This window comes from Phalangium opilio, unplaced genomic scaffold (genome assembly GCF_054372755.1).
Source record: "Phalangium opilio isolate 3A_F unplaced genomic scaffold, DU_Popi_V2 ptg000038l_1, whole genome shotgun sequence".
NCBI classification, from domain to species: domain Eukaryota; kingdom Metazoa; phylum Arthropoda; class Arachnida; order Opiliones; family Phalangiidae; genus Phalangium; species Phalangium opilio.
In genome coordinates this window covers 1311529-1383617 of record NW_028324161.1, presented here as the reverse complement: position 1 = coordinate 1383617, position 72089 = coordinate 1311529, and the positions used below count along the sequence as shown (strand labels likewise).

Sequence of the window (72089 nt, the reverse complement as noted above, 5' to 3'; positions counted from 1 at the left end):
ACCCGTAGAGGAGATACTATTGAACGATACCTTCCAGAGGGAGAACGGTTCTGCAGAGGCGCTTTCTAACGAAGAAATTGATGTACAATGGGAAGCAGGAGCCCAGGACCCGCCCACATCTATTGACACCGTACCCTCTTGCGAGATAATAGGACAAAGTGAGAGATTTTACAAACATTTTAACATGTATGGTAGAGAGGTAGTTCTTAGAATTACTGAAGATCCCATAGCTAGTGTATGTACCGTAACAAAATGCATTCTTAGTAAGTACAGGCCTACGGACCACGTCTAAACTACTTTAAAGAGTGCGGCAAATATTTGTAGGTCTGAACTAGAATTATCATTTAGACGATTAGATCAAGTCGGCACCAATATTCTTTTCGACCAGCTTAGTGTTATGCTCTATGATGACGAAATGGAAGCATTTTTCCTTGGTCCCGTTAAAATTATTTTTAGTATTGTAAGTATACCGGAGGGCAAGACCCTATCTGCGCCCCGAGGCATTAAACCTTTTAATCTATTCTGTAAAGATAGGCGAGGTATTATACGAATAGTCAATTCAGATTATCTCAGTCAAGCCAGAGCCCTTTGTGTAGCTGTTTCTCATGAACAACAAAAACAACAAAGCGTTGAAAACCCATTACGAATCGATATCTAAAACTATAGATGAGAACAAAATGCAGAAAAAAGCTGCTTAAGAACTATGTCTTAAGGCAGGAGTAAAGGTTAGTGAGTGTGGGACGGCTGAGTCTTTTCAAAAGTTCAAAACTTATTTAAATCAGTATTCGATTTTCGTCTACAAATTCGAAAATAGCGTTCCTATCCCGATGATACAAGGCCCCGCCTCTTTTTACTAAAATAATCATTATAACGTTATTATAAAATTAAGACCACTTTTCAATCACGACCGATTCTGTGAAAAATGTCTCGTACCCTATTGGCGAATACAATCGCATAAATGTAATGACTTTTGTTTTAGTTGCATGAGACCCGTTATCTGTCAAGGCCCCCAGAAAGCTTGTGGGTCTTGCTTACGAAAATTCTTAGGCGATGACTGTTATCGAAACCACTTAGCATCTTCCAGCAATAGAAAGCCCCTATGTGAACGTCTTTTTCACTGTAGAGATTGCTTAAAAATTATTGATTTCTCCCGAAGAAACGAAACACATACGTGTGAGGAGATATTTTGTCAGGTCTGTAAGAAATATTAGCCGAGCAATCACCTGTGTTATATCCAGGTTATCACAGACAAACCTCTGAAAGTGCACTCTGTTAAGAAACCTAAACCTAATCAGCCTAACCTTATGTATATTTTCTTTGACGTAGAATGCGTGCAAACGAAGGTATGTCAGGAAACGTCAGGAGCCTATGAACACCAGGCTATCCTGTTAGTCAGTATAACCGTGTGTGAGCATTGTATAGATGAAACATCCCTAAATTTTAATTGTATTATATGTAGTCAGTTTGGTAGGCGTAAACAACAATTTTCAGGCGGTAATCCTATATCTTTATTTTTAGATTATTTAATGCAATTGCATGCCGTCAAGAACGTCATCATACTTTCACATTTTGGAAGTAATTATGATAATCAATTACTAATTCGAGAAATCATTAATCGAGATGAAAAATTCGTTCCGTCTTTGAAAATTAACGGAACTCGAATTTTTGAAATGAAATTGTTTAACTTGTTATTTCTGGATTCTTATAATTTCATCCCTGTAGCTTTAGCAAAGTTTCCCGCTTGTTTTGGTATATCAGACGCCGTTAAAGGGTATTTTCCACATTTTTTATTCAATGTAATAGAGCATAATTTTGATGTAAATAGACAGAATGAAACCAACTATGTTATAGAAAGTAATCTCCCCCTATCGAAGCGTATGGTTGTCAATATTTTACAAGGAAAAATTTAGATATCTTCTTAAAATGGCATAGCTCCGAAGATAGTAAAGGTAAAGGTTTCGACTTCTTGAAGGAACTAAATTATTATTGTGAGAACGATACAGTTTTACTATTCCTAGGTTGTTTAACTTTTCGTACACTACTCTTTAAAGTAACGGGTGTAGATCCATTTAATTGCGGCGCAATTACTCTTCCTGGCGTTTGCTCTTACGTATTTCGCAGGAATTATCTTAAACCTGATACTATAGGCATCATACCCGCTAATTATTATAGACTTAGCGAAAATCAATCCATAGGGGCTATAGAATGGTTAGAGTGGACCGCGCACAAACGAAATATATCGATCCAATCATCCTTTAGAGGTAAGGAAACCAGAATACAAAAACTCAGAGTAGACGGATTTTGTGAAATCAACAAGGAAATATTCGAGTACTGGGGGTGTTTCTATCATGGGTGTAAAATACACTTTCCCTTAAACAGAAACAAGGCTTTGCATGGAGATCCTGCACAGACTTTGAATTCCAGATATTTTAGAAGCATGAACGTGCTAGCCACATTAGAATCCCTGAATTCTAGATATTTTAGAAGCATGAACGTGCTAGCCACATTAGAATCCCTTAATTATATAGTGAATGTCAAGCGGGAGTGTGACTGGCAGAAGGAAAAATTAAATAAACCAGAAATAATAGAGTTTTTAAAATGTAATGACATTAAGCCTAAAATTGTAAAAAGATTAGACCCCCGTGATGCTTTCTTCGGAGGAAGATGTTGCGCAACAAAACTATATCATAAAACAACTGGATCGGAGCGTATTCATTACGTCGATTTCACTAGTCTATACCCATTCATTAATAAAACCCCCAAGATACCTATAGGACATCATGAAATCATATTAGATAACTTTCCAGACATATTTTCGTTTGATGGTCTTCTTAAGTGCGACGTATTACCGGCCCAAAACCTAATTCATCCTGTTTTGCCTGCTCGTATTAACGGGAAATTAACATTTCCGCTATCTTACACATGTTGTAAAACCCAATTTCAAGGTGATTGCGAGCATACTACAGAACAAAGAGAATTGCGAGGCACATGGGTAGTCGACGAGTTACGTCATGCAGTAGAGAATGGCTACGAAATCACACGAATGTACGAGGCTTGGTCATACAAAGTGACACAGTATGATCCCAAAACAAAACAGGGAGGACTGTTTAAAGATTACGTTAATACCTTTTTTGAGTATAAAACCCAAGCTAGTGGCTTCCCTGCAGATTGTCAGACTCAAGAAGACAAAGAGGAATATATCAAAAACTTCAAAGACGAAGAGGGTGTAGAACTGGCTATCACTAAAGTAGAGAAAAATGAAGGTCTCAGATGCCTTAGCAAACTTATGCTCAACTCTTTTTAGGGTAAATTTGGCCAAAAAACAAGACACATCTCTACCGAATTAATCAAAGATGCCCACAAATTATACGGCTTAATATTAAATCCAGACTTGGAGGTTAAAAGTTTATTAACAATTAACAAAAGCACAGTATTTGTAAAATACGAACACATTCTAGAAAACGAGATTGTGCACAAACACACAAACGTAGTTATCGCTTGTTACACACCAGCTATGGCCCGATTACATTTACTAAAACATCTTGAAAAGGTCGGTGACCTTTGCTTTTATTATGACACTGACAGTTTAGTGTACCTTTCACCAGACCCACAGGCGATTATTTGGGGCAACTAAAAATGAATTAGAATCCTATATTTGTGAATAGGGGAGTGCTGGACCAAAGAACTATTCTATGGACATTCTAGACCCTAAAACCGGCGCTAAAACTAACATTATCAAAGTTAAAGGATTTTATTTAAACGCCTCTACAGAAAATCATATAAATTTCGAAACAATGAAGAAACTACTGGGCGTAAACAATTAAGATGAACCTCTAATGAACTCGGTTCAAGTCCTTATTGGCCCTCAAATCAGACGTCTACAAGATCACACTCTGATCACGATCAACCAGACCAAAACATATCAGGTCGTAGTGGATAAAGTTAGAATTCTATCTGAATATAAAACTGCCCCCTACGGTTATATTAATTAGAATCTTTGACATTTTCGCCATAAGTTATTTGTATATATTTTAGATACCCAGTATCAGTATTTTAATTAATATCTCAAGTATTATTTATAGTAATATTAACGTATTTCAACTATTAACATGTAACAATATTTTAACGAATACGCAGTGTTTTTGGTCATATTTTTTTTTGCATTTAGTAAGCTTTTTTAATTAATATATATTAGCACTTTAGTATAAAAATTAGTATTGAATTTATACTGTTTTGTATAAGTATAATTTTTATTTTTTGATGATAATTATAGTAACGTTTTTTAGTAATATTTCGATATTTTTATCCGTAATCGTCTATCAATATTTTAGCGTGTATAGAAAAATATATTTTTTCGTCGATCCCGTGAATATTTTAGTTTAATAAGTAGCCTTATTATGATTTTTTTTGGAGTTTGTATTAATTTTGCATTTTAGTCTATTAGTATAAAAAAATAGTATTGTATTTGTATTTATTTTCGATTTTAGTCTATTGTTTTGCTATCAAAGCCAGTGTAATTTTTATTTTTTGATGATCTTTTTAGCGTGTATGAAGAAATATATTGTTCAGTCAATCCTATGAGGATTTTTAGTTTAATAACTAGTATTGTGCTTATTTGCCATGTATTCTATGTAATTCGTATTTTCTGATGTTTTAGTAGTAATATTTTGCATTTTAGTAAATTTGTTTGTTATCAAAACTAGCGTAAATCGCAGTTTCTGACTTTTTAGCAGTACTTCTTCATTTTAACTACTTATCAAATACCAAATTGTGTAAAAACTGTCGTAATTCCTCTTTTATGATATTACAATGTACTATTGTTCTAACCCTGCATTTCGTTTTCTATCTGTAACACCCTATTGTAGTACCGCGTAGCAACTTAATTTGTAACTGTAATTGGCAATGTAAACCATGTCTCACTTAAAACTAGTTCTTTAGTATAACATAAGCATACAACATTAAAGAACAACATTACTAGAAGGGTAGGTGTAGAAAGGGCCTACAGAACCTATAGAATTACCATTAAATCATACCATAAATGTACACACTATCCTAAAGATACACCCAAATAATAACAATACAAAGCATACACCCTTACTGTAGAACTTAGTCGCTGCTTAATTTTCAATAAACTACGTAAACCTAATCTAGTTCTTTAGTATGACAGACCTCAAAATCATATACAGTATAACATTACAGGTTGGTGTAGAAAGGGCCTACTGAACCTATAGAATTACCAATAAATCATATCCTAAATGTATACAATATCCTAAAGATACACCAAATAATAACATTATGGACACTGAATGTCGTCACCATCGATAAGTCACGCGACGTCATACCACTATACAAAAAAAATCCCCTATAAATTCAAATTTCGCGCCATCACCTTAATAATCAACAACTAGGGGGCGTTACAATTCAAATTTGCCGCCAACAATATCACGTGACGTCATCAATTCCCCCCTTGTAATTTCCTATCCCCCCTGGGGTCCTATTCTGAGACGTTCGTTAGCGCTACCGAAAATTTCCTAACGATCGGGCTAACGAAAAGCCCGTAAGGAATATTTTCTGCCACCCGAAAAAGGAGCAATTCTAAACACATTTTTTATCGCTTTCGTTACCTCGTCCTTCGGTGATAGAAGCAACGCGGTTTTCGGTATAGGATGATAGAAGGTTTTTTTTCCTCCTACACAAGTACCAATCATATTAAAGAAACTTTGTAGTAGACGACGTTTCCTCTTTATCTACGCAGTAGCGGCAGTACGCAGTGATCTACGAGACTACGCTGCAGCGCCGCGGCTGCATTCGTAAGAGAACGTAAGAAAAGAGCTGCGTTTAATAACAATCAACATTTTTAGATTTTGAAATTGAGCTATTTTGCTAAATCTTTCGATACGAAACATTTAATTAACAAAAATGAAAATTAGGAAATGTGGAATTAATCGATACACTATTTTTATTAGTCTTAATTTTATCATCAGAGACTGGAAATCTTATATTCTCCGGGGCTAAAATATCAACAATAGCCTTGCTGAAAAACCTAATGGCCGTTAAAATCTAAATGACATTAAAATGGTTAAACAGTATTTGTTAGACTAAATAAGAGAAATCTTTACCTTAACCTTAATATTTGGAGGAATGGCCAAAACGTTTTGCCCCGTAAGTATCTCGCCAAGGCTTTCACAAATATGAAAACTATCTCTTTCCTAATTCTAAATAACCTTCGAAACCTATAATCATTTAGTTCAAAAGCTTGAAGCCTATCTCTAAATATTCTTTGACGTCTTAAATCACGTCGAGGAAATTATTGCTAACCTTAAAACTCCACGTCGCAAAATATCCGCCATTTTAAAATTGTCTTTTCGAAGAAAACATCTTCGGTACAAGCCCTAACGAAAGCAAATCCCTATCGTTATCGTACCGATCATTTCACGCGATTCCTACCGAACAAAATCTCTACCGAACGCCTCAGAATCGCTTTTTTGCCCTCTAACGAAATTTTCGGCCGCTAACGACAAATTTCGTTCGGTAGACGTCCTACCGAACGTCTCAGAATAGGACCCCTGGCACGACTAGAGAGAAGAACGAAAAGGGGGAAGAAATGACGCCCCCTCCTCACAGTACCACCGTATACCAATAATCTTATCGGTATACGGTGGTCTATATTCTCTAATGATTTAAGTAGAATAGCAATACATAATTGACGATTAAAATAATAAATATCAATTATATTTATCAAATTATTTAAGAAAAACATGTGTTAACTAAAACCATATAGTCAAAGTTTATATAGGAAGAGTAATGAAGGCTGCGTATAAAGTCGATACACTATTTACATTTCAGAGTTAATAAAGAGAGAGTAGTTAATACGTTATGAGTTCGATACACTGTGCAAATCTCAGAGTTAATGAAGAGAGAGTAGTTAAACGTTATGAGTAGAGGTGTGCGGTTAACCGTTTCAATCGAATAATTCGATCGAATACCGAACCGAATAATTCGATTCGGTATTCGATAAGCCTATTTTCACTATTCGATTCGAATATCGAAAACCGAACTGACTATTCGGTTTAAGTTCGACTACCATAAATTTTGGTCCTTGGCACTGGAGAGACCCACCTTATTTAAAAAAATATCATCCCGATTTTATTTGTCTCCCACCAAAAACTACCAGCAAGTGCATAGGAAAATTTTAAGAAATACTTGACCACCAATGAGGAGAGGTATTTTGAAATTTAGGAGCTTCTAAATGTTCTTCACCTTGCTTCGTAATTTTATTGGCGAATATTAGGGTTACTATCCCGATTAACCGCGAATAGTTGGCCTAGTATTCGCGAATATTAGGGTTAAATATTCGCGGTTACTAGGCTTAACTATTCGCGATTAATCGGGAAGGAAAAAAATTACCAAGGCCCAACTATTCGGTATTCGATTTGGAATAAACTATTCGATTCGGTATTTGATAAGGAAAATTTTTTAGTATTCGATAACCGGTTCGATACCCAAAAAGTGGTATTCGCACACCCCTAGTTATGAGTTCGATACACTGTGCAAATCTCAGAGTTAATGAAGAGAGAGTAGTTAAAACGTTATGAGTTCGATCAAATGTGGATGGGAGAGAAAGTATGACAATGGCCATAGAGCCTGTGTTAAAAAATGCGGACATCAAAGTTTCGCCAATAACTATTTAGTTTACTAGTGACTGATGGACTTGCAAACTCGCGACTGAAAGTAGTTCGGACTTTTATGCTCCTTGGTTTAACCATAGCCCACTCGATCACGCGCATCACGATGCAAGCTGCTCGCGCTATAGCTAAATTACCGAGATTTGTTTTAAACGTATCTAGTTTTATGGGCTCTTCTATTGCTTCGATAACCTTACTTAAATCCATAATATACCTTCAAATACCTTTTAAAACATTACCAGCTACTCTGTCCTGACTACAAACACAAATCGAGGAAGTTCTTGCAGACGACGGTAACCGCGTAACCGCGAATTAACACAAGACCTATTTTGAGGGAGTGAACAGGCCCAGTATAGCTACGCCAATAAAACGGTCAACTACGGCGAAACTCTGATGACTCGCGACTTTTGGCCATTTTCATACTTTTCCTCTCATCCACTTTTGGTTCGATACACTGTACAAATCTCAGAGTTAATGAAGAGAGAGTAGTTAAAACATTATGAGTTCGGTACACTGTAAGTATCAGAGTTAATAACGAGTGAATAACTGCAAAACGTTAGATTTTTGTATTAAAAACCATGCAAACTCTATCTAGGGTTAATATTATATAGGATGAAAAATAGTGCCTCAAGCAGCTTGCGGTATATACTGAAGTTAGTATAGGAGAAGTAATTAATATATTATTTCGTTAGATAGAAATTATCAATATTAGCATAGTGTCAAATGATATCGAAATAACGTTTCTTTAAACAATTTAACTAGAAAGGCAAAATATATTTGACGGTAAAAATAATTAATATCATAATTTTATTTATCTAAATTTTAATAGTCAATGTTCATATAGGACTTGTAATGATGATTGGTATGAAGTCGATAGACTGTACACATTTCATAGTTAATATAGAGCGAGTAATATCCATAAAATAAAGTGAATATGTGGAAATATTTTTCGAAAATACGATGCCTTTAGTAGTTTAGTAGCTTTAAAGCTATTTTTCATTTTGATATTCTAAGGATATTTTTTAATATTATTATTTGAAATGGCTGTCTATATATTACTTAAGCTATACTACATCTGTATATAGAATAATGCTTGATTTAGCGATTTCATGAAGAAAGCTAAGGCCTGGACTTTGTCGGGTAAATCAAGTATTATCCGCTATAGGCATAGTGAACCATGGAGTAAATAATTGAGACCTGAGGTGAAGTTAATTTTGGGTTTTGATGTTCGTGTCTGTAATGAAGGACATTAACGGTTAAGAGTGTGCCGAAAGTTAAATACACGATTAAATAATCAGGTTTAGATTCTATAATAGAAGAAAGCATCATGGTAGCAATTAGATTAAAGAAAGGGCTAATCGTAATCGGGTTATAGCGTCGAAGTATTATTCTTGTTATGGAGCGCATTGACTTTCAGTTCGTCTAGCCACAAGTCAGCTTTGGTGATATTTACCGTTAACACTCATGATGGCAAACTAAGAATGTCGTTGAGGTGAAACGAGACAATAGTGTTTATACTGCAAACCAGTTTTGCATGTAGCTATGGGCATATAGCGTAGACAATTGGGCCTTTTCAAACACATAAAGGTTATATATCTCCAAAATTTATACACTTCATTTCCTGTTTTTTTTTTCATTTACTGATTTCCGTGTGTCCATGACAAATCTTTATTTGATGTAAATGTCGTCTGCTTTACTGTATATTCGCTATTCTTGGATTACTGCTTTAATAATTCGTAAATTTTACTTCAAAAAAGATAAATAATTCTATGTCAAGGTTAATAAGTTTGTAGTACTAGTCCTCCTCTTGACTCGGAGAGGTAATACTTTGGTTTTTCCAACTTGTTTAACTATTTAAGATAAGCTTCTCACTTTGGAATGACACAAGTGAGAGTTTATATAGAACGAGTGATGAAGATTGCATGTGAATCGAAACACTACACGCATCTCAAAGTTAATATAAAGCAAGTAAGGTGAAAAGATCTCTTACAAAACTATAACATTTTATTTTTGCAGAATATTAGGAGGAAATATTTTAAATATTTTTCGGCATTACGATTCTTTAAGTAGTTGTGTTGCTATAAAGCTCTGTTTCATCTGAATATTCCAAGAACATCTTTTGATATTAACATTTCAAATTTGGTGTTTACTTTTTAATTCAGCTTTACTACATTTATATATAGTGTAAACGTAACTTTTATTTTCATTAGATAATATGGATGTCAATGCTTCATCTCTCCATAAGTGTTGAAACGATTGGGTCTATGAAATAAGATACGCTAGATTTAAACCAGATTTGACCTTGTTTCGTGTCCTCTTATAGGAGGTCTTAATGGTTCAGAGTGAGCCGAAAGTTAAAGACACATTTAAGTGATAGATATTAGGTCCTCATTAGAATTAATGAGGATACACGGGGAATTATTAAACGCTTTAACCTCTACAAATGACCTTGGAAATATCACGCCAATTTGAAGTATGTATTTCCGGTTTTTTTCATTGGCTGGTGGAACTGTGTTTAGAAAGTAAATTCGACTCGGCTCGGAGAGGTTTATTTTGGTTTCCCAACTTGTTGAATGTTACAAAAAGCACATCCAGACATTGAAGTTCAAAAAGCTCAAGCAGAGGCTAACTATATTTGGAAAAAGCTTAAAACGGAAAATAACTTTGAATTTCAAGCCGAGAAAAATATTTCTCAGTTGAACGCCATAGTACTCCAGAAAGAAGGGTCTCTTTTGAGACTATCCACATTAAATTTGTAAATTAAGACAAATCATAGTTCGTTGCCGGGGGGTTAAAGAAATGATACGTTATTTTAGGTGAGAGTCTGAGAAACCGTGACTATGGTTAATCTGGGTGCACTGGTCAGATTATTTTTGCGTGAGGTTGTTTATGGACGGTCCCTGAAGAGATCTGATAAAGGCGTAACATGTTATCACCAACTAGGCTGCTTATCCGATCGTGCATTTAGTGTAACGATTCTAATATAAGATCTGAGCTTATCTACTGAAGTAGATCTGCGTCCAGTTATAGGACTTACCATGTGCACAGAAAATTAAATTACGAATAAATGGTGCTATGCTTATTTTGATATGATACGAGATATTTTCTATTTCTACCTGTTTCATTAAACTATTTATAGTATTAATTTGTAATAAACACTTTTGGGACATAACTACGTCTGCGGCAGCGCGTGCAGGAGACACTGACGTCGCGGGAATAGCTTAGCCCTATTACCAAAATTTACATTCTATCATTCCGAATTGCATTCCCATCATTTTCACAAGCACATCACAGAGCAAGCGGTAGTTATACCACATAAAGGTTAAGTAGGCCTGTGCACAAAATATTGCATAGATCTGAGCACCAACAGATGTCTCAGACTTGTGCACCAACACATGTCATAGAATTGTGCACCAACACATTTCATAGAATTGTGCACCAACACATGTCATAGAATTGTGCACCAATTGTTTCATATGCTTATCGGTAATCTAGATTAATTACCAGCCATCGGTAATCTAGATTAATTACCTGGCATCGGTAATCTAGATTAATTACCTTCCATCAGTAATCTAGCTTAATTACCTACCAAAAGTAATCTAGCTTAATTACCTGCCATCGGTAATCTAGCTTAATTACATGCCATCGCTAATCTAGCTTAATTACCTGCCATCGGTAATCTAGCTTAATTACCTGCCATCGGTAATCTAGTTTAATTACCTGCCATCGGTAATTTGGCTTAATTACCTGCCATCGGTAATCTGGCTTAATTACCTGCCATCGGTAATCTAGCTTAATTACCTGCCATCGGTAATCTAGCTTAATTACCTGCCATCGGTAATCTAGCTTAATTACCTGCCATCGGTAACGTAGATTAATTACTTGCCATCGGTAATCTAGATTAATTACCTGCCATCGGTAATCTAGATTAATTACCTACCATCGTTAATCTAGCATAATTACCTACCATCGTTAATCTAGCATAATTACCTGCTATCGGTAATGTTGTAAATTAGAGATAATACCGGTTGTTTTTTATCTATATCCAGACATAGCTGTCCGCGCTCACCTCAATTTAGCGAGCCCGAGCGCGAATTGAGCGAAGCTCTTCGAAATAATTGATTAAGTCACGAGCCCGAGCCATAGCTGTCCGCGCTCACCTCAATTTAGCGAGCCCGAGCGCGAATTGAGCGAGGCTCTTCGAAATAATTGATTAAGTCACAAGCCCGAGCCGAGCCCGAAAGTTTATGAAAAAGTTTTCTGAGCTTGAGCCCGGGCTCACAATACGTCACAAATAAAGTGAGCCTTGAGCTGAGCCCAGGTTCGACTGTAAAATCAACGAGAGCTTGCGCTGAGCTCTCTTACAAATGTTTTGGCTTTCCTGAGCTCGAGCGAGGCCAACTGAAAACTATGAGACCGCTCATTTTGAAAGGGCGCTCACTGTTTTGAGACTGCGCTCAGCTTGGCTCAGCGCCGTATTCAGTGCCAACAGAAACTAGCGTAACTCATTGGTAGATGAAGTTTTGAAATTTTTTTAATACAAATGTAGTGCAAGTCATTTGGATAGTAAATATGTATTGTAGTTTTGCATTTATCGCGTAAAAATAGCTGCAAAATTATTTATTTCAACATCTACACTGTTTGAAAGAAATTTTCTCCGGAAATATGAGACCAAGCTCGAGCTTGAGCTTACTAAATTGAATAACCCCGAGCTCGAGGTGAGCCTTAAATTCTATCAATTTTGAGCCCGAGCTGAGCCCGCGAAAGATATTAGAGAGAGCTTGAGCTCGAGCTTAGCCCATCAAAATTATGCGAATGAATCCGAGCCCGAGGTGAGCTCATTTATAAAAACTAACTGAGCTTGAGCTCACATTGAGCTCTAAGGAAACATTGTTTCAATTTTGAGCTTGAGGTGAGCTCGTTGTCAATTTCTATAAAGTAACGTGAGCTGAGCTGAGCCCAAGCGATGGTGGACAGGTATGGCCCGAGCCGAGCCCGAAAGTTTATGAAAAAGTTTTCTGAGCTTGAGCCCGGGCTCACAATACGTCACAAACAAAGTGAGCCTTGAGCTGAGCCCAGGTTCGACTGTAAAATCAACGAGAGCTTGCGCTGAGCTCTCTTACAAATGTTTTGGCTTCCCTGAGCTCGAGCGAGGTCAACTGAAAACTATGAGACCGCTCATTTTGAAAGGGCGCTCACTGTTTTGAGACTGCACTCAGCTTGGCTCAGCGCCGTATTCAGTGCCAACAGAAACTAGCGTAACTCATTGGTAGATGAAGTTTTGAAATTTTTTTATTACAAATGTAGTGCAAGTCATTTGGATAGTAAATATGTATTTTAGTTTTGCATTTATCGCGTAAAAATAGCTGCAAAATTATTTATTTCAACATCTACACTGTTTGAAAGAAATATTCTCCGGAAATATGAGACCGAGCTCGAGGTGAGCCTTAAATTCTATCAATTTTGAGCCCGAGCTGAGCCCGCGAAAGATATTAGAGAGAGCTTGGGCTCGAGCTTAGCCCGTCAAAATTATGCGAATGAACCCGAGCCCGAGGCGAGCTCATTTATAAAAACTAACTGAGCTTGAGCTCACATTGAGCTCTAAGGAAACATTTTTTCAATTTTGAGCTTGAGGTGAGCTCGTTGTCAATTTCTATAAAGTAACGTGAGCTGAGCTGAGCCCAAGCGATGGTGGACAGGTATGTATCCAGATTCTATTTTCTATACCTGTGTTTTTTATGCATCGCGGTCATTCTTGTAACCTTTTATTTTTTTATCGCGATGCCTTTAACTATATAACCGGATAACATTCTGATAACGTATGTCAGTTCCCAGTTATCTGTTCTCAGATATCAGTTGTTCAGTTCCCAGTTAGCAATGTTCAGTCAGTAGCGTTCCCGGAAATTAACTTAAATGTTTTAATTAAATTAATAAACAATCTATAACCAGTTAGTCCCAGAGTCGTTCTTGCGTCAAACAACAACAGGTTATGGGCCTAGCACTCTTCCACTGCGCAGAGGTTTAGAAGTCATACGAAGTTCAACGCCGGGAAGATTATCCTTTAAGGTGCGGAGTCAGAAGAAGAATGGCCGGAAATCACCTGGGACGAATCGAGACGTTAACGAAAGATAATTATGATACCTGGAAAATGCAAGTGGAAGCTCTGCTTCAAAAGAACGACCTCTGGGAGTACGTAGATGGAACTTCAACAAGGCCAACTCTGGTACGGGGAACGGAAGGCAACGCCCAGGTGGTCGCTACCTGGGACAGTAATGATCGAAAAGCAAGAGCGGACCTAATCTTGTCGATCAGTCCGTCGGAGTTGAAGCAAGTAAATAATTGCACGACCTCACGGGAACTATGGCAGAAGCTCGAATCCATCTACCAGTCCAGTGGACCTGCCCGGAAAGCCACGCTGCTGAAGAAACTGACCCTCAAGAAAATGAAGGAGGGAGAAGATGTCCGGGATCACGTCCGAGAATTCTTCGACGCAGTAGACAAGTTGGCTGACATGGGAGTAGCTGTAAACAACGACCTACTGGCCATTATGTTGTTATACAGTCTACCAGAATCGTACGAGAACTTCCGGTGCGCAATAGAGTCCAGGGATGCGTTACCTGATCCGGAAGCCTTAAAAATAAAGATCCTGGAGGAATCGGACGCCAAGCAATCTAAAGAAGACGAACCCGTAGAGAATGCGATGATGGGCCGTAGGGGTAGAGGAAGAGGTTCACGTGGACGAGGAAGCACGACCTTCAAGTACAAGTGTCATGGATGCAGGAAACCCAGCCACAAGGTAGCCAGTTGCCCCGACAGAGACAATGGTTCAGGCATAAGAACCAGAAAGAAAGAAAACGTCCATCATGTCCTGGCAGAAAATGTGGCCGAGAAAGAATTCGCATTGCACCTGAAGGCTGATCACGATTCCTGGTGCCTGAACAGCGGAGCCACCTCACATATGACATATAACAGAGATTGCTTCAATGTTTACGAAGAGACAACGAAATCTTTAAACCTGGCCACTGCAGAGTCAACGAAGATACGAGGAGTTGGCGAAGTAAAAATAACCGCAACGAATGGCAGCAACAATCGAATTCTTCGCCTGGAACGAGCCCTTCATGTCCCGGATTTAAGAACAAATCTCCTATCCATTGCCAAGATGACAGACAAAGGACGTGAGGTCACATTCAAGAAGTCGCAGGCCTGGATTAAAATGGCAACCGGGGAAGTGATTGCAGTTGCTGACAGAGTTGGAGACCTTTATTTCCTGAGAAAGGCTGAAGAAACGGTCCATGCAGTGCAAGCGGAAATAAAGCCTAGAAGCAACCTGGAGAACTGGCATTTCCTACTCGGTCACTTGAACGAGAAAAGTTTGAAGGAAATGGCCCGGAAGAATTTGGCTACGGGACTCAGCATTGAAAAAGATGGGAGCCTGGGAATCTGCCAAATCTGTATCAAAGGAAAGCAATCGAAGGAGCCGTTCCCGAAAACCGACGATAGTCGAACCTCTCATGTCCTGGAAATAGTACACTCTGACGTATGCGGGCCGATGAGAGTAACGTCGATGAGCGGAGCCAAGTACATCGTCGTTTTCACTGATGATTATTCCCGGTGGAGTGAAGTTAGTTTTTTAAAACACAAGAGCGAAGTGTTGAAAGCCTTCAAAGAATTCAAGCATCGAGCTGAAGTGTTGAAAGCCTTCAAAGAATTCAAGCATCGAGCTGAAGTGGAAACCGGGAGAAAAATCAAGATATTGCAGTCCGACAACGGAACCGAATACTGCAACAATGAATTCGACAGATTCCTGAAAGACTCTGGGATAAAAGGAAGACTCACCGTTCCATACACCCCGGAACAGAATGGCATTGCTGAAAGAAAGAACAGAACACTCCTGGATATGGCCCGATGTATGATGATACAAGCGCAACTTCCACCATCATTCTGGGCAGAAGCAATGACCACGGCCAATTACATTCGAAACCGTTGTCCTTCGCGGAGCATAAATAGAGAAGTACCATTTACCAGATGGGCCGGAAAGAAGCCATCCCTGCAACATTTGAAGATTTTCAGCGACAAAGCTTTGCTGTTGGACGAAGATAAAAGGAAGGGGAAGTTTGCAGCCAGGAGCAAAGAATGCGTTTTCATCGGCTATTCTGAAGTCTCGAAGGCCTATCGACTCTGGGTTCCGTCCGAAATGTCAAGTTCCTGGGAGAATTTAATAAACAAGGCGGTAATGATGATTTCGTCACTCCAGAAGTCAACCTGAAATACGGAAGCAAAGCTAAAGGCGAAATCGAAGTCCCGGCCACTACACGCTGCAAAACCGTCAGGCAGAGAAGAACTAAAAGAAGTCAAAAAGGAGTTGAAAGAAGAAACCCCGGAAGAATCTAATGACCAGGAAAACGAGGACGTCTTCGAAGAGCCCTCAGAAACCCTCGTTCTGAAGAAAGGTCCCGGAAGACCGAAGAAAATAAGAACTGGAGTACCCGGACGACCGAAGAAATCGTTCAATATGATTCCGAGCGTCTCAGAAGAGTCTACTGAAGAGGCTACTGACGAGCAAGAAACCCTGTCCGATGAGTCAACAAACCTAGCTATCTTATCAGAACCTTTGTCCATGAAGCAAGCCCAGGCTTCTCCGTACGCAAACGATTGGAGGAAAGCAGTAACGGAAGAGTTCGTTTCGCTTATCAAGTGCGAAACCTGGGACATCTTTGAATGTCCGGAAAACCAGAAGGTCCTTGGAAATCGCCTAGTCTTCCGAACGAAGTACTTACCCAGCGGAGAAGTAGAGAAAAGGAAAGCCAGGCTCGTAGCGAATGGTTTTGCCCAGAGACCAGGGATCGACTACCAAGAGACGTTCGCACCGGTCATTAGATCCAGCTCAATAAGACTGCTTATGGCCCTTGCTGTGGAAATCGGTTTGGAAGTCCACCAAATGGATGTCGTCACGGCCTATCTAAATGGCGAACTCGAGGAGGAAATATATGTGGTCGTCCCGGAAGGATTAACAGAATCTCTCGAAGAAATCGTCAAGTCAACCCGGTTCGACAAGTCAATCATTGCCAGAGCAAAGAAATGGACCAGGGACCTGGAAGAAGAGGGTCCGGGACATAAAGTCTGTCGCATCAAGAAATCCCTCTACGGCCTAAAACAGTCGGGCCGCCAATGGTACAAGAAGTTACATCAAAGGCTTTCGGAGATTGGAATGACACCATTGAAGAGCGACCCCTGCTTATACGTTTTAAGAGTCGTGGAAGATGTTATGATCATTGGAGTCTACGTCGACGACCTGATCCTTGCAAGCAACAACCCGGAATGGATGACTGATGTAAAGCTTGAACTTGGGAGAAAATTCGATATGAAGGACCTGGGGCCAATCCATTACTGTCTCGGCATGGAATTTCACCAAGATCTAAAACAAAATACCATCCGGATTTCCCAAGCGAAATATGCAGAAACGGTCCTGAAACGTTTCAACATGCAAGACTCCAAAGCAATAGCGACTTCAATGGATGCCAACAACAAGTTGCAAAATCCGGAACACCCAGTAGCAGAAGACATCAGTCGTATTCCGTATCAATCTCTGGTCGGCTCTCTCATGTACCTGGTAGTGTCATCACGACCGGATATGGCGTATTCAGTCAGCGCATTGAGCCAGTTCAACACAAGTTATGACGAAACTCATTGGATTGCCTGGAAAAGAGTTCTAAGATACCTGAAGGGAACTCTTCATCATGGGTTGCTTTATCGGAAGACCGGATTGCCAATCCAGGGTTTAGTTGATGCAGACTATGGAGGCTGTCCGAAAGATAGGAAGTCATATACTGGATATGTCTTCAAACTAGCCGGCGCTGCAGTATCCTGGGAAGCCCGGAAACAGCGAACTGTTGCCTTGTCCAGTACAGAAGCAGAATATATGGCAATGTCCGACGCAACCAAAGAAGCCATATATCTCAAGGGACTTCTCAACGAACTTGGAGTATCAGTTCAGGCGATCGAGCTGTACAACGACAACCAGGGTGCCCAGAAACTCGTTCAGAATTCTTTTTTCCATGCCAGAATGAAGAACATTGATATCCGGCACCACTTCATTCGAGACACCTACGACCAGGGACATATAGCCTTGCGGTATCAACCAACAGAGGAAATGCCAGCTGACATCTCTACAAAGAGCCTGTTCAGTCCGAAGCACCTCTTCTGCGTCAAAGCCTTTGGACTGGAAATAATTAAATGACCACCCCTGGATAGAAGATTGAAACCACCGATATTAAGAGGGACTGTTGTAAATTAGAGATAATACCGGTTGTTTTTTATCTATATCCAGATTCTATTTTCTATACCTGTGTTTTTTATGCATCGCGGTCATTCTTGTAACCTTTTATTTTTTTATCGCGATGCCTTTAACTATATAACCGGATAACATTCTGATAACGTATGTCGGTTCCCAGTTATCTGTTCTCAGATATCAGTTGTTCGGGTGACTCCCATAATCCCCCTGGACATAATCCCCCCAAAAATTTCCCCCCGTCCAAATGGGCATAAGACAAAATCCCCCACTTGAAGACAAAATCCCCCCAAACTGGAGACAAAATCCCTCCCAAATTGGAGACAAAATCCCCCGCTTACGGAACGAAATCCCCACCTTGGAGACGAACCCTTCAGGGGTCATTCCTATTTTAGAGGTCGTTTTCCACAGTGGAAATTTTTTTAGTAGGATAGTAGTAAAAATAGTAGTATTCCCCCTACGAGGAAAAGCGGAACCAATGATGGAGAAAATAGTATGAATTGCCGACTAACCATAAATTTTCGCCTTTTCCAAAATACTGCTGATAACCATAAATTTCCGCCTTTTCCAAAATATTTCTGACTAACCATAAATTTCTGCCTTTTCCAAAATATCGCTGACTAACCATAAATTTCCGCCTTTTCCAAAATATCGCTGACTAACTATAAATTTCCGCCTTTTCCAAAATATCGCTGACTAACCATAAATTTCCGTCTTTTCCAAAATATCGCTGACTAACCATAAATTTCCGCCTTTTCCAAAATATCGCTGACTAACCATAAATTTCCGTCTTTTCCAAAATATCGCTGACTAACCATAAATTTCCCCCTTTTCCAAAATATTGCTGACTAACTATAAATTTCCGCCTTTTCCAAAATATCGCTGACTAACCATAAATTTCCGCCTTTTCCAAAATATCGCTGACTAACCATAAATTTCCGTCTTTTCCAAAATATCGCTGACTAACCATAAATTTCCGCCTTTTCCAAAATATCGCTGACTAACCATAAATTTCCGTCTTTTCCAAAATATCGCTGACTAACCATAAATTTCCGTCTTTTCCAAAATATCGCTGACTAATCATAAATTTCCGCCTTTTCCAAAATATCGCTGACTAATCATAAATTTCCGTCTTTTCCAAAATATCGCTGACTAACCATAAATTTCCGTCTTTTCCAAAATATCGCTGACTAACCATAAATTTCCGCCTTTTCCAAAATATCGCTGACTAACCATAAATTTCCGTCTTTTCCAAAATATCGCTGACTAACCATAAATTTCCCCCTTTTCCAAAATATTGCTGACTAACCATAAATTTCCGCCTTTTCCAAAATATCGCTGACTAACCATAAATTTCCGCCTTTTCCAAAATATCGCTGACTAACTATAAATTTCCGCCTTTCCAAAATATCGCTGACTAGCCATAAATTTCCGTCTTTTCCAAAATATCGCTGACTAAGCCTAAATTTCAGCTTTTTCCAAAATATCGCTGACTAACCATAAATTTCCGTCTTTTCCAAAATATCGCTGACTAACCATAAATTTCCGCCTTTTCCAAAATATCGCTGACTAACCATAAATTTCCGTCTTTTCCAAAATATCGCTGACTAACCATAAATTTCCCCCTTTTCCAAAATATTGCTGACTAACTATAAATTTCCGCCTTTTCCAAAATATCGCTGACTAACCATAAATTTCCGCCTTTTCCAAAATATCGCTGACTAACCATAAATTTCCGTCTTTTCCAAAATATCGCTGACTAACCATAAATTTCCGCCTTTTCCAAAATATCGCTGACTAACCATAAATTTCCGTCTTTTCCAAAATATCGCTGACTAACCATAAATTTCCGTCTTTTCCAAAATATCGCTGACTAATCATAAATTTCCGCCTTTTCCAAAATATCGCTGACTAATCATAAATTTCCGTCTTTTCCAAAATATCGCTGACTAACCATAAATTTCCGTCTTTTCCAAAATATCGCTGACTAACCATAAATTTCCGCCTTTTCCAAAATATCGCTGACTAACCATAAATTTCCGTCTTTTCCAAAATATCGCTGACTAACCATAAATTTCCCCCTTTTCCAAAATATTGCTGACTAACCATAAATTTCCGCCTTTTCCAAAATATCGCTGACTAACCATAAATTTCCGCCTTTTCCAAAATATCGCTGACTAACTATAAATTTCCGCCTTTCCAAAATATCGCTGACTAGCCATAAATTTCCGTCTTTTCCAAAATATCGCTGACTAAGCCTAAATTTCAGCTTTTTCCAAAATATCGCTGACTAACCATAAATTTCCCCCTTTTCCAAAATACTGCTGATAACCATAAATTTCCGCCTTTTCCAAAATATTTCTGACTAACCATAAATTTCTGCCTTTTCCAAAATATCGCTGACTAACCATAAATTTCCGCCTTTTCCAAAATACTGCTCAAAACCTTTAAATTTCCGCCTTTTCCAAAATATCGCTGACTAACCATAAATTTCCCCCTTTTCCAAAATATTGCTGACTAACCATAAATTTCCGCCTTTTCCAAAATATTTCTGACTAACCATAAATTTCTGCCTTTTCCAAAATATCGCTGACTAACCATAAATTTCCGCCTTTTCCAAAATATCGCTGACTAACCATAAATTTCCGTCTTTTCCAAAATATCGCTGACTAACCATAAATTTCCCCCTTTTCCAAAATATTGCTGACTAACCATAAATTTCCGCCTTTTCCAAAATATCGCTGACTAACCATAAATTTCCGCCTTTTCCAAAATATCGCTGACTAACTATAAATTTCCGCCTTTTCCAAAATATCGCTGACTAGCCATAAATTTCCGTCTTTTCCAAAATATCGCTGACTAAGCCTAAATTTCAGCCTTTTCCAAAATATCGCTGACTAACCATAAATTTCCCCCTTTTCCAAAATACTGCTGATAACCATAAATTTCCGCCTTTTCCAAAATATTGCCGACTAACCATAAATTTTCGCTTTTTCCAAAATACTGCTCATAACCATAAATTTCCGCCTTTTCCAAAATATTGCTGACTAACCATAAATTTCTGCCTTTTCCAAAATATCGCTGACTAACCATAAATTTCCGCCTTTTCCAAAATATCGCTGACTAACCATAAATTTCCGCCTTTTCCAAAATATCGCTGACTAACCATAAATTTCCTCCTTTTCCAAAATATCGCTGACTAACCATAAATTTCCGCCTTTTCCAAAATACTGCTGATAACCATAAATTTCCGCCTTTTCCAAAATATTTTTGACTAACCATAAATTTCTGCCTTTTCCAAAATATCGCTGACTAACCATAAATTTCCGCCTTTTCCAAAATACTGCTCATAACCATAAATTTCCGCCTTTTCCAAAATATTGCCGACTAACCATAAATTGCCGCCTTTTCGAAAATATTTTTGACTAACCACAAATTTCCGCCTTTTCCAAAATATCGCTGACTAACCATAAATTTCCCCCTTTTCCAGAATATTGCTGACTAACCATAAATTTCCGCCTTTTCCAAAATATCGTTGACTAACCATAAATTTCCGCCTTTTCCAAAATATTGCTGACTAACCATAAAATGCCGCCTTTCCCAAAATATTGGAATTTTGGAAATAAGTTAAAACAAAATCAGTAGTTTACTTCTTTTGGTTTAGGAACATTGTTTGCAATACCTTTCACTCTTGTGAATTATACTTTTGCATTATTATTGAAGATAATCTTTGGATTTGGGCTTCCGTTTACCTTTACTTCTAAATGCCTATTATCTGGGGGATTTTCAATAAAATGATCCTTTCGGTAGGATTTTGTTGAACAGTTTTCCTTTTGGGGGATTTTGTCCTGGACGTTTTCTCTGGGGGGATTTTGTCCTGGACGTTTTCTCTGGGGGGATTTTGTACAAACACGTCTAAAATCGGGGGGAAAAAGTCTTGGCAAATCCAAAATAGGGGGATTTTGTCCGGGGGGATTATGTCCAGGGGGATTATGTACGAGACCCCAGTTGTTCAGTTCCCAGTTAGCAATGTTCAGTCAGCAGCGTTCCCGGAAATTAACTTAAATGTTTTAATTAAATTAATAAAGAGTCTATAACCAGTTAGTCCTAGAGTCGTTCTTGCGTTAAACAACAACAGGTAATCTAGCTTAATTACCTATAATCGGTAATCTAGCTTAATTACCTGCTATCGGTAATCCAGCTTAATTACATATAATCAATAATCTAGCTTAATTACATATAATCGGTAATCTAGCTTAATTACGTGCTATCGGTAATCTAGCTTAATTTCCTATAATCGTTAATTTAGCTTAATTACCTGCAATCGTTTATCTAGCTTAATTAACTGCAATCGTTAATCTAGCTTAAATATCTGTAATCGTCAATCTTGGTTAATTACCTGCAATCGGTAATCTTATTTAATCTCCTTTAATTGTTACTTTCCCTACTTATTGAGGACGGCATCAGTTTCGAAATTATCTGCGAAATCGGTTAATTATCACAATGGTTATTTGTTAATTCTAATTCCTTCCTTAAAATTTTTTTATATATCAATATCGTTCAGTTTGTGCAACAAAAGAGAGTACAAGTTGGGAAAACCAAAATATTACCTCTCCGAGTCAAGAGGTCTACTACTACAAAGTTATTTACCTAGATATCCTAGATATGGAATTATTTCCCTTTTTTGAATTAAAAATTTACGAAAGATTGAAGCCGTATTCCAAGCATAGCGAATATACAGTAAAGCAGACGACATTTTACATCCAATAAGGATAAATCTTGGACACATGGAAATCAGTCAATGGCAAAAAGAACAGGAAATGAAGTCTACGCTTCAGCTGTTTACCCTATATTCTGATAGCTACATTGACAACTGGTTAGCAGTGTAAACACTACCGTCTCGTCTCACCTCAACAATATTCTTAGTTTGCCAACATCAGTGTTAACGTTAAATAATACCAAAGCTAAATTGTAGCTAGACGCACTGATAGTCAATGCGCACCTTAAAGAGAATAAAAATTCTGTAGCTTAGCCCTACTTATCTAATTGCCACCATGATCTTATCTTCTATTATAAAATCTTACTCTGATAATTTAAGAGTGTATTTAACTTTCGGCTCACTCTGAACCGTTGATGTCCCTTCATTTCAGACACGAAAATCAAAACCCAAAGTTTACTTCACCTCAGGCCTCAGGCCTCAATTATTTACTCTTTATTTCACTAAGCCTATTGCGGGTATTACTAGGTATACCCGCCGGAGTTTAGATCTTACACTGTAAAAAATAACCGTACTGTCTAGTACCTTTAAAGGTATTTTTCAATGCATCCAAAGACGTACCTATATAGGTACTACAAAATACCGTTGTGTAAGGGTACTATGAAATACCTCTCGAAGAAGGTACTTTTGAGGACTACAAGGTATTTTGTGATCCCGTAATGGGTATCATTTAAACCTCAACAAAGGTCGGAATAAAACTTTCAAATTGTGAAAGGTACTCCTTATTACCGAAAAGGGTACCTGTTAACACTCGAAAAGGTTCGATAATATACTTCTAAAGGTATTTTGTGCTACCGAATTAGGTGTCAAATAAAACCCACAAACAGGTCTAAATTATACTTTCGCGCCATCAAAAATATTTGCGCCACATTTGAAACTGGTAAACTTTCCTTTATTACCGCGGGCTTGAATCATTTTCAGACATGGTAAGCAATACACCACTTCGATGCAAATGAGACTGAAAGACACGAGAGTAATATTTTCCTTCCATCTCAACTTTTAGTGTCTGTTTTGTGGGCTTACGGGATGAGGGTAAAATTTTGCCTTCCATCTCGCCTTTAAGTGTCTGCGCCATAGGCTTGCGGGGTCGTGAGAGTTCGCATAGTAAGCAAGGGATTAACCACTCTACATTTCCCGATACTATATTTAGCTTCCCCTTGTTAAGGAAGGTGTGATACTGTTATAGTGTAAAGGTAATTCAGGGTCACATATACATGGATATTTTCTGAATGGCGACTGAAGGCGTAAGCTCGGATTCAAACCTTTATATTAACTATGTAAGCCTTATATCATAATTGTATTGCCTTTAAATGATGTAACGTATGCTAGTGTATATAGCTGTCAAAGAAAATAATTAATGTTAATTATATGTAATTATATATTTAAGAAAAACCACTAGCTAGGAAACTTGAGATTGAAATTGAAATCTCGGGTAGAAAACCACTACCCTATTCTACCCTACCGAACCTATTCTTTATGGTTATTAATAATATTCCAACAGAGATTTCTTCTACGCTGTCATTACTAGTGCTACTGGTGAAGTAAACAGTTAGTGTTAGAGAATTTGGGCTTGAAGTATTATATCATGTATTTTACTTTCGTAGTGTTAATTATAATCAGCACGCCGGAACTAAAAACTCCCTCTAAAGGAGTCTGTTAAGTCCTTTTCTGCTTCCAGGGTACGATAACATACCAGCAGAAGCGCAGAAACTCTAAAAGGTTTCATTATATACCTTATATTTCCAAAATACCTTTTTCGAAATCATTTAATACCCGCACTGTGAGACAACTAATAAAATACGTTCATGGGTACTAAAAAGGTCGCGGAGGTATTTTATAGTACCTTCAAAATACCTTTATTTTTAACAGTGTAGCATTCTTCATGAAATCACTAAACCAAAGATTATTCTATATACAGATGTAGTATAGCTTAAGTAATATATAAACAGCCATTTCAAATAACAATATTAAAATGAAACAGAGCTTTAAAGCTACAAAAGTACTAAATGCATCATAATTACGAAAAATATTTCCACATATTCACTTTAAATTAAGGATAACGGGAATATTATGGTTCTGTGGGATTTCTTTACACATCAAAACAAAACGAACTTCTAACGCAGCGCAATAGTGTAACAACGGACGGACACACACAGACAAAAACATAGACTGCTTTTTAACTCTTTCCGTATTAATTTTGAATTGAGAAACAAGATTATCTTAAATATTAATATAAATATAATTAATATTTAATATTTTCTTCGTTAGTTATTCGCCTTATTGAACGTTACATCGTTTTAAAAAAGAACAATTAAACATTCTTGAGAGACTTGACTAATATTGGCGTTTGAAATGAAGCATACGCCGGTTGCTTCGCCTTACTCAATTAGGTAGTATATAACGGTTTCGAATCGCAGCTATGGAAAGGAACAGCGCAATTGCGTGAACCTTTGGTGGAAGCCCCGCCTTAGGAAGGTCGGACGTTTCTCGTAACCCTGGCCGATCGCCGCGTATGTCTTAACCTTACGGATGATGATGGAGTAGAAAACCAGGTGTGCAGACTGGTGTCCATGTGGGATGGACAAAAACAATGACCAGAAGGTGGTGGTGTGTAGAAACCAGTGTGTACAGACTGGTGTCCATGTGGGATGGATAAAGACCAGAAGATGGTGTGGGGATTAGAAGCCAGTGTTTACAGACTGGTGTCCATGTGGGATGGACAAAGACCAGAAGATGGTGGGGATTAGAAGCTAGTGTTTACAGACTGGTGTCCATGTGGGATGGACAAAGACTAGAAGATGGTGGGGATTAGAAGCCAGTGTTTACAGACTGGTGTTCCATGTGGGATGGACAAAGACCAGAAGATGGTGGTGTGTAGAAGCCAGTGTGTACAGACTGGTGTCCAAGTGGGATGGACAAACACCATAAAATGGTGGAGTGTAGAAGCCAGTGTGTACAGACTGGTGTCCATGTGTCATGGAAAAAGTGCCCAATGATGGTGGACTATAGAAGCCAGTGGGTAAAGACTGGTGTCCATATGAGATGGACAAATGGCCAGAGGATGGTGGTGTTAGACAGGTAATGGATAATAGCTATGGTAAGTGGAATACAATTTTCCAAAGAAGACCGGCAACAACCGGTAGACACTTGGGGCCTGTAATGTTAAAAATTATTGTCTCCGTTTTGACCATTTCTTGCTATGATATGAAAATTGGATGGTAAAGGGATGTGTTTCACAAAAAAAGAACACTAAATAGTCAGTATTCTGGGAATGGAGGGGCGACAAAAATTTCCTCCGTAATGTTAAGTATTGGCGGAATTATCGACTTTAGCCACGGATACGACAGCCTTCCCCCACACCGAAACACTCGGAGTTTCGAATTTCTTATACAGAATAGATGTAAGAAAATTGTGGGAAAAGTATATCTTGTAACTGCAAAGGGTACAGCGTCCACGACGAAATAAAATCACTGGAATTTTGGTCTAAAACACTCGGAAAATAGTCCAAACGCCTGTAGAAGTGTTCGACTTCTCGTACACTGATGCATTGCGGTTCGAGTGACATTCAGGGGCTTTGCACAGACTATTTAGTTGACTCATATAGTCTTTGGTTTTGTAAAACGTAACCTTAAACATAGAGAAATAATACCAAAAACGGATACTGGAGTAGAATTTTTTATTTCAAATCAAATAGTTTACGTTTCTACATTGTTCAACAGTTTAGCATATGTCGGGAAGCCCTTCCAGCTCAGGGGCATCTTCACAAACGACACGCAATTTTGACTGGTACCAACTGCCTCGATCGACATGGCGGCGATAACCAAGATACCAGATTACGCTACTAACATGAGCACAAGCGCCTATCGTCAAACATCCACCTTTGCACGTACAGTACCAACCTAGAATGGCATGAATACCATTACCGTTGGGTACGTATCGAATGAAGGCTTGATGAACAACTGAGCTGGAAAACGGACTAGGCAAACTTTTTTAGAGACGCCCATTCGTAGTTTCAACAAGAATACTGCTAGAGCTGTCTTTGAAGAACAGCATCTGATTGTACCAATAAGTTCCTCAATAGTAGAATGAACCTCTAGGAAGTCTGTCATGGATAATGAAGTTAACACTTTACAGTCTTCATCACTTCGTATGACGTTGTCAAAGCTCCTCGTGTTTAAGTCCTTAACACACTGTCTAAGGCCCGTAAATAGGTGGTTGATGTCCCTGGATGTCATGAGACTTGATCTACTGGTGCAGTGAATACTATTAATTATTTCAAGGGCAACTCCCCGTCAACAAGATGCGTGGAGCACATGCGGTTGTCCTGGTGAATAAAGATTGCCCTTTCCACAAATATATTTAACCGATCTCCGGCTTTTATACTGGTGCGTGTACTGGCACCGCAAATGAAGCAAGTCTTTGAATGTGGCCTGGTAAAACTTTGGTTTATGGTAATGGTGTATGACTACATGTTACTTGCGAAACCGGCTGTTCTTGTGACATCGTTGGTACTGCTTCTTCAAAACCCGCCTGCCTTCGTACTTGTGATGTTGGTTGGATTGGTACTAGCAAAGGTGATACGTCTGGTACTTGCGACGTGAATGGTTCTGGTACTTGTGAAGCGAATGGTTCTGGTGCTTGTGAAGCGAATGGTTCTGGTACTTGTAAAGCGGATGGTTCTGGTACTTGTGACGCGGATGGTTTTGGTACTCGTGACGCGGATGGTTTTGGTACTCGTGACGCGGATGGTTTTGGTACTCGTGACGCGGATGGTTTTGGTACTCGTGACGCGGATGGTTTTGGTACTCGTGACGCGGATGGTTTTGGTACTCGTGACGCGGATGGTTTTGGTACTCGTGACGCGGATGGTGCTGGTACTCGTGACGCGGATGGTTCTGGTACCTGGTTTACGGGTTTTGTTGGTGTAGGCGAGGGCGATGATGTCCAAGAGCCATGACCGCTACTGAAGGACGATTTGGAAGCATTTATGAACGTTTGAAACTTTCGCGATAATCCGGCGCATTTGAAACAAATCTTTGTCGTTGTGCCGTTAATTGCAAATGGTAATTAGTCCTAAGTGAAACGGAGAAAACGCGCGAAACTAGCTACAGCGCGAGTACCTATACGTCTACTTGTAGTATTGTTAACCTTCCGATTACACGCGTAGCATTTGTTTGGACCATCTCCACATTCGAATAGACATACGTTTTGTGATAAAGGAAGCTCGTAATACCATTCGTACAAGCTATAATCTAAAAAACATAAAGGTCATCTAGAAACGTAAACGACTGCACTTTTTATACATCGTTTTAGATTTAATCTAAAAGCGATGTTTATGTTTTCGACAATAAATCGTAAGGTCATTGATAAAACAGGGAATAAAGCATGTTTTTTTTATTCTTGTTGAACAAATGTAAAGTCTACTTTGTTAGTGCTCACCAATCTAACCAATAAACCCCACCCAATCACATTCCCCTTGATAGTTTTATATACATGGCTAAGTATTTAGATTTTAGCTTGTACGAATGATCTTACGAGCTTCCTTCATCACAAAACGTATGTCTATGCTCAGAACAAATGCTACGCGAGTAACCGGAAGGTTAACAATACTATAAGTAGACGTATAGCTACTCGCGCTGTAGCTAGTTTCGCGCGTTTTCTCCGTTTCACTAAGGACTTATTACCATTTGCAATTAACGGCACAACGACAAAGATTTGTTTCAAATGCGCCGGATTATCGCGATAGTTTCAAACGTTCTTAAATGCTTCCAAATCGACCTTCAGTAGCGGTCAAGTCTCTTGGACATCATCGCCCTCGCCTACACCAACAAAACCCGTAAACCAGGTACCAGAACCATCCACGTCACGAGTACCAGCACCATCCGCGTCACAAGTACCAGAACCATCAGCTTCACAAGTACCAGAACCATCCGCTTCACAAGTACCAGAACCATCCGCTGCACAAGTACCAGAACCATTCGCTTCATAAGTACCAGAACCATCCACGTCACAATTACCAGAATCATTCGCTTCACATGTACCAGAACCATCCACGTCACGAGTGCCAGAACCATCCACGTCACGAGTGCCAGCACCATCCGCGTCACGAGTACCAGCACCATCCGCGTCACGAGTACCAGCACCATCCGCTGCACAAGTACCAGAACCATTCGCTTCATAAGTACCAGAACCATCCACGTCACAATTACCAGAATCATTCGCTTCACATGTACCAGAACCATTCACGTCACGAGTGCCAGAACCATCCACGTCACGAGTGCCAGCACCATCCGCGTCACGAGTACCAGCACCATCCGCGTCACGAGTACCAGCACCATCCGCGTCACGAGTACCAGCACCATCCGCGTCACAAACACCAGAACCATCCGCTTCACAAGTACCAGAACCATCCGCTTCACAAGTACCAGAACCCTCCGCTTCACAAATACCAGAATCATTCGCTTCACAAGTACCAGAACCATCCACGTCACAAGTACCGGAATTATTCGCTTCACAAGTACCAGAACCATCCACGTCACAAGTACCGGAATTATTCGCTTCACAAGTACCAGAACCATCCGCGTCACGAGTACCAAAACCATCCGCGTCACAAGTACCAGAACCATCCACGTCACAAGTACCGGAATTATTCACTTTACAAGTACCAGAACCATCCGCTTTACAAGTACCAGAACCATCCGCTTTACAAGTACCAGAACCATCCGCTTTACAAGTACCAGAACCATCCGCTTTACAAGTACCAGAACCATCCGCTTTACAAGTACCAGAACCATTCGCTTCACAAGCACCAGAACCATTCGCTTTACAAGTACCAGAACCATTCATGTCGCAAGTACCAGACGTATCACCTTTACTAGTACCAATCCAACCAACATCACAAGTACGAAGGCAGGCGGGTTTTGAAGAAGCAGTACCAACGATGTGCAAGGACAGCCGGTTTCGCAAGTAACACGTAGTCATACACCATTACCATAAACCAAAGTTTTATCAGGCCACATTCCAAGACTTGCTTCATTTGCGGCGCCAGTACACGCACCAGTATAAAAGCCGGAGATCGGTTAAAGATATTTGTGGAAAGGGCAATCTTTATTCACCAGGACAACCGCATGTGCTCATTGAAATAATTAATAGTATTCACCGCACCAGTAGATCAAGTCTCATGACATCCAGGGACATCAACCACCTATTTACGGGCCTTAGACAGTGTGTTAAGGACTTAAACACGAGGAGCTTTGACAACGTCATACGAAGTGATGAAGACTGTAAAGTGTTAACTTCATTATCCATGACAGACTTCCTAGAGGTTCATTCTACTATTGAGGAACTTATTGGTACAATCAGATGATGTTCTTCAAAGACAGCTCTAGCAGTATTCTTGATGAAACTACGAATGGGCGTCTCCAATAAAGTTTGCCTAGTCAGTTTTCCAGCTCAGTTGTTCATCAAGCCTTCATTCGATACGTACCCAACGGTAATGGAATTCATGCCATTCTAGGTTGGTACTGTACGTGCAAAGGTGGATGTTTGACGATAGGCGCTTGTGCTCATGTTAGTAGCGTAATCTGGTATCTCGGTTATCGCCGCCATGTCGATCGAGGCAGTTGGTACCAGTCAAAATTGCGTGTCGTTTGTGAAGATGCCCCTGAGCTGGAAGGGCTTCCCGACATATGCTAAACTGTTGAACAATGTAGAAACGTAAACTATTTGATTTGAAATAAAAAATTCTACTCCAGTATCCGTTTTTGGTATTATTTCTCTATGTTTAAGGTTACGTTTTACAAAACCAAAGACTATATGAGTCAACTAAATAGTCTGTGCAAAGCCCCTGAATGTCACTCGAACCGCAATGCAGCAGTGTACGAGAAGTCGAACACTTCTACAGGCGTTTGGACTATTTTCCGAGTGTTTTAGACCAAAATTCCAGTGATTTTATTTCGTCATGGACGCTGTGCCCTTTGCAGTTACAAGATATACCTTTCCCACAATTTTCTTACATCTATTCTGCATAAGAAATTCGAAACTCCGAGTGCTTCGGTGTGGGGGAAGGCTGTCGTATCCGTGGCTAAAGTCGATAATTCCGCCTATACTTAACATTACGGAGGAAATTTTTGTCGCCCCTCCATTCCCAGAATACTGACTATTTAGTGTTCCTTTTTTTGTGAAACACATCCCTTTACCATCCAATTTTCATATCATAGCAAGAAATGGTCAAAACGGATACAATAATTTTTAACATTACAGGCCCCAAGTGTCTACCGGTTGTTGCCGGTCTTCTTTCCGGGAACTGTAAATGCGGTCCGGAATTTGGGAAAACGTTTACTCCGATTTGAAAACTGCGAACGCGGTCCCATGGGGTGAAAGTCAATAACAACAGACAGACACACAGACACACACAGACACACAGACTGACACGTCGAAATTAGAACCTCTCCGTGACATACGTCACTCGGAGAGGTAAAAATCAGATAAACGTCCGCGGTATAACAGCGTAAGTGCAAGAGTGGATTTCTCCTCGGCTCGATCCACGGTAAAACGCCGTAAGTCCAACAGTATGACATATTGGGTGCAACAACGTAAGTCAAAGCATAATTAAAAAACATGAAATATAGCACTTAAACTTAATTTTTCTCTAAAACATTAAATTTGTTCCTAGAAAAAGGTTTATATTTTGATATAGAACCGTTCTCAAACGAAACAAACAAATATTTCATTTCAAAAGGGTGGCGACAAAATTTTGAGAAAAACTCCATGTTATTTCTATGGGAAAATTTTACTTTTTCACCAAAAGGGCTGATTAATTTTATGGAAATGAAAACCACCCTTAGCAACTTTATTTTTTAAAAAATAAACTCATGGGTGGATCTTTTTGAGATTTTAACCACATATTCAGGGCCCAAATTGTAGTTCTGTGGAAGGTTTTCGAAACAATTAATACAATACAAAAAAAACTACATCCAAACAAAAAACCCTCCTTATACATTAAGAGCAGTATTGAAGTCTTATCTAAGAGAGCTACCGCTCTCCTAGAATAATTATTTAACCATCGTTAAGAAGTTCTTGACGCTTGACGTGAAAGAACGATTTGATACCTTCAAGGTATCTTAAATGTGCTTTAAGTCTGTCTGATGGTTTAAAAAAGTTGACATCTAAATCGGATGTAAAGTAATGTGGTGTTCATTATGGTATAGGTAAACCTATCTAGACATATTTTAGAGTACATTGAGATAGTCTGATATAATAAGGGTTTCTGGTTGGGCCAGACAACACATCTGGTATCCGAGCGGTAGTTAGAAGCACAATCTCAGATGGAAGGGTTGATTTAACCGACAAACACCTCTAAATCAACTCTAATCTACGTAGAGATGGTCAACCTAGTCTAAAGTTGATTTTATGATTGATGTGAATGACTTCAATTCAAACACACCTTTTATCAGGGCACTAATGAAAGGCTCTTTGAAGAATACGAGCGAAGATTAGAAAACCTTCACGAAATCAGGGGACTACGTTCATTTTCCGTTTTCAACAAAGGAAACGCGGTCATTTTGGGCTTGCTTCCTACTTTGGAATTACTTTGTCATGAGTCGTACACTTTGGGAAAACCTTTACATTACGGAAAAAATACCTTCTTACCTTCCTTTGCATACTTTTTGATGTCAACTAACGCAACCACTTTCATGAAAAACGTCATAAACATAAGGTAAAGTATTCTGCTAGTTTAAAAGAGATATGAACCTTTTATTTCGTTTGGCTCTCCGAAAATTTACTGCACTTTAAGTCTAAATGAAAAAAAAAAAATTTTTGTTTCTATTGAACCTTTTAAGAGCTTCAATATTTACTGTCATTTTGCATAGTCACGTTTTAGATAACATAAACTCGAGCAGAAACGAGAATATTGAGCGCCAACTGCCCCAAGTAGATATAATAATTTTGGACGTTCTCGAACGAAACAGAGCTTAAGTTTTTATTCTGGTTTTATAATACATTTTACAAAGAAAAGTGAAAGAAAACTTTCGCTGGTAGAGATTGTTTTCTCTAATGAAAACGCCGCGTAATCAAGCGTCAAAAAACGTCGTACTTGAAATATACGCAAACCAGTGCGTAGAGCTCGGCGTTTTCAATCCATTATCCACTAATTAGTGGATAACCGATTATTTATACTGAAAGTTGTGGATATAATACTATTTAACATTAAGTTCTATGAATAAATTTCGAGTGAAGAAAAAACTGACGTGGATAATGGATAGATAATGTCGAGCTTTACCAATGCGTGAGAGTATAGACGACCGTATACGCCATTTCACTGGCGTATAAAATCGTCTGGTGGGGGGGGGGGTCATTACTTCCCACTTTTTGTTCTTCGCTCTAGATGGTACCGTGCCTGAGAAGGTGGGGGTTGGGAGGAATTGATAACGTCACTTGTCACTTGATGGTGCTGGCTCGAATTTTGAATTTATTATTAGTGTATCGGTATGACGTCACGTGACTTGGTGAAGGCACACAGTGTCCATAGTGGTATTATTTCGATGTATCTTTAGGATAATGTGTACATTTAAGATATAATTTACGGGTAATTCCATAGGTTCAATAGACCCTTTCTACACACACCCTTCCCGTAATGTTGTTCTTTGTACGATTTTAAGGTCTCTCCATGTATGATTATGTTATATTACAAGAACTGGTTTTAATTAGAATATGGTTTACATTGCAAAAGGTACATTATTATTATTGTTGATGAGGCGGGGCTCACGCCCTAGCACCGATGCCAAAGGCATATTGTGCAACCTCAAAATCAGGCCTTGAATAGGCCCGTAGCCGCAGCGTAGCGAAGAATTCGCTCCACCGTAAAAGAGGAGACCCGCGAGGGCTCCACAGTGTGTGAATCAAAATGTTCTAGTCTAAGCGAGGCGAAGAAGTCGCACTCGCAAAGTACGTGAGCGGATGTTTCTTCCTTCTCCTGGCACGACCTGCAGAGGGGGTCGTCAGCAAGACCCATCAGATGGAGGTGCCTATTTAGCCGACAGTGTCCGGTCAGAAGACCGGTGGCCAGCCTAATATCCCATCTGCTGAGCGAAATTAGGTCTCTAGCACGAGACCTGCAGGGACCATTGACTAACTGTTTTGTCTGTCTCTGGCCATCCATGTCATGCCAGAGCTGGTTTTGTATGACAGTCATCCTGTCATGCAGGCTCCGTTTGACATGCCCGTAGGGGATGGGGACGGCCGGCTCCGGCCCCAAGAGCTTGGCCTCCGCGCCCCTTTTCGCAAATCTATCGGCTTGCTCATTGCCATAATAACCGCTATGCCCTGGCACCCAGTACAACAGAACCCTGTTGCAGGACGCCAGTTGCGCTAGCAGATCAAGGCAGCTACGCACCAGTTGAGAGGTAATCTGACACTGGTCCAGCGCATTCAGGGCGGCCTGACTGTCAGAATAGATCCTCACAGTCCGTCCGTTATACCCTTTGTTAATGCAGTAGTCTGCGCAATAACAGATCGCGGCAATTTCCGCTTGGAACACACTAGCAAAGGTGCCCAGGCAAGCAGAAAAACCGACCCTTGTACTTTGGCAGTAATAGCCGGCGCCAGCGCCGGAATCAGTCTTGGAACCATCGGTGAACCAAATAGTTTCACCCCCAGTGCCAAGAGGCAGCAGGTTAGTCCACTCGGCCCGACTGGGAAAGTGGATGCTGAATGGCTTAGTGAAATCAAAGCTGGTAACGGTTTTGTCAGAGCACATCGTTAACGACGGGTCAAGTGCAGCGTACTCCCGAAAGAGCTTCGTATGGCTGTAATCCCAAAGTCTTGGAACCCAACAGCCATTAATGTGGAGCCTGTAGGCCCCCATGACAGCCTCCTCCTCAATGAAAAGATGAAGAGGTAGCATGTCAAGAAGCACCTCCAGGGAAGCAGTTGGGGTCGATCTCATGGCCCCTGTAACACCAATGCAGGCAAGCCTTTGAAGCTTGCGCAGGGCAGCCTGCACCGTCTTCAGCCGGACCCTTGTCCACCAGACAAGTGCCCCGTAAGATAGTATGGGTCTGATGATCCCAGTATAGAGCCAGTGTACAGCCTTGGGGTTGAGATCCCAAGTCTGGCCGACTGAGCTCCTGGTCCTCCAGAAAAGCATCTTGGCCTTCTTGATACACCGATCAAGATGCGGCTTCCATGTGAGTCTGCAGTCAAAGGTCACCCCCAGGTATTTTACCTCGGAGGACTTTGTCAGGACCTGGCCAAAGAAGGAGATATCATTGAACAGATCCTTAGTATTCTTCCTCGTAAACGGAACAAGGACAGTTTTATCAGGATTAACGGAAAGGTTAACCGCCTGACACCATTGCTCCACGCTAGAGAGAGCAGATCTCATAAGTGTGGTGACAGTATCCGGGAACTTCCCGGTAAAGACTATTGCTACATCGTCCGCATACCCGAAGCAGCTACAGCCCCCAGCACCCCCGAGTCTCTCCAAGAGTTCGTCCACCACCAGGCACCACAACAGGGGGGAGAGCACTCCACCCTGAGGGCAGCCCCGGCTGGTAGTCACCCCTAGAGAGTCCCCAAGGAGGGACGCCGACACCTCGCGGTCGGTAAGCATGGACTTGATCCAACGGCCAAGAGTGTCGCTGATGCCAAATCTCTTAACAGCTTCAGTAATAACCGAGCTAGAGACCTTGTCAAAGGCCCCCTCAATATCGAGGAAGACGGCCAGTGAAATTTCCTGAAACTCGAATGCCCTGTCCAGGCAATTCGTGAGGCCGTGAAGGGCCGTCTCAGTTGATTTACCTTTTTGGTAAGCAAATTGTGAAGAAGAGAGAGGAGTTACCGAAAGTACCTCGTCTCTGATGTACCTGTCCACCAGCTTCTCCAGGATTTTGAGGAAGAAGGAGGTCAGGCATATGGGCCTAAATGCCTTCGCCTCGAGGTAGGAAACCTTCCCGGGCTTGGGAATAAAGATGACCCTAGATCGCTTCCAATCACAAGGTATGTGACCGAGAGCAATGCAAAGTCTATAGATTTTGCATAACGGAGAGGCGATGTGGTCTAAGCCCTCCTGCAAAAGCCGAGGGAAGACCCCATCGGGTCCCGGAGACTTGTAGGGCTCAAAACAGTTGACAGCCCAACGAAGCTTGGGAATCGTAACAACCTGCCTGGCTACAAGCCAGTCCTCTCTCTTCGCCCTGTGCAGAACAGGGTATAGAGAGTCAGGGTTTGTTGGATTGATTGGAGTGGAGTCAGGGAAGTGGACCTCCAGCATATGCTTGAGAGTCTCAGCCCCAGACTTAGTGTACACACCCTCCTGCAACTTAATAGTGTTAAGACGATGTGTGTTGTCGTGCGCTAGGATCTTCATGACCCTAGCCGTGGCAGGGACATTGGAGACTTGCTCACAGAAGGTCCGCCAAGAGTCCTTCTTAGCAGCTCTAATGGCCCTGTTGTAGGTATTAAGGGACTGCCTGTATCCAGTCCAGTCTCCCGTGCGCTTGGCTTTGTTGAAGAGCCTGCGCGTGTATTTCCGAAGCCGGCTGAGGTCCGCATTCCACCAAGGGACAAGCCTCGAGCGGTTAACGGTCTTGAGTGGGCAGTTCCGGTGAAACGACTCAATGATAGAGCTCTCTAAGTCACCAGCAGCCCTATCAAGTTCGTAAGGTGAAGTGAGTTTAGGGGTGTGACCATCTCCGTAGCGTAGGATAAGGTCTTCCTTATAGCCGGTCCAATTGGTCCGTTTTGGATTGCGTACCTCCGTCCCCGCCGGGACAGAGGTAGTCGCGACAGTAAAGCAGATGTGCCTATGATCCGACAGAGACGGCTCAGTAGACACATGCCAGTTAGACACGGAAGACGCGAGGTTTTCCGTGGCTAGCGTGAGGTCAATGACCTCCCTTCTATTAGAAGTAACAAAAGTGGGTTCATTGTTTTGATTAAGAATATGGAGTTTACAACCAACTAAATATTCTAGTAAATCATCACCTCTCCTGTTGCAGTCAGAACTGCCCCACGTGATGTGATGAGCGTTGGCGTCGCAGCCAATGATTAGTTTGTCCCCTCTCCTTTCACATTGATCGACCAAATTGATCACCTCAATTGTCGGGAGAGAGTCCGCGTCGTGGGCAAAGTAAGCAGAGGCGGCCGTGATAGTCAACTTGGCATTCCCAGTGGCCAGGACTAGCTTCACGGCCGCCGTGTCCTGGGACGTGTACAGCGGTAGAGAGATACAGCAAAGATCCCTCCGAACCAGAATACACGCCCTAGGTCTAGCAGCAGTATGGTCATAAAATAGTGACCCTGCCGCGTCAAGACCGAGGATTTTGCCATGGCATATCCACGGTTCTTGTATGAGGGCCAGATCAAGACCCTCTATAGCAAACCTCCTGCAGAGTACCGCAGAGGCCGCCTTACTATGGTGCAGATTGATTTGAATCGCACGTAGCGTCCCCATGGTCCTTAAGAGAGGGGTTCAGAAGGGACCTAGCTACACCTCATCAGTCCCGAGAGGGCCAGTGGCACCTCCCCCCCTGACAGGCAAGCTCCCAGTCCCAAGATCCTCCCCCTCACCAGGACCACTAGAACGCTCATCGGCTGAACCCCGAAGGGTCCCATCCGATTCCTCCAGTAGGGTGGACTCATCCATGGAAGAACAAACTTCCGAATGAGCCCCCCCTCCCCCTCTGTGCCTAGAGCGACGCCAGAGAGCTCCACAGCGAGATCCCCCATCTCGCTATTCCCACCCCCTGCCGCAGACTCGGCTACAGTGGTTTTAGTGGCTTCCGTGTTCTGAAGGAGTTTGAAGGAACCCTTGTCCACTCCAGTGTAGCCCACGAAGCCAGCATTCTTAATGGCGTCCAGCGAGGAGCCATCAATGGACAGTACCCAGTATCGCACTGCCCTGTCCACGTATGTCCGAATGCACTTCCAGTATTCGGTAGCAAAGCCATCGTTAAGGGCCTTTAGGCGCCGGAACAGCACCGCCGGCTCTTTAGTGATCTGGTCTCTGGTGCGGAACATTACCTTAAACGGCTTAGGGAGTTCGCTAGCCCTCATTACTGAGAGCACCGCATCCCCCACCACCGAGTCGGCTATGTTTTCCTTCAACCATTGACCAGTGAACGTATCCTCACAGGAGTATACCAGGGCCCCGGCCGTCAGGCTAAAATTCGCAAGGCGCGGTAGACGGCTCCCCGAAGGTATCCCATCCAGCGCCCCTAGAATCGCCTTCTGAATAGGGCCCACGTCCTCCTCCGTGATGGCCGCCTTCGGATAGCCTTTTTTAATAATGGCCATCTTCTCGGCGCTGGCAACGGCACTATAGGACTTAGCCTTTTTAGCCGCCGCCTGCGAGGTACTGGGCGAGGGAGTCGAATCCTCCGTTCTAGGCCTCTTCAAATGGGTGTCACGTGTCGCCGCACCCCCAGCGGGGGTGGAGACCGTTCCAGACCCAGATTTGGCCTTTTCCCGAGCAATCTGTCGTTTACGGCGACGTTGCACGGTGCGTTTCGAAGCCTGACCAGTCACACGCACCGATAAATCGGCACGAGGTACAAATTAAGCTACGACGCGATTCTAGGTGTACTCATGTTTTGTATTGTTATTATTTGGGTGTATCTTTAGGATATTGTATACACATTTAGTGGATGATTTATTGGTAATTCTATAGGTTCAGTAGACCCTTTCTACACCATCCTGTAATGCTATTCTCTGTATGATTTTGAGGTCTCCATGTAAGCTTATGTCATACTAAAGAACTAGTTTTAAGTGAGATATGGTTTACGTAGTTTATTGAAAATTAAGCTACGGCTAGGTTCTAGGCGTTCTCCTTTTTTGTGCATTGGTTATTGAGTTACCGGGTTAAAACAATAGTACATTTTAATACCATAAACGTGGTATTAAAATGTTTGGTAGTTATTAGAAGTTAAAATGAAGCAGTACTGCTAAAACATAATAAATAAAATTTGATTCACATTAGTTTTAATACGAATTTATAGAATAAGTACGATTACTTGAGTTAAAATGCGAAATATTACTAAAAAAACATAAGAAAATACGAATTACATAGAATACATGGCAAATAAGCACAATTTATTAAATTAAAAATTCTCATAGGATTGACTGAAAAATATATATTTTCCTACGCGCTAAAATATTGATATACAGTTAAAGTGCGCAATCATTACTAAAGAACATCATTAGAAAATACGAATTACAATGGTTTTGATAACAAACAAATTCACTAAAATGCAAAATTAATACTACTTCAAAAAAAGATGATTAAGCACATAGACATTTACCATCATAGAAAATAGAACAATATTACTGCATGCGAGATTATTAAATACATATATACCCATGTACCTTCATAGAAAATATAGCAATACTACCTTTTAATATGATTTAAAAGCTACAATGGTTATTATACGATTTTAGTACAAATATTAGGCTAGTTATTAAACTAAAATGTTCACAGGATTGACGAAAAAATATATTTTTTCTGACGCTCTATACACGCTAAAATACTGATATACGATTACGGATAAAAATATGGCAATATTACTAAAATCGTTACTAAAATTATCATCAAAAATGAAAATTACACTTATACAAAACAATTCAATACTAATTTTTAAACTAAAGTGCTAATATATACTAATTAAAAAAAGCTTACTAAATGCAAAAATATTACCAAAAACGCTGCGTATTCGTTAAAATATTGTTACATGTTAATAGTTGAAATACGTTAATATTACTATAAATAATACTTGAGCTACTAATTAAAATACTGATACTGGGTATCTATAATATATACAAGTAAGTTATGTAGAAAAAATCAATGATTCTACTTGATATAACCGTAGGGGGCAGTTTTATAATCAGGAAATATTCTAACTTTATCCACTACGACCTGATATGTTTTGGTCTGGTTGATCGTGATCAGAGTGCGATCGGGAAGACGTCTGATTTGTGGGCCTATAGGGACTTGAACCGAGTTCAGTAGAGGTTCACCTTCATTGTTTACGCCTAGTAGGTTCTTCATTGTTTCAAAATTTATATAATTTTCTGTAGAGGCGTTTAAATAAAATCCTTTAACTTTGATAATGTTAGTTTTAGTGCCGGTTTTAGGGTCGAGAATGTCCATAGAATAGTTCTTGGGTCCAGCACTCCCCCATTCACAAATATAGGCATCTGGTCCATAGGATTCTAATTCATTTTTTAGTTGCCCCAAATAATCGCCTGTGGTTAGCAAATGAGCGCCGTCTGGCGAAAGGTACACTAAACTGTCAGTGTCATTATAAAAACAAAGGTCACCGACCTTTTCAAGATGTTTTAGTAAATGTAATCGGGCCATGGCTGTTGTGTAACAAGCGATAACTACGTTTGTGTGTTTGTGCACAATCTCGTTTTCTAGAATGTGTTCGTACTTTACTAGTACGGTGTTTTCGTTGATTGTCAGTAAACTTTTAACCTCCAAGTCTGGATTTAATATTAATCCGTACAATTTGTTGGCATCTTTGATTAATTCGGTAGAGGTGTGTCTTGTTTTTTGGCCAAATTTACCTCAAAAAGAGTTGAGCATAAGTTTGCTAAGACATCTGAGACCTTCATTTTTCTCTAATTTAGTGATATCCAGTTCTACACCCTCTTCGTCTTTGAAATTTTTGACATAGTTCTCCTTATCTTCTTGAGTCAGACAATCTGCTGAAAAGCCGCTAGCTAGGGTTTTGTATTCTAAAAAGGTATTAACATAATCTTTAAAGAGTCCTCCCTGTTCTGTTTTGGGGTCATACTGTGTCACTTTGTATGACCAAGCCTCGTACGTTCGTGTGATTGTGTATCCGTTCCCTACTGCATGACGTAACTCGTCGACTACCCATGTGCATGTCAATTCTCTTTGTTCAGGAATATGTTCGCAATCGCCTTGAAACTGGGTTTTACAACATGTATAGCATAACGGAGCGGGCAGAACGGGATGAATTAGCTTTTGGGCCGGTAATACGTCGCATTTAAGAAGACCATCAAACGAAAATATGTCAGGAAAGTTTTATAATATGATTTCAGGATGTCCTATAGGTATCTTGGTGGTTTTATTAATGAATGGGTATAGACTTGCGAAATCCACGTACACAGAAAAAAGTGTGTTAAAGATTTGAACACATTTTAGTGTTCAAAAATCAGATTTTGGTTTCTTGATATGTTTAAGTGATGAAAAATTGTAATTTATTGAACACTTCGCTTAACTTTGGCGTTCAACTTCTAATTTTTGTTTCTATTTGGAAAAATTGTAACAGTTGAACACAAAATCTTAACACTTTCACAATGAACGCGTTAAAAATTTAGCAACAGCGAACGCGATAATTTGTTTTCATTAGGGGTGTGCGAATACGACTTTTTGGGTATCGAACCGGTTATCGAATACTAAAACATTTTCCTTATAAAATTCCGAATCGAATAGTTTATTCCAAATCGAATACCGAATAGTAAGGCCTTGGTAAATATTTTACTAACAGATTAATCGCGAATAGTTAAGCCAAGTATTCGCGAATAGTTAACCCTAGTACTCGCGATTAATCGGGTGGTAACCCTTATATTCGCTAATCGGGTGGTAACCCTTATATTCGCAAAGCAATGTGAAAAACATTTAGAAGCTCCTAAATTTCAAAATACCTCTCCTCATTGGTGACCAAGAATTTCTTAAACTTTTCCTAGGCAGTTGATGGTAGTTTTTGATGGAGGACAAATAAAATTGGGATGATATTTCTTAAATTAAGGTGGGTCTCTCTAGTGCCAAGGACCTAAATTTATGGTAGTCGAACTTTAACCGAATAGTCAGTTCGGTATTCGATATTCGAATCGAATAGTGAAAATGGGCTTATCGAATACCGAATCGAATTATTTGGTTCGGTATTCGATCGAATTATTCGATTGAAACGGTTAACCGCACACCTCTAGTTTTCATGTTCTGTAACCTTGTAGTTGAAGGCGTACTTCGACGAAGCTTATTCGATATATACTCTGTTCCAGCTTTGGTTCTCAGCATAAGCTAGAACTCTATGTAACGTAGCTTTGTGCGTGCTGACGACTAAAGCCTTAACAGAGTATACGTCGAATAAGGTCCCGTCGGAGATAGGAAGTTGCTTATCATATAGCGTGAAAACCTATTTCCTCACGCGCATTCTTTACATCCATGGTTTTTCTTTGTCGCCCAAGAATGAATTTAAACTTGAAGTAATTATACAATTCAATGAATCAGTGGCGTCGCTAGGCCTTTTTTTCGGGGGGGGGGGGGGGGGTATAGCCCCCTATTCCCCCCCCCCAAATTTCAAACTAAGGCCCCTCTAAAATAATCCCCAGACTGGTAAGCATATTTTTAAATAATAAATATTTGGAATGTGAATTTAATTAAACTACGCCGTGAAAACGTTTCCGGGCAAAGCGCAGACAATGAGACGAACTCTCTGACAAAGCATTTTTGCGATTGCATTTACTTATGTTTTGGGAAATTTTAATATTCCCTAAAATTCGTCTGCAACCTCTACTGCTGCTAAAGTGCTAATAAGAAAACCGATCCCGAAATAACAGCACATAAGTTTTGGGCAGGATTTTTAAGCCTTGGCCCTTCAGAATATTAAAGGTGTAATCCTTTTTGTGGGTAAGTTTTAAGTAACTATTACGTGACAAAAATATATTTCAATACTTAATAATCCTTTTACTAGCAAAATAACTTAAACCTCAGTACAGTAATACCTATTAATTATTAATTACAAGTAAGAAATTCTCGTACATATCTCTCTTGGACTGTAGAATGAGAGAGGTACAGTCGCCGCAATTAAAAACTTTCTTTCTCGCGACGTCTTGTTTCAACAATAAGCCGCAAATCTTTATTAAAACAACAATATACGATAAGTTTTTTTTATCAATTGTATCAGATCATTAATTTGCGGCTTATTGTTGAAACAAGACGTCGCGAGAGAGAAAGTTTTTAATTGCGGCGACTGTACTTAACATGTTCGTACACTCTAAGAAAGGGAAGTGTAATTTAAGAAAACACCTTTTTTACACCGTAAAAACACCCAAAGGGAGTTTTATTACCTTGAGTTTTTGTGGGGCCAATTTAAGGTGTAAATTCGGTGTAAAATAAAACTTTTAAAAACCGTTTTGAAATTAAAAATGGAAAATTATAGTACTGCGGGTTTCTTAAATAAGGTCTTTCATTTTCATTAATGTTTTAATATTAAAGTCAATCCAAACAGTAAAAAATTATTGAAAAACTTAATTGTTAAGCATTTTTTAAAGATGATATTCATGAAAGAATATATTTTTATCCTATTAATAAAATTATCAAAGAAATTCGTAATCAGAGGGTATTGTACTTTTGTAAAACACTGCTAAATGTGTTAGGCGACACTCTGAAACGTGTTAGGTGACACTCTTGAAAGCGTTATGCGACACTCTTGCAGTGGCATCGCTAAGTCTTTTTGGGGGCTTAGCGCCCCTAAAATTTCAAAGTTAGCCCCCTTAAAATAATCCGTAAACTCTACTAAAAATTGCTCATATCCCCTAAAATTTTGTAGCAATATAGTGTAAAAAATTATTATGATAATTTCGTTCAGTTTCATCTTTGTAGAGATGAATTTCAATATCAAACAGTAGTGGGGACTAAAAGCAAACGGAAACTGAACTTATAAAAGACGAGTGAAATTCTTTCATCCACAATTGTCTCATAATCACTAACTGATCGGTTCCGTACTCTTTATCAATAAAAGTTTGTAAATCTTTAATATACGAATAATAAACTTAAACCCCCCTCCCCCAAATTTCAAACCCTAGCAACGCTACTGCACTCTTGAAAGTGTTAAGCGATACTCTTAAAAGTATTGTGCGACACTAAAAAACGAGACTATGTTAGTAGGGCGACTATAGACGCCAACTTTTGTGACATGTCTATCTTTATTTTGAGAAGCATTAGAGTAGAAAATAAAATATTTTTAAATATTGTAGAGTAGATTAGGTCAAACGCGTTTCTGGTGCTCGAAAAATTCTTAGTGAAAAGAGATTATTAAATTTAAGGAGTACGTCTATGTCTACTGCTTGGATATTATGGCCTCCAAAACCAACTTAATACCCGATTAATTTATACTAATTAAAAACTTTCTGCCTTTTTCAGAGGCTATTAATTCGGTAAAAATTACCAACTTTTCATGCAGTTTCATGCTCGATTTAAAGTCGAACAAGTGGCCAACCTTTATGGAGTTTCACACTGCATGCGAGAACTATCATTCAGGGCCGGATTAAGCAATTTTGCACCGGGGGCCGCCCCCTTAAGTCGGAAAAAACAGAACAGCAAATGTCCCTAGGGGGGAATAGTTTAACTCTATGCGCCCCCATAGAGCTCTTCATTATATATCAATTATCCACTTTATTTTATCTTTATCCATAAACGAAAACTATCTATAGAACTTTCATGTTAAAAAGTATTATAAACCACAAATTTGTTTATAAATAATCGGTTATCCACCAATTTGTGGATAATTGATCGAAAATGCCGAGCTCTACGCCCCCAACAAGACTTGCGCCCGGGGGCCAGTGCCCCCTCGCCCCTCTCTTAATCCGGCCCTGCAAGCATTGCTTAAAGGGGTATAGTTCTGCATGTAAGAACTTTCCTCTTAATTTAACTCAAAGTGGAACCTTGCTGTGAATATAGCACTCATTGCTAATAAATCGCCCACTCTTTAAGGTGTTATGAGACACTCTGAAAGGTGTTATGCGACACTCTGAAAGGTGATATGCGACACTCTGAAAGGTGTTATGAGACACTCTGAAAGGTGTTATGAGACACTCTGAAAGGTGTTATGAGAAACTCTGAAAAGTGTTATGAGACACTCTGAAAGGTGTTATGAGAAACTCTGAAAGGTGTTATGAGAAACTCTGAAAGGTGTTATGCGACACTCTGAAAGGTGCTATGCCGCACCCTTTAAGGAATTGCACAACACTCATGTGAGAGTAAAAATTAAGATTTACCCTTACAAAAATCTTCTTAAGAACTCTTAAGAAAATTCCTTGGGAAATTTCTTTGGAAATCCTTAAGGCGTTCTTTAGGAAATTGGGGAATATTGGCCTCTTTTTCTTTGGAAATTACTTTGGAAATATCTATGGAATTTTCTTGGGAAATATCTTTGGAATTTTCTTGGGAAATATCTTTGGAATTTTCTTGGGAAATATCTTTGGAATTTTCTTGGGAAATATCTTTGGAATTTTCTTGGGAAATATCTTTGGAATTTTCTTGGGAAATATCTTTGGAATTTTCTTGGGAAATATCTTTGGAATTTTCTTGGGAAATATCTTTGGAATTTTCTTGGGAAATATCTTTGGAATTTTCTTGGGAAATATCTTTGGAATTTTCTTGGGAAATATCTTTGGAATTTTCTTGGGAAATATCTTTGGAATTTTCTTGGGAAATATCTTTGGAATTTTCTTGGGAAATATCTTTGGAATTTTCTTGGGAAATATCATTGGAATTTTCTTGGGAAATATCTTTGGAATTTTCTTGGGAAATATCTTTGGAATTTTCTTGGGAAATATCTATGGAATTTTCTTGAGAAATGTCTTTGGAAATGTCTTTGGAATTTTCTTGGAAAATATCTTGAGAAGTGGGTAAATTAATTTGGCCACTTGAAACGAGGATAGTTTTTAGACGCAGAACCATATCCCAATACAGGGAGTGTAGTGAACTACACCCCATATAGCGAAGGAAGTTCTCGCATGCAGTGTGAAATTGCTTATAAAGTCACACATTTAATCGACTTAAAAACATCCGTAAACGGCAGAAAGTTTTAACCTTGTGCAATTATATGGGGTACTATGTGGGTTTTGGAGGCTTTAACGGCCAAGCAGTAGATACAGACGTTGTTGTAAAATTTAATAATGTATATTCACTGAGAGTTTTTCAAGTATCAGAAACACGTTTAACCTAATTTTCTCTACAATGTTTTTTAAAAAATATTTATTTTGGACTTTAATTACGCTCGAAATAAAGATAAAACATGCAATAAGAGAATTAAGCAAAAATTCCGACTGACAGCTTAGATTCCCTGTAAATCTAAACATAACGATTTTAATTATATACTCTTATTTTACTTTTAAAGAGTTAGTGCCAGCCGGGAGTGTGGCGCATTCCTGTAAGCCAAGCTTCTGGGCGGCAAAGTTTGAGGGAGTAAGACACATGTCGGCGATCCTACCCTATAGGTGCCGACTGCCCCGTGTCCGCCGGAGGTGACTTGATCCCCACACCCCTTCCGTCACCTCCCAAGTAAACCTCATTTCATTCCCTGCTTAAACACATACTGTACCCTGACTAATCGCATCCTTGTCGCGGACGTATGTGCCCTACTTACATTGAAACCTCCACAATACAAAAAAAAAGAGATAGTGCCATAATTTTCGTCATCCACAAACTTAAAATGCGAAAAACCTTGGAAAATAAACCCGAAACCTTCTTTGAAAATTGATCTCAAGAATTCCTAAAGAATTTCGTTGGAAAATATTCCCTAGACGTTCTTTGGAAATTGATCTAAAGAATTTCGTTGGAAAATATTCCCTAGACGTTCTTTGGAAAATTATCTCAAGAATTTCTTTGGAAAACAACCCCTAGGCCTACTTTGGAAATTTATCTCTAGAAATCCTAAAGCATTTCTTTAGAAAATAATCCCAAGAAATTCTTTGGGAATTTATCTCTAGAATTCCTAAAGAATTTCTTTAGAAAGTAATCCCAAGAAATTCTTTGGAAATTTATATCTAGAATTCCTAAAGAATTTCTTTAGAAAATAATCCCAATAAATTCTTTGGAAATTTATCTCTAGAATTCCTAAAGAATTTCTTTAGAAAATAGGCCCAAGACATTCTTTGGAAATTTATCTCTAGAATTCCTAAGGAATTTCTTTAGAAAATAATCCCAAGACATTCTTTGGAAATTTATCTCAAGAATTCTTTAGGAAATTCCAGGGAAGTCTTTGGAAATAGTTTCTTTAGAAAATGATCCCAAGGGCTCCGTAGGGTTCCAAAGAAATTCCTTTAGAACTCTTAAGAAGATTTTTGTAAGGGTAGTTCGATATAAGAGTTAAAAAGGTGTTAAACTGCACCTCTGTTTGCACCATTTTATAGCACCAATTGCTCAATAAGTGTTATTAAACCCTTTCAGGGGTGTAAATGAACACCTGTAATGATGTCAAATTTCGACCCAAACTACTTTTATAGGTGTTAAAGCGCACCCCATTTTCTTAGAGTGTATGCTTAACACGTAAAAGACGTTCAAAACCGAAACTAAAACGTCTTGAACACATTAGAAAGTGAACATATTTTCACTTGAACATGTGCTCATTTTTGAACATGTATAGTAGAGAGAGTCGCATGAAGGTGTTCAGGGATTTTCTGCATAATTAACATGTTCAGAGGCAGAACACTTAAATAAAAACACGTTCAAAATCAAACACAAAATGACTTGAATACATTAGAAAAAAGAACAGATTTCTATTTGAACATGTTCTATTTGAACATGTTCTCAATGGTATAGTTTTGTTGCGCAACATCTCTCCCCGAAGAATGCATCACGGGGGTCTAATCTTTTTACTATTTTAGGCATAATATCATTATGGTTTAAAAATTCTATTATTTCGGGCTTATTTAATTTTACCTTCTGCCAGTCACACTCCCACTTGACATTCACTATATAATTGAGGGATTCTAACTTCGCTAACACGTTCATGCTTCTAATATATCTAGAATTCAAAGTCTGAGCAGGGTCTCCGTGCAAAGCCTTGTTTCTGTTTAGAGGAAAGTGTATTTTACACCCGTGATAAAAACACCCCCAGTACTCGAATATTTCCTTGTTGATTTCACAAAATCCGTCTACTTTGAGTTTTTGTATTCTGATTTCTTTCCCTCTAAAGGAAGATTGTATAGATATTTTTCTTTTGTGTGCGGTCCACTCCAGCCTTTCTATAGCCCCTATTGACTGATTTTCGCTAAGTCTGTAATAATTGGCTGGTATGATACCTATAGTATCGGGTTTAAGATAATTTCTGCGAAATACGTGAAAGCAAACGCCGGGAAGAGTAATTGCGCCGCAATTAAATGGATCCACCCCTGTTACTTTAAGCAGTAGCGTACGAAACGTTCAACAACCTAGGAATAGTAAAACCGTGTCGTTCTCACAATAATAATTGAGTTCCTTTACGAAGTCGAAACATTTACCTTTACTATCTTCGGAGCTATGCCATTTTAAGAAGACATCTAAATTTTTCCTTGTAAAATATTGACAACCATAAGCTTCGATCGGGGGTAGATTAGTTTTTATAACATAGTTGGTTTCATCCTGTCTATTTACATCAAATTTATGTTCTATTACATTGAATAAAAAATGTGGAAAATACCCTTTAGCGGCGTCTGGTATACCAAAAGTAACGGGAAACTTTGCTAAAGCTACAGGAATGAAATTATAAGAGTCCAGAAATAACAAGTTAAACAATTTCATTTCTAAAATTCGAGTTCCGTTAATTTTCAAAGACGGAACGAATTTTTCATCCCTATTAATGATTTCTCGAATTAATAGTTGATTATATAGAGACAGTGTAATGACGTTCTTAACGGCATGCAATTGCATTAAATAATCTAAAAATAATGATATAGGATTACCGCCTGAAAAGCGTTGTTTACGCTTACCAAACTGACTACACATAATACAGTTAAAATTTAGGGACGTGTCATCTATACAAAACTCACACACGGTTATACTGACGCGTCGTAGCTTAATTTGTACCTTTTGCAGTGTAAACCTTATCTCAATTAAATATAGTTCTTGTGATATACTAATAACATAAGCATCCATGGAGATACCTTAAAATCATACAGCGAATAGCATAACGGGAAGGGTGGGTGTAGAAAGGGTCTACAGAACCTATAGAATTACCAATAAATCATTCCCTAAATGTACACAATATCCTAAAATACAACTAGATTTAAGTGACACTGAATACCTTCAACACCAATAAATTACGTGACGTCATACCGATACACCAAAAATCCTCTATAAATTCAAATTTCCCGCCAACAACATCACGTGATACGTGACGTCATCAATCCCCCCCAACCATATTCCCCCTCTCCTCTGGCACGGTACCAACTAGAGGCAAGAGATAGGTAGAAAAGGGGGGAGTAATGACCCCCCTACCAGACGATTTTATACGCCAGTGAAACTGGCGTATACGGTCGTCTATACTCTCTAATGCGGAAGAGCGTTTTCACCGAAGATATTTTAATATAGGTGGTGCCATAAGTTTATCATGCCTCTAAGTACACAAATATGGGTTACAACTGGGCATCTTCCGCAGGCTAGTGTGACGTCAGAACTCTTATAGCGCTAAGATCCGAAGAGAGATTATTTTGAAATTCCTGTCGCGGTGCAGCCACCAAACGGTCGAGAAGATTACTAAATGGGTCACATGAAAAAAAATCATCCAATGGAATAAAGGAGATTTTTACGTTTCGTATAGGCAGGCACTGGGGGGAACGAATTTTACTTAAAAAACCCCAAAAACCCTGTCTCTCTTGTGAGATCGAGGCGGTTTCAGTCCTGAAACATTCTAAAATGGATAAAAGAAACGCTAGACTAGGCAGTACAATTTTGTATTGAAGTTGAGGTGATAAATGATACAGAGAGAGTATAGGGTTTCATTAAAGGGAGCCAGACAAACACTATTGCCATAGGAGTAGCAGCCATGTCTCTATTTAGAGGCAAGATAAACTTATGGTGGTGCCACGATTCGCGTGGAAACACAGATATTTAAAAAAAGAGCTACATTGTTTTTAGCACTGCCAAGGGCAAGAGCTTTTACTCCCTATTATAAATTCTCTCTGCTTAAACAAACGTGTCTTTCCATATTCCACCGATGTACGTAATGCATTATTGAGTTTTGCTTTAAACTCTGATTGCAGAATTCTGATTTTTCGGGAAACAGGACATCATATCCGACGGAAGTATCTAATGAATGGGAATGCTTGCTCAAAGTATATGAAGAAAGAACAAAGCATGAAATTCTCGAAGACGTCCTTTCATGATATCAGCATCATGTTCATACTATTTGCGACTTTGAACATGCTGTCCATTTCGATCCTTTTCGCCGAAATCTGGTATGCGCGGAAGAATTCAAGGGTAGAGCAGGCTCTCAGAGATATGGAACTAGATATATATTTCAGTTGAATCACGGGCGTTTATTTCCTTGTATCTGCAATGGATTGGTTCATATGCATTGACGATAGAACATATCAAAGGAGAGTGGAATGTTGAATATTTCTTTTCAAACTTTGCACATCTCACTAACTACAAACAAGGTATAAGAAATAACGTTAAATATTTCAAATGTACGTGTGGGTAGCTTTCGAAATAAAAACTTGAAACATCAGTCGCCGATAGCCAAGGCATTATTTTTCAAAACTTTGAAAGATTTATAATCTGTGCAATTATTGGGACTATTTAATGTTTAACCGATTATTTATGATACCAACAATGTCAAAATAATGAGTTTATTTCTTGATATTTTAACTTAAATTAACAGAAGTCACATACAAAACGGAGCATGGTGTACCTCAAGGATCAGCCTTGGGACCGTTGCTTTTTATAATTTTTATAAATGACTTATATAACCAACCAACTTCGGAAACTCAAACAAGAGCATTTGCTGATGATAATAAGGCATTCCGCGTAATAAAAACTGTACAAGACTGTCACCATCTAGAAGAAAAAATAAAATTAATTATAAAATGGGGCAAAGAAAATTAAATGCCTCTAAATGCGTTAAAAACTTACGTGACTTCTTTTTCAAAAAAGACAAACACAATAACCCACCAATATAAAATCGACAACATCGCTGTAGAGAGAACAAATCTCATAAAAGACTTGGGTTGTCTACTAGACAGCAAGTTATATTTTAACGACCATATCTCAGTGACTATTTCAACCTGCTTGAGAACTTTATATGGAATTCTGAGGATAGCCAGGAATTTAAAAAGTGCATCCGTTTTTATAAAGCTATTTATAGCAGTGGTCCGACCAAAGCTGGAATATTGCTCCTTTATATGGGGTGGATGCGCTAACACAGGAATTAAGCGGATGGAAAGGGTACAACGGAAGTTTATTCAGCTTTTAAACAAAAACTTTCTCAAAAACGAGAAATATAATTATTATGAGCTATTAAATAAAAACCACTTACTTTCAATTGAAAATAGAGTAAAATATACTGAAATCATGATCGTATACAGTATTATACATAATAAAGCGGATTGCTTGGAATTTACTCCGTTGCTAAATTTCCGCATTAACTCTAAAAACACAAGAAACCCATCATTATTTCAACTCTGTGACAAACCAAGACTTATCAGTATACAGAGAGCCCAGGACACAAGTAACACTATATGTGACCAAATAAATATTCTTACCGGAAGCAAAATTAAGTTTAAAAACGAACTTAAAGCGATTTTACTAAGCACCCAGCATTAACTTTTAAGAGATACAAAGTAAACTAATTACTTTATCTTAGTATTTTCTTGTCTATGACAATAATATATTTTTATTTGTTTATTTAAACCATTTTTACATATTTATTTAGACTATTTTTATTTATTTATTTAAACTTGTTATATTTTATATAAAAACCTATTGTTGACAAAATTTAATTTAAACTCTGTACATCTGTAAAAAGTGCGAAAGCATGTTGTTGTATAGAGTTAATAAAATTTGAATTGAATTGAATCATTTTCGCGGAATTCAACACATGCATAGCCTAAGATGGAAACAGATGCGTTCAAAATTTGTCACACATCTGTCTTTCTTGGGATCGAGTTAACATTAATTGATTCGACAACACAATACAAGAAAAGGCGAGCACAGTATTCTACAAAGAAAAATTTATCCTATTCGAATCCAGTGGATCTATATGTAGTTATCGCTCTTATCAACTGCAGAAATTAAAATTTCTGAATTTTTCAAGCATTTTTCAAAACTCTATTTACAAATAAGATTGGCGTGTAAACACTATCCTGTGGGAAGCCCTCACATGAGCAGTTCCCGTATGAGCGGATTTCATAGTAGCGGGCCCTCACATGAGCAGTTCCCGTATGAGCGGATTTCATAATAGCGGTCCTCGTAACAGCAGTTCCCTAAATAGCGGTTTCCCGAAATGGCAGTTTACCCGTTACAGCAATTACCGATACAGTGGTTCTCTTAAACGCGTCGTACCGTTACAGCGGTTCTCGTAAACGCGGCGTTCACAGAAAAAAGTGTTTAGAAACTAAACACTTGCCTAAACACGACAATGCAACAGATATTTTATCACGTTTTAAAACACTCATGTTTAAGTAAGAATGGTGTTTAGGTTTGCAACACCTTATGTTTAGGTTCAAAATGTGTTGATCCCTTGTCATATCTAGTATTTAAACATGTTAAAGGTGGTATATGTCATGTTATTATATTATAATGCTTAGTAACAAGAAGTGTTTGCACGATTATATGCCTAGTTGTATAACATGTTTTCAGGATTATATGTTTAGGTTTTAAACATGACTAAAGGTTTATAAGCTTAGCTTCCTATCATGTTTAAGGGTTTATAAGCTTAGTTTTAAAGATATTTGCAGGTTTATCTTGAAATATTTGAATGTGTCGGTTTAAATACATAGGTTGAATTAATTCCTGCGAAATAAGAGACATTGTTTTCCGAAAAATACGTGCCGCTTCTCGTTGGAAAACAAGATTTCCGTTGAACGTCAACTTAGCTTTATTTAAACGCTCCAGTTGCATTACGCCAAATCCCATTCAACCGAAGTTACCGAACCAACCCTATTTGACCGAAAAACCCTCACTTTGGCGGGTTTACGATGAGGTCCAATGGGACAATCCCATTGCACCGAAACAGTGTTGTTCCTTTGATCTTTGGGAACGTACTTTCCCCAATAGTAAAACGTACTACCCAATGAGAGGCTTTTTGAAAACGTACTTTTCTCCCTTTGGGGGTATTAAAATTTCCTTCCCCCTCCACGAAAGGCTTTTGGCGCCATCTTGCGGCGTAATTTTCGTCCCATAGACGCTAATGTTAAAAAATTGAATTTGAAAATGTACTTTCAAACATCAAAATGTACTTTTCGTACTGAAGACTTTAAAATGTACTAAAAAAGTACAATTGGACTACCAAGAACAACACTGCACCGAAAAGCCGCACTCCGGGTTTTTCCAATTGGAATGTAAATTAAATTAACTTAAAACAATTTACGGCTTACGTAAAATGAACACTAGATCCAAACATTTTCTAAATTATTATTTTACAACTAAGAATTATAAGAACAAAATAACGATAAATCAGCAATATATGACATAATAAAATCAATTGCTTATATTGATTTATTTTTTATGTTATATTCATTATGAAAATACTTTAAGCCAGCCGTTTTACTGAACTTGAAGTATATAACTGCCCCAAAGAGGAAGAGACGTCCTTCTAACCAAACCAAACCAAACCAAACCTAACCGAATAGTAACTTTTTGGAAAAGACATATTGTTTGAGAAGTCATTGAAGATAAACATCAATATTTTGGAAAAGGTGTAACAATGTTAAATGATTTATAAAATATTACTAACCTAACCTGGTTTGAACAAAAACGTTTTATTGGACGAAAGTGTTTTTGTTTAATGCTTAACCCAAGTCCAATTTTCACTTTTCTGTATACTATTATATTATATATTGAGAACACACGGTGTTGAAAACTAATTTTTATTTTGCACACGACATCTAGATGGCGTTTGCAAAATCGTACTCCATACGGAAAATTTGACGAGGGAGAAGCCACTCTGTAATAAAGTCTTTCTGAGGGTGTAAGATGGGAAGCGTATTCCGCCGTTTAACGCGGAAATACACTCGGGATTATTACGGAGCGGCTTTCCCCTCGTCAACTAGAAACGAACGAAGCCCGAGGGATCAGCCACTGGCGTATAGAGCTATCTCAGTTGTGACGTCAATACCTGGGTTTAACGTCACGGGCTTAGCTTTAGCCGTGGGCGGCCATGTTTGGTACCGCTTTGGTTCTATGGGTAAATAGCATGGGTGACGTCACACTAAGGCTTCTGAGATAGCTCTATTCCCCCGGTATTACCTTTTTGGTGGTTTTAAGGCCGTAAATTCTGGAAATATGCCTTTAATCCGTTCTAATATTGAAATAAAAACTGTATAAAGTAAGAGGGTGTACTATGTGAAGCGTATTACGCTAGTTGCCTGATCCCTCGAATGCCGAGCGCCGAGCGCGACGTGCCGGTTAGTAACCTCGTATTTTAAGCTTAAGATGATACTAGGAATAAACTGAGGGGAGATTGGCGTGGCTCTAGAGACCGCGCGCGTTATCAGGGGTATCGTAAATTATGTACAAAGGAAACCTCGTATTTTTAGCTTAAGATGATACTGAGAATAAACGAAGGAGAGATCTCTGGTCTAAACGCGCCAGATTTTACGGTAGACGGTAGACCGGGAGTCTTAGATTACGTACGCGGGAACCTTGCGGACTGACGACGGCAATGCTCTAAGCCTTTGCTTAACTGAATTTTCTACTTTGATCATGGATTTATAATAGAAGCTTACGCTTCCTGGATATTCCACTCGCCTTAAAACGCGCGCAACATTTATTCCTCATCTGAACTGGCGCGAACTAGTACCAGCCTGGCAGGCGCGTTTGTGACGTAGAATTTGAGGCAAATTCAGAGGGGGGGGGTGGATGTTTTTCACGCGCTTGAGTTTTAACTTTAAATAGCACGTATCTATGGTGCAGTGGTTATCACGTCCGCTTCACACACGGAAGGTCCCAGGTTCAAGCCCTGGTAGATACATGTTTTGACCATAGTGATTGGGCAAAAGAATTAGCTAGATCTCTTGGAAAACTCAGTATTACCACGTATCTATGGTGTAGTGGTTACCACGTCCGCTTTACACGCGGAAAGTCCCAGGTTCGAGCCCAGGTAGATACATGTTTTAACCATCTTGATTGGACATAATAATTAGTTAGATCTCTTGGAAAACTTAGACTTACCACGTGTCTGTGGTGTAGCGGTTATAATATATATTTAACAATTATTTCACTTCACTTGGTTTAATAAGGTGACATAGGTAGTGTACTTTTTCCCTACTTTTAAAACCATTAAACTAAGTAATATTAGAAGTTCAATTGATTGTCTAAAGAAGATGTTAAAAGCCACTGTAAATGGTGCATAAATGCTTAATATTTCCTTAATACTTGCAAATAATATTAGTAAATGGCGTGAATTGATCATAGAAATGGGGTTAAAGTACACCCTAAATGATGTCTTTTATGGCACTGGAAAAAACAGCGTATATGGTGTTTAAATGCACCATTATACTTTAGAGTGCAAATGTATGACAGTAAAGCAAACATAATTATTCAAAATTTAATTACATTAAGACTGAAGTACATATATTATATAAAAACGTCTTGGTTTGGACCAAGGCCGAAAAAACAAACGATATGTGTGAGGTTTATCAATTGACTGAAGTTCAGATATTGAAATTTTTTTCTAGTTCTTTTTATCCACTCAATCCTTAATCAATATTTAATTCAATCTACTGATTTTACTGTTAATCGATCTAGTCCCTCTAAATTAATTGAAAAAATTACATATCTACGCTTTTTCAAGAACAATTAATTTCATGATAAAATGTTTTCGAAAATGTAATTGTTCTTGAAAAACCGTAGATATGTAATTTTTTCAATTAATTTAGAGGGACTAGATCGATTAACAGTAAAATCAGTTGATTGAATTAAATATTGATTAAGGATTGAGTGGATAAAAAGAACGAGAAAAAAATTTCAATATCTGAACTTCAGTCAATTGATAAACCTCACACATATCGTTTGTTTTTTCGGCCTTCGTCCAAACCAAGACGTTTTTATATAATATATTCTGCCTCTGTACTTGATTGTGCCACACAGTCTTGTTTGACAGTGCGCCATAGTGCAGGATTGTCACCAATGTTAACTAGTAGACCCGTGGTTGACTTCCCATCGTCCAGATCCATTCCGTAAGATGCATCTGTAAAGGCTTCTAACGTTATGTAACTCACACTGTGATAATGTAATCCATAGTCCCGTGTGTCCAACACATATTTCAGGATCCATTTTAGATTTTCCCAATGGATTGTCGCTGGATTAGATGAAAAACGCGCTAAACTAATCACCGCATAATTAATGTCCGGTCTGGTTCGCTGTGCGAGGTATAATAAAATCCCAATTAATTGCCTGTACGGTACGTTGATTGGTTGGTTTTCAGGTGGACAGTCTCTTTTAGTGAACGCAGTTCCTATTGGTAAAGGCATTTCATATGTTCGGTTAAGGTTTAAGCTCCAGGTCTCCTTCAGTTTGTCCAAATAACCAGATTGATGTATAAAAGCTTCGCCCCTTTTCGGGAAAGTAAACTCAATTACAAGGAAATAATGTAATTGTCCAAGATCAGTGAATTCAAAAACTGAGTCAATTTTTGTGATTATTTCCTTCATAATCTTGTCATCCTTGGTCATTAACAGAATATCGCCGATGCATACTAGTAGTATTCCTGTAGATGAAGGCTATGAGAAAACACGATCACTCGTATTTTCGCAATTTTACTCGCATGTGCCCAGAAGATTTCGACAAATTATTAAGTCTTGTCGCACCAAACATACAGAAGTACACACTAGGCAGACGACCAATAACACCAGAGGAGAGATTAGCGGTGACCCTTAGGTATATAACATTCTGCCGAGTCATGATAACAGGGTATTATCGGGAGTTAATTAAGAAATATTCTTGAAGATTTCTTGCAACTGGGGAGAGTGTACGTTCACTTGCATACGGATTCCGTCTCGGTGTCACAACGGTTCACAATATCATAAAGGAGACAAGCCAAGCACTGTGGGATGTGCTACAGCCAATCTATTTAGAAGTTAGTACACCCATGTTTAGTTTACTTTAGCACTTTGGTATACATGAAGTAAACATTAATATAATGAAATAGCAACCAACTGTGTCTACCTGGAGAGTTGCAGCCATGGAATATGAAAAATTGTGGAATTATCCAATGTATGTTTTAGCCGTAGATGGCAAGCATGTTGCTATTCAACAGCCAGCCAAAAGTGGCCCTTACAAAAATCTTCTTAAGAACTCTTAAGAAAATTCCTTGGGAAATTTCTTTGGAAATCCTTATGGCGTTCTTTAGGAAATTGGGGAATATTGGCCTCTTTTTCTTTGGAAATTGCTTTGGAAATATCTTTGGAATTTTCTTGGGAAATATCTTTGGAATTTGCTTGGGAAATATCTTTGGAATTTTCTTGGGAAATATCTTTGGAATTTTCTTGGGAAATATCTTTGGAATTTTCTTGGGAAATATCTTTGGAATTTTCTTGGGAAATATCTTTGGAATTTTCTTGAGAAATGTCTTTGGAATTTTCTTGAGAAATGTCTTTGAAATTTACTTGGGAAATGTCTTTGGAAATTACTTGGGAAATATCTTTGGAATTTACTTAGGAAATTTCTTTGGAATTTACTTGGGAAATGTCTTTGGAATTTACATGGGAAATGTCTTTGGAATTTACATGGGAAATAACTTTGGAATTTTCTTGGGAAATATCTTGAGAAGTGGGTAAATTAATTTAGCCACTTGAAACGAGGATAGTTCTTACACGCAGAACCATATCCCAATACAGGGAGTGTAGTGAACTTCACCCCATATAGCGAAGGAAGTTCTCGCATGCAGTGTGAAATTGCTTATAAAGTCAGACATTTAATCGACTTAAAAACATCCGTGAACGGCAGAAAGTTTTAACCTGGTGCAATTGTATGGTGTATTATGTGGGTTTTGAAGGCTTTAACGGCCAAGCAGTAGATACAGACGTTGTTGTTAAATTTAATAATGTATATTCACTAAGAGTTTTTCAAGTATCAGAAACACGTTTAACCTAATTTTCTCTACAATGTTTTCTAAAAAATATTTATTTTGGACTCTAATTACGCTCGAAATAAAGATAAAACATGCCATAAGAGAATTAAGCAAAAATTCCGACTGACAGCTTAGATTCCCTGTAAATCTAAACATAACGATTTTAATTATATACTCTTATTTTACTTTTAAAGAATTAGTGCCAGCCGGGAGTGTGGCGCACTCCTGTAAGCCAAGCTTCTGGGCGGCAAAGTTTGAGGGAATTAGACACGTGTCGGCGATCCTACCGTATAGGTGCCGACTGCCCCGTGTCCGCCGGAGGTGACTTGACCCCCACACCCCTTCCGTCACCTCCCAAGTAAACCTCATTTCCTTCCCTGCTTAAACACATACTGAACCCTGACTAATCGCATCCCTGTCGCGGACGTATGTGCCCTACTTACATTGAAACATCCACAATAGAAAAAAAATAGTTAGTGCCATAATTTTCGTCATCCACAAACTTAAAATGTGAAAAACTTTGGAAAATAAACCCTAAACCTTCTTTGGAAATTGATCTCAAGAATTCCTAAAGAATTTCGTTGGAAAATATTCCCTAGACGTTCTTTGGAAATTTATCTCTAGAAATCCTAAAGAATTTCTTTAGAAAATAATCCCAAGAAATTCTTTGGGAATTTACCTCTAGAATTCCTAAAGAATTTCTTTAGAAAATAATCCTAAGAAATTCTTTGGAAATTTATCTCTAGAATTCCTAAAGAATTTTTCAGAAAATAATCCCAAGAAATTCTTTGGAAATTTATCTCTAGAATTCCTAAAGAATTTCTTTAGAAAATAATCCCTAGACCTTCTTTGGAAATTTATCTCTAGAATTCCTAAAGAATTTCTTTAGAAAATAATCCTAAGAAATTCTTTGGAAATTTATCTCTAGAATTCCTAAAGAATTTTTTCAGAAAATAATCCCAAGAAATTCTTTGGAAATTTATCTCTAGAATTCCTAAAGAATTTCTTTAGAAAATAATCGCAAGACATTCTTTGGAAATTTATCTCTAGAATTCCTAAAGAATTTCATTAGAAAATAATCCCAAGAAATTCTTTGGAAATTTATCTCAAGAATTCTTTAGGAAATTCCAAGGAAGTCTTTGGAAATTAATTCTTTAGAAAATGATCCCAAGGGCTCCGTAGGGTTCCAAAGAAATTCCTTTAGAACTCTTAAGAAGTTTTTTGTAAGGGGGAACCAAGTTCTACAATTACAAAGTACATGATCCCTGGTGGAATTTATAATCTCTTTCTACTAAAAGGTCATATGTAGAACACTTTCACTTAAAAATTTACTATCCTTCGATCTTCGTCGCTTTGACGTAGGGCTTCAACTCGATTGTTTTGATGGCTGTTGTCGATGCCAAATACCGCTTCTTGACTGTCGATATTGGTGCATACGGCTCTAGCTCTGACAAAGGAATCTTTAAGTCATCAGCCTTCGGTAAAGCTGTGGAGAATGGCACTATTGACTTCTCTAAAGATCAGATGTTGCCAGACACAGAGGCGAAAGTTGCCCATGTGTTGGTCGGTGATGAAGCGTTCCAGTTGCTTCCCAATTTCATGAGGCCGTATGCCGCAAAGCAACTGAATTCTAAACGATGGGTATTCAATTACAGACTTAGCCGAGCAAGGTTCATATTGAAATTTAATGTGTCAAAACGGTACTTTTTAACTTCTACACGAATGTTTTGCAGACGGTGTAGCGAAAATGCTTTTGGCATTCTAGCATCTAGGTGGAGGGTGTTTCGGTTACCATTGCAACTTAAACCTGAAAATGTTGACCGAATAGTAAAGGCGGGTTGTGTCCTTCACAATTACCTCATGAAAGAAGAAGAAAATAGGCCTGTCAAAACTTATTGCCCTAAAACATTTGCAGACCACAATGATGCCCTTGGTAATGTTATTATTGGAGAGTGGGAGGAACGATCATCAGATGATCCTGCAAGGGCTTTATTAAAACAACGTGCCACAGCTGCTAGAAACTCATGTCAGTTAGCAAGAGATATGAGGGACGTGTTCTGCAACTATTTTTATTCTCCAAAGGGTGAGGTCGATTTGCAGTGGGAGCTACTTAGGTTACCACGACCCATTACTTTACGAAAAAAATAATTACACTAGCAATTATTTTTGTATTTTGTGAAAAACGTCTGCATACAAGTATTTGTACTTATTTATTTTGAGATATTTACAAAAGTGTTCATTAAATTTTAACTTAAACTAATTCCGAATCAATTTGTTCATTGATGTATTGAATAATGTGTAGTTCACATTTCCTTCGTTTTGTTGGAGGGAGCTGCTCCATTAAGCTCGACGCGTACTCCGCAAACTTTTCGGATTCACTTTTATTTAAATCCCTAAAATAAATAGGTAAAGAAACGTCACACCGAAATGTAAACAATCGGTTTAAAAAAACTATTAGGTATTTACCTATTAATCAGACACATCACTTTCATTAAATCATCTTGATTTAGTGAATTTTTAGCTGCTGTTCTTTTTTTACTTTCTTCTAGGACTTTAATGTTGGTGTTTCTTTTGACTGTCTCTTTGATTCATCTTGACTTTCCTCATATTCTGTTAATTTAGAACTGGTGCTAGGCATAATTACTTTTGGACCGTTATCGTCAAGATTTGAGCTCTCATCCATTTCTATTATTTCCTCCTGAAAATTGGGTATTTCTACAAGGTAGTCTTGCCCCTTGCTTTCAAGGATAAACTATACAGTAATTTTGGAATTATTTTAGTATATTTCAAGATTACATAATCAAATATATTTGGAGCTAGCACTCACAGTTTCATTCCCTTGACAACTGGAAGAAGATTCATTAATTTCTCCATGAACCGTTGTTGGCTCGTAATTTGAAGTTGTTCTAATCACAAATAAAAATCATCCGTTAATTTTAATGACTAATTTTCATTATGCTTTTCTTACTCTCTTCTCTCTAGGACATCTTTCAGAAATAGTAGCTGTTGAAAATAAGCCCATTTCACTTCTTTCTAGTCCCTTTCGGCTTTGTAAGCATCACCACTACACTTGACGGTTATCATATTAAATATGTCACGAAATTAGTCCATAATCCCTTTCCAGATTTTTTTGACATTCTCCTCTGAAAGTTTTCATACTTTTTATACCTTAAAGGTATAATTATGTAGGCGAAAGTTTAACTTACTTGCCATGCAATTTTCTATGGCTACTTCTTCCCATAGTGTTTCGTTTACTTCCCTATTTCTATACTCCTTTAATTTTCTGTTCCACAAACCTTCTCTAACTTGAATGCATTTTATTATTTGTTCTCTTTTTGCATATTCAGCTTTTTTATTCAACTCCCTTTCCTGTTTTAGCTTTTGTTTCAGTTCTTTTTTCGTTTTGCTCGCCATCATTCACAACACAAACCTACGTCTCTTTAAATTTCTCATCTAATGTGTTGAAAACGCGGGAAAACCATTACGTTATGATTCGTTGTCCCGTATCACGTGACCGCTACATCTCGCTAAGCGGGACGCTAGAAAGTATCTGTCTCTGACAGATCGGAGCTAGCGTCATTTTCTCGCTCTAGTTTTGCGTTTTCTCGCGTCTAGCGAGGGGTTCCCGCGGCAATGAAAACACCTTTGCTAGAAGCCAGACGAAGTTCTAGCAAACTCTTCTCGCTCTAGCGCGAATTTTTCTCGCTTCTAGCTTTGATGAAAACGGGGCTTAAGCTGGCCCAGCTGGGTTATATGAACTCAAAAGAACTAGCTCAGATATGGATAATTTGGTTAGGCTAAAGTTGATTATTTCAACTAGTGTTGTAAATTTTCCGGAAAAATAAAACGCGGAAAATTTTCCGGAAACTTTTCCGGAAAATTTTCCTCTTCGCGGAAAATTTTCCGCTAATCGGAAAAATATAAAACTAGCAATTATGTGAGCTTTGAGTCAATTTATCTAACTTTTAAAGATTTAAAACATTCTCCAGTTATTTTGCCATCTTTAGTAGATCTATTAAAGTACCACCAAATATTAGTGGTTGATTTTCCCATAATTTGTGACTTTAAACAGGGTTAACAAACTTAATAATATTAACAACATAACACCTCGTTTCCCTTACAATGACGTAGACGATCACTATCCTTTATGCCTGATAATTTTAGTTTCACTTGGGTCTCTTAACGGTTAGGTCTCGACTCTATAACGCCTTATACCGTCATAAGAGCAAACAGTAACCCTATGCATGCAAGCGATAGCAAATGAGTGAGCTTTTCCTATAGAGAATAGGGGTCACTAGCCTCTGTGCCCTTGGACAATTTTTTACCCCTCCGAATTCACCTAAAACAAAATAATGAATGTTTTGAAAAGAAAGGCAATTGAAAAATTTTAAAGTTTTAACTTTTTAATTGAAAAACCGGTAGCGGAAAAATACGGAAAATTTTCCGGAAAAATATAGCTCGGTCATTTTCCGGAAAATTTTCCGAGCGGAAAATTTTCCGACTTACAACCCTAATTTCAACTAAATAGTATTAGGTCGGAACACGTTAGGTTTTGTTTCGTTGGGTTCGACTTAGGTTAGTAATATTTTGGAAATAGTGTAACAATGATACGCCCTTTCTAAAATATTGTTGTTTATCTTCATTGACAAATAATAATATTGTTTTTCCAAAACATTACAGTTTACAATTATCTACTTCCAAAATAAAATAACCTTTCTCGAATTATAATATGCCTTTTCCATAAACATTACTGTTTACAATTATCTACTACCAAAATAAAATAACCTTTCTCGAATTATAATATACTTTTTCCAAAAGTTACTGTTTTACAATTATCTACTTCCGAAATAAAATAACCTTTCTCGAATTATAATTTGCCTTTCCAAAAAATTACTATTATAATTATCTACTTCTGAAATAAAATAACCTTTCTCGAATTATTTCTCTATCCTGGTATGAGAATAGAGAGTATAGCCGCCTGTATACCGAATTAATTCGGTATACAGGCGGCCTTTACGAAGCCCCATTTGTTGCTGAAATTTGAATTTATTTTTGGTGTATCGGTATGAAGTCACGTGACTTGTCGATGGTGACTACATTCAGTGTCCATAGTGGTATTATTTTGGTGTATCTTTAGGATACTTTATACATTTTGGGGATGATTTATTGGTAATTCTATAGGTTCAGTAGGCTCTTTCTACACTCACCCTTCTAGTAATGTTGTTTTTTGTATGATTTTGAGGTCTCTCCATGTATGTTTATGTCATACTAAAGAACTAGTTTTAATTGAGATAAGGTTTACATTGAAAAAAGTTTCAACTAACCCTATGATGCGGTACTACAGTAGGGTGTTATAGTTAGTAAACGAAATACAAGGTTAGAACAATAATACATTTTAATACCATAAACGTGGTATTACGGCAGTTTTTGCACAGTTTGGCATTTGATTAGAAGTTAAAATAAAGCAGTACTGCTAAAAAAAACTCAGAACATAAGGATTACATTAGTTTTTAATACGAATTTGGAGAATAAGTACAATTACTTGAGTTAAAATGCGAAATATTACTAAAAAAAACATTAGAAAATACGGGTTACGTAGAATACATGGCAAACAAGCACAATACTAGTTATTAAATTAAAAACCCTCATAGGATTGACTGAACAATATATTTTTTCATACGCGCTAAAATATTGATATACGGTTAAAATGCGCAATCGTTACTAAAAACATCATTAGAAAATACGAATTATAATGGTTTTGATAACAAACCAATTTACTAAAATGCAAAATTATTACTACTTCAAAAAAATGGTAGTACAAGATGATCAAGCACATAAACATTTACCATCATAGAAAATAGAACAATATTACTGCATGCGTGATTATTAAGTACATATATATCCATGTACCTTCTATAAAACACCATTAATTAAATTGATTCGCTTTAGTTTTAATACGAATTTGGAGAATAAGTACAATTACTTGAGCTAAAATGCAAAAAATTACTAAAAAAAAACATCAGGACATACGGGTTACATAGAATACATGGCAAATAAGCACAATACTAGTTATTAAATTAAAAATCCTCATAGGACTGACTGAAAAATATATACGCGCTAAAATATTGATACACAGTTAAATGCGCAATCGTTACTAAAAACATCATCAAAAAGCAAGAATTACACTGATTTTGATATCAAACAAATTCACTAAAATGCAAAATTAATACTACTTCAAAAAAAGATGATTAAGCACATAGACATTTACCATCTTAGAAAATAGAACAATATTACTGCATGCGAGATTATTAAGTAAATATATACCCATGTACCTTCATAGAAAATATAACAATACTACTTTTAATATGAATTAAAATCAACAATGGTTATTATACGATTTTAGTACAAATATCAGGCTAGTTATTAAACTAAAATGTTCACGGGATTGACGAAAAAATATATTTTTTCTGACGCGCTAAAATACTGATATACGATTTCTGATAAAAATATGGAAATATTACTAAAAAACATTACTATAATTATCATCAAAAAATAAAAATTACACTTATACAAAACAATTCAATACTTATTTTTATACTAAAGTGCTAATATATACTAATTAAAAAAGCTTACTAAATGCAAAAATATTACCAAAAACGCTGCGTATTCGTTAAAATATTGTTACATGTTAATAATTGAAATACGTTAATAATACTAAAAATAATACTTGAGATACTAATTAAAATACTGCTACTAGGTATCTGAAATATATACAAGTAACTTATGTGGAAAATGTCAAAGATTCTAGTTAATATAACCGTATGGGGCAGTTTTATAGTCAGATATTATTCTAACTTTATCCACTACGACCTGATATGTTTTGGTCTGGTTGATCGTGATTAGAGTGTGATCTTGCAGACGTCTGATTTGAGGGCCAATAGGGACTTGAACCGAGTTCACTGGGGGCTCACCTTCATTGTTTACTCCCAGTAGTTTCTTCATTGTTTCGAAATTTATATAATTTTCAGTAGAGGCGTTTAAATAAAATCCTTTAACTTTGATAATGTTAGTTTTTTTGCCGGTTTTAGGGTCTAGAATGTCCATAGAATAGTTCTTGGGTCCAGCACTCCCCCATTCACAAATATACGCGTCTTGCCCATAAGATTCTAATTCATTTTTGAGCTCCCCTAAATAATCGCCAGTGGGTAGCAAATGAGCGCCGTCTGGCGAGAGGTACACTAAACTATCCGTGTCATGGTAAAAACAAAGCTCTCCGACCTTTTCAAGGGGCCTTAATAAATGTTATCGTGCCATAGCTGTTGTATAACAAGCGATAACTACGTTTGGGTGTTTGTGCACAATCTCGTTTTCTAGAATGTGTTCGTACTTTACTAGTACGATGTTTTCGTTGATTGTTAGTAAACTTTTAACCTCCAAGTCTGGATTTAATATTAATCCGTACAATTTGTTGGCATCTTTGATTAGTTCTGTAGAGGCGTGTCTTGTTTTCTGGCCAAATTTACCCCAAAAAGAGTTGAGCATAAGTTTGCTAAGGCATCTGAGACCTTCATTTTTCTCTACTTTAGTGATAGCCAGTTCTACACCCTCTTCGTCTTTGAAGTTTTTGATATATTCCTCTTTGTCTTCTTGAGTCTGACAATCTGCAGGGAAGCCAATAGCTTGGGTTTTATACTCTAACAAGTTGGGAAAACCAAAATATTACCTCTCCGAGGAGGACTACTTACAAACTTACTTACCCAGATATGGAAATGTTTCTTTTTTTTAAGAACAATTACTGAAGTTAAAATTTATGAAATATTAAAGCAGTATACAAAGCATAGCAAATATACTGTAAATCAGACGACATTTTACATCCAATAAGGATATACTTGTACACATTAAAATCATCCGATGGGGGAAAAACGGGAAATGAAGAGCTAAAACTTTGGAGGGATATTACCTTTACGTTTTTGTAAAGGCCCAATTTTCTACTCCTCAACTGTATACCCTCTATGTTCAAAGCCATATTCACAACAGGGTTGCCATGTAAACACTATCCTCCGTTTCACCTCAACGATTTTCTTAGTTTGTCAACATGACTGTTAACGTTAAATAACACCAAAGCTTATTTGTGGCTACACACACTGAAAGTAAATGCGCACCATAAAAAGCATGAAAACACGAAGCTATAATCCGATTACGATCAGACCTTTCACTGGTCTGGGCTGCGTCCAGCAGAGCTCCCCAAAATGACAGCGGATTTTGGAAAACGTTTACCGGTGAGATCTGTCGTCATAGCTTTTCTCCGGTCATCGGTGTTTTAAAAATGACGCTAGCGCAATAAAGCGTGCAAGGTACCAAGGCTTAACAAAAATTGTATGATAACATATTTAAAGAGATAGATAACAACAACTTTTATAATTAAAATTAGAAATTAACATGTCTCTTAAAATTCTCGCGTGATCAACTGGTTTCACGCCAATTAAATAGCTATAGTCCCATCAGAATCAGCAAGAGCTATTTGTATTAATTCCTCCATGTTTTTTCACCAAGCTGAGAACTACGCGTTTTACGTCACGTCTTCCAAAAACCCGACTATTTTCTTTGAAGACCGCGCTGGCTCAGCGCTGAGCACCGTGACGTCAAATTCTAAAACAAAATCCCGTCCTGTAGGACACTGCTAACAGCGCTGAGCTCTGCTGAACACGGCCCAGATATCCACCATGATTATAAAATCTAAGCCTAATTATTTAAAAGTGTATTATCTTTCGGCTCACTCTGAACCGTTAATGTCTCTGCATTACAGAGACGAAAACCAAACCCAAGCGTTTACTTTTTGGTTCACTAGGCCTATTGACAAATAAAAGTTCAATTAACCAATATCGTTGCGTTCTTCTTGAAATGACTCTAGAAAGGATTATGCTATAAACAGATGTAGTATAGCTTAAGTAATATATAAACCTCCATTTCAAATAACAATATTAAAAAACATCCTTGGAATATCAAAAGAAATAGAGCTTTAAAGCTACAAAAGTATTAAATGCATCGTAATTACGAGAAAGATTTCCACATATTCACTTTATATTATGGAAAAAGTGAATATTAAGGTTCTGTAGGATTTCTTAACACATCAAAACAAAGCGAACTGCTAACTCGGCGCACTAGTGTGACAACGGACAGACACACACAGACAGAAAAATAGACTGCTTTTTAACTCTTTCCGTATTAATTTTGAGTTGAGAAACAAGATTATCTTAAATATTAAAATAAATATAATTAATATTAAATATTTTCTTCGTTAGTTTTTCGCACACACAATAAGTAACTTACTCGGATGGTGTAGAAAGAAATAAAAAGAAAACCACTGGTAATAAGGGATAATGAATATTATGCAAGGACAATGTTTTATACTTTAAATGTTTTCATCTACCTTAAAAATAGTGTTCCCGCTAGAGCCACCTTTCTAGGGCAAAATATATCTATTAAGAAACTGCCGGCAAAAGTAAATAAATTCTGGGAAGCCTCGGAGATGCTTAGCACCCAAATCATGCTGTTCAATTCTATTGCGGTATTAACTTCACGTCGGAAATAAGACGCCAAATACGGTATTAGATTCCCAATGGAGTGGTAGTTTCCTGTTGTTAGACAGCAGATGAAAGCTCCAATAGCGGATAGGATCGCCTTCTTACTCATATTGTTCTGTTTATATAATATGAAATAAGCAACAGTAATTGATATAAACACACCATTGTGCGACTATTTAATGATCTCTCTGATTTTATCCAAATTTATCGAAGCTAAAACTCTCTCTGTACAAAGAGGTACCCAAGTTACGTGCGCTGTTGCGGTGCCCTTGCATACCTCCTTTTTGACTGATCTGCCTCATGTCTAAAATTTCATTAAAGGTGCCGTTATGGTGCTATAGCCTCACCACGGGAAGGTGGTTGAAATATGATTTACAGCACTTTGTTAAAAGGTTGTTTGAGGGACGATGCACTTAGTCAGCAAGTGTACTTGTATCTACTATCGACTACGCTGTAAGGTAATGTCGTCACTTATACAAAAGATGAATATAGACAAAGAAGGCAGTGACCAAAATACTGTGACTCTAAAACATCAAAACCCTTTTCAAATGTTGGGGGGTAAAATAGAGACCACATGGTTTTCTTAAGACACGACATTAGGTATGAGAATCCTTGGACGCTAGATATTGCTTTTTAAGAAAAGGCTTTCGGTGCACAGATAACGTTGAAGCAATATGTAACGTCTTTGGATCCACTTACCGGATGCACCGTATAGTAGCCCCTATATGCAGACGATACAGCCACCCCCCTCTCCTTTGAAATTGGTCTATTGGATCACTGATAGAACAGATGTTGGACCGATAACCTAAGAAACGTTCGGGAATACTATTGATGATTTGAAGAGCACCCAAAGAAACGTCAGACCTATTCTTAGTTGGTTTAATTCTATGAAGGGTACAACCAAATTTTCATAACTTCTGCAAAGGCCAACTCGGGTGAAAATCATTAAATGTTTTTCCAACCGAGAAGTAAAAGAAGCCGTTAAAGAGCAAATAAAAATTTCAGCGCTTCTACTTGGAGAGGAAGAGAGATTTTGCTCGCTTAGTCGCTTAGAAAATAAAATAATTTAACCCTCTAACAGAAATATATCTTGGTAAAAATAGATAGCTCCGACAATGTTTTTAAGATTTTCAAAGACTCACACAAATCGGAATGGTTACTCGCAATCAAAGTTGGGATGGGACACTTGTCGATAGCCCGAAAACAATTCTGATTTAAATAACGCAGTGAGAAGATGAAAGAGAGTCTTTTAAGTCAAGGTCTACATATCTCTATATTTACGTGCCATCTTGTCATTTTGCCAAGTAAGTTTTTTGTTCAAGTGATTAAATATATCTTCTGCCAGTACTGGTGTACTCTTGACAGTTTTTCTTCATTTAACGTCACATCATTTAATGTGTGTATATTTTATTCTTACATTCTTCAGAAGTTTAATTCCCACACTGTAATTCAGAACCCTTGCTTTTACATTTTACTATTAAGGAATATTTTTGTTCCTTGGTTAATCGTTCTTCATTTCGTGCTTTATGATCTAATACTTAAACTGTAAGCAATCAGCATTTTCAAAATGTGGGCGGTATAGTATCGTTTGCTTGATATACGTTTAAGACGGGACATCTGGTATATGGCGCAAAAACGTTACAAAGGGCTTCAAGGTTACCAGTCTACCAAAGTCATTTTCTTTGAAGCCATATATCATACCGAATGCAGGGGCGCCGATCATTATTTGTCCCAGGGGGGGGGGGCTCGGGCCCAAGGCAACACAAGGGAGCTAAGCCAAAAAATTTTATTCCTTATAGGAAAATATGAAATAAAGGATTTTATGGTAGAAAAAGGCTGTTTTATAGGAAATATATAGGAGTAATAACTCATGGGAAACGTATTTGGAGTTTGCCAAAAAAACATATTTAATTAACACTAAATAAAAAGTACTAAATAATAGCATGCACACTAAATGAGACTGGTAATTAAAAAAATAGCATGCACAATAATAATAAAATACTACTAAGGCCTGTTTCACTAAATACGATATCGTATCTCAACACGGAAGGTGTTTATAAAAAGACGGAACCACATAAGGGTTTTAAGTAATAATGATAACAATATAGTTCACCACATAAGGGTGTTAACATTAAGAAAGCTATTAAATAGCTTTTGATCTCGTTAAACACAAAAGGGTTTAGAGTTCTAAACAAATGTTTCATAAGGACGTTTAGTAAATGTTTTTGTACTTAACACGTTTTTAAGCGGGAACATCCTTATCTCCACGGTGCGGTACGACGCGGCGCAAGGACGAGCGATTAACGCGTGGCGCGGACGAACTAGGGCGAGGGCCTAACCAATTGAATGTCCATTGCCAGATTCTTTATGTCTCAAGAGAGACCGTAATTAACTTTTTCAGTTTAACGTTTACGCGCACTTAAGACCGGCGCGGTTTGCTCATAGCGTCGGGCAGGAACATTGGCGGCAAGGGTTCGGACAGCAGTCAGCTTCGGGCCTTCGTCTACGGCATGGGACTGGTCTTCGGTATAAGCGTCCTCGATGGTGGAGAGTGACAAAGAGTTTATGTTTATTGTTCACTCTGGGCTTATATAGCTTTTTGGTGGTCAAGGGTTTCTTTTTGTCGAGCCAATCATCGACGATCTTTTGGTGGTAAGCGTCTCCATGACCACTCCTTATTCGCCTTCTCTTTTTAGTGCGATGACGCACTTGTTTATTTGCAGGTGTTTGCAACGCGAACGCGTCCTCTTATTTCGTGACCCAAGAGGTCAGAGTTTTTGTTCATTACAATGATATACAATACACTAACAATATCTTAAACTACAAACACTTTTGGCAAACTCCATTCTTTAGGTAAAGGGTTAAAAATAAATATACAAGAAAAAGGGACTCTCGCGAACCCCCAGAGAGAATTGTAAGCCGTTCAGGTGCGCCTATAGAAACCATGGCCATTGATATTCTATTTGCTAGGGAATTCCCATTGAACCGAGGTTCGCGACCAGCGCTGACCCCAACTCAAGGAGAATTTTTCAAAGTTTAAAGGGAAGATAACTAATTTTAGAAGGGAAGATAACTAATTTTAAAGGGAAGAATACTTTTTCTTAATTTTATCAAATTTGGCGTTACAGTATCGTAGAAATTGTTTATTAGCAATTTAGGATATATATTCTCTATCGATGTAAATACAGACCTGATCGTAAATAGTGAAATAGACTAAAATAACTCTATTATTTCAACAACAAAAGGCCATTAATATGTTCCTTATAGGGTCAAAAGAGTGAGCGTGGGGGACCAGCCTCGGCCGACTCACAGTGGCACCCAAATGAATCGCAGCTTCCCAGAGGGGGCTGAGCCCCCTCTCATTTTTCCCCGTGGGGGCTCAGGCCCCCACTGCCCCCACATGATCGGCGCCCCTGACCGAATGTACTTAACTGCATTTACCCCCGACCTTTGAAAAGAGTCTGTTTAAAAAATCAAGTCCGTTCAAAGTCATTTCCCAGCATAGAGGTAGTGCGAACTGATCTTTGGAATAAATTATTTCCACATCTCCATATTTAAACGGAATTTTCTTCACATAATAATTAATTTTTAGATAATCTTATCAACACAAACTCTTGTCCGTAAACAAAACTACACAAGTATATTCTAATCGCAAAGTGAACATTTTGGTGAAAATGTCCTAAAGCCCATTACCAGACGGGAATATCTTGCAATTAAGAAAGGCGTTAAGTTTCGAAGACAGAGTTTTGTTGATTCAGGATATTTTGATTTTGATTTTAATCACCAAAAACGTAACAAACCAATAACGCTGTTTTATTTTTTCCCTCGCTTTAAATGGCGTAGAATAGTTAAAGGAATAGCGACGTAGTTTAAAAATTATCTCAAATCTAAAGAAAGCCTTTTTATTTTTTTGGAGAGTTTAAACTCTTCTGATTCCAAAAATATGCTTGATTAATATTTAAATATGAGGGAAAACATAGAAAAAACACTTCGAAAACTTGAAATTTGGGAGCAAAAGCAAATTTGCGGAGAAGATTTTTGGCGGGTTTTTCTCCTTGATACGTCACTCACGGCATCTCGCAGAAAAGCCAAGCGCGAGCGCCCGAGACTCCCGAGTCTACTAATGCCGCGCGAATCTGAATAAAAAAGGCTTAACAGGCGTCACGTGAGCGACATCTAGAGTGAAAATTTCTCCTTACTACGTCATCAAACTAAGCAAAATTTTAACTAGGCTTTTTCCAAACACAATACTTTGACTGCAATTTCATTAATTGCTACGAAACCAAATAAGAAAGTAAACATATCTTAATAAACTAGATTTTTCAAAGATTCTTTTCCCATTTTAAGTTTTTGGATGACGAAAATTATGTGTCTAACACTTGAAACACTTTTCACTATCTGATTCCAAGTTTCCAACTAAAACCAGGTATCTTAATCAAATTAATTATTCATTCGGTCTTAGTGATTATATCATATTTCCACTCTTTTATTTTCTTTTTGTTTATCTGTATCTGACACAATTTAAGTCACGTCTACAGTTAAAATGAACTTGTTTGAATATGAAGTTATAAAACTAACTCTCTAGTTCCAGCTCTCTGGTTTTAAAGATATGGTAGGTGATTAAAAGTTGTTAAATAACTGTTGCGTATATATATCATGGATAACTTAGTTAAGAGGAGAGGCTATGTTTTAGACAGGTAAATTCGAGTGCTGCTAGAACGATTGGGGTACATT

At 38.2% G+C, this 72089-nt stretch overlaps 1 protein-coding gene and 1 non-coding gene across 4 annotated transcripts; both read left to right on the top strand.

The window, feature by feature from the left end:
• The first annotated feature begins 34875 nt into the window (after nt 1–34875).
• On the top strand, nt 34876–35750 carry LOC149682580 (uncharacterized). 3 transcript variants are annotated; one of them, XM_089834246.1, is made up of 3 exons: nt 34876–35351; nt 35414–35558; nt 35628–35750. In XM_089834246.1, exon 1 carries the CDS (start codon nt 34926–34928, stop codon nt 35316–35318), a length of 393 nt encoding a protein of 130 aa, XP_089690372.1. In that variant the 5' UTR covers nt 34876–34925; the 3' UTR covers nt 35319–35351; nt 35414–35558; nt 35628–35750. The 3 variants fall into 3 exon arrangements, with proteins under 3 accessions (XP_089690372.1, XP_089690371.1, XP_089690370.1); XM_089834245.1 differs by having other exon boundaries at nt 34876–35355; XM_089834244.1 differs by having other exon boundaries at nt 34877–35558.
• An 18849-nt stretch (nt 35751–54599) lies between these two features.
• On the top strand, nt 54600–54672 carry TRNAV-CAC (transfer RNA valine (anticodon CAC)). The gene has a single exon. It is a non-coding gene; the product is annotated as a tRNA-Val (tRNA).
• Nucleotides 54673–72089: the final 17417 nt, after the last annotated feature.

Coding starts and splice junctions, on each gene's coding strand:
- LOC149682580 (XM_089834246.1), top strand. CDS start 34,926: ATGCGGCTTCCATGTGAGTCTGCAGTCAAAGGTCACCCCCAGGTATTT.